The 60,948-nt window shown below is 36.2% G+C and overlaps 1 protein-coding gene across 3 annotated transcripts; it reads right to left on the bottom strand.

Annotated features, from left to right (window-relative positions):
- Positions 1-1,388: 1,388 nt before the first annotated feature.
- On the bottom strand, positions 1,389-55,168 carry ZNF800 (zinc finger protein 800). Of its 3 annotated transcripts, XM_021673584.2 has the most exons (7): positions 54,529-54,555; positions 53,972-54,090; positions 48,512-48,607; positions 39,900-40,043; positions 36,053-37,745; positions 2,660-2,719; positions 1,389-1,488 (listed from the first exon to the last, which is right to left on the bottom strand). In XM_021673584.2, exons 2-7 carry the CDS (start codon positions 54,030-54,032, stop codon positions 1,404-1,406), a joined length of 2,139 nt encoding a protein of 712 aa, XP_021529259.2. In that variant the 5' UTR covers positions 54,033-54,090; positions 54,529-54,555; the 3' UTR covers positions 1,389-1,403. The 3 variants fall into 3 exon arrangements, with proteins under 3 accessions (XP_021529259.2, XP_064229753.1, XP_021529262.1); XM_064373683.1 differs by lacking the exon at positions 48,512-48,607 and having other exon boundaries at positions 54,529-54,556; XM_021673587.2 differs by lacking the exons at positions 1,389-1,488; positions 2,660-2,719 and adding an exon at positions 27,397-34,534 and having other exon boundaries at positions 54,529-55,168.
- Positions 55,169-60,948: the final 5,780 nt, after the last annotated feature.

The following is a 60,948-nucleotide window of genomic DNA, read 5'->3' as shown; positions in this document are numbered from 1 at the left end:
GTTACAAAGTGAATGAATTGTTAAATAAAATGTGTTCTTTTGCTCTATGCTGACAAATATACCTATGTAATTTCCTAGAAGGTTACATTCAAATTAAGAATTTTAGATTCCTTGGAGTCCCATGCTAGAACATGGTGGCCTGCTAAGTATAGGTCCCTATTCCATACCCCCACTGCATTTCACCAAAGGGCCTCACATGCTTGTGTGTGATTCTTCAGCCTGAAGAACCAGGCTATGTCCACACCTCTGCAAATGGCCATCCTTTGGCCTCCCTTTGGTCCTAGGTGTGCTCAACTGGTGGCACAGTAGGATTAACCTGAAGGTAGGTCTGTTTGGATTGAGAGTTCTGGGCCCCAGGAGCCCAGAATGTAACCTAAAGAAGAGGGCTTAGGTTCTAAGTGGACATATGCCCTTGGCTGCACAGATGCTTTACCCTGGCAGAGCAGGAGTGCCCAAAGGAGGGTCAGGGGAAGCCCTGTAAAGCATGAGTCCAAAGCAGGGCCTGTCTTGCCTGTCTGACTGCAATCCTGAGACCACATCCTACAGCACGGCCAGACCAACTAATCAGTAAGCAACAAGAAGCATCAGAAAGTAAACTTTCTCTGGCTGGGTGCGGTGGTCACGCCTGTAATCCCAGCACTTTGGGAGGCCAAGGCGGGTAGATCACCTGAGGTCAGGAGTTTGAGACCAGCCTGGCCAACATGGTGAAACTCTGTCTCTACTAAAAACACAAAAAATAGCCAGGCATGGTGGTGCGTGTCTATAGTCCCAGCTACCTCAGAGGCTGAGGTGGGAGAATCACTTGAATCCAAGAGGCGGAGGTTGCAGTGAGCTGAGACAGTCCCATTGCACTCCAGCCTGGGTGACAAGAGTGAAACTCCATGTCAAAAAAAAAAGAAAAAGTAAACTTTCTCCATATGATAAATCAATTAAGAGTTGACTATTAATGCTAATTTAATTGGCACTGATATGTGTAAACAAAGCTAAAGACCCATGACTATGTTGCTAAGCCAATAAACAATTCACTGTTTCCCAAAGCCGTATAAAAATTATTAACAGGTCTTATTAGAAGAAAGCATTCAATAACAAAATGATTGAAGAAACACATATTTTGAAACAAACTTTTTTTCCTAGGAGACTTTCGTTTTGTTTTTTGATAGCATCTCACTCTGTCGCCCAGGCTGGAGTGTGGAGTGCAATGGCACCATCTCGCTTCACTTCAACCTCCGCCTCCCAGGTTCCAGCGATTCTCCTGCCTCAGCCTCCCAAGTATTGAGACTACAGGTGTGCACCACCAAGCCCGGCTTTTTTTTTTTTTTTTTTTTTGAATTTTTAGTAGAAATGAGGTTTCACCATGTTGGCCAGGCTGGTCTCAAACTCCTGACCCAAGTGATCTGTCTGCCTCAGTCTTCCAAAGTGCTGGGATTATAGGTGTGAGCCACCACACCCACCCAGGAGCCTTTAATACAAGAATGTGGCCTGTGAATCCTGAAACAGACAAAAAAAGTAAGTTATATTTCCCAGACTTGTATGGTGTGTGCTTATGTATGTGTGTGCGTGTGCACACATGCCTGCACATGTATGTATATCTCTTAGCAGTAGAATTCTGAAAATGCTATCAATCAACTAAAAAAAAAAAAATCACTGTATCAGAGTTCTTGAGTACACAGGATAGAAAATACTTATGGCCAGTTAAAAGAACAAATGAATTAAGTGGAAGGATATCAGGGAGCTTTCAAGGCTCCAGTTTGAAAAGCAAGCAGCTTGGACAGTAGAAACCACAGCAAGAAGAGCCCTGCCCTAGAGCTACTGTTACTGAGATAAATGAGTTCTCAATCATCTCCATTTCCAACATCACAGGGAAATGATCACAAATAATAATTGAAAAAGTAAGCAAAAAGAGCATGAGTCCAATTCAACAAAAAGAAAGAGAAAGATTTACAGGAACAATCTTAGAAGGAAATACAATGGAATTTTAGCAATGCTTTTCTGTGGGTATTGAAGTTACAGGGGATTTTTATTTTATTTATGTACGTAAATTACATCTGTAATTATAAAAAACAAATATCTTTCAAACTACTTTTGCCAAGTCTAAAAGAAAAATTGTTCTAATGCCAAAATTTTGAGACAAAGTCTATGTTCACAATATTCAAATCCTTCCTAATTTCATAAACTTTGATGAGTTGCTCTAATTATCATTTGATCTTTTAAATTTTATCATACTTGAGGATTTATGGTGCAATAAACATTTTTAAAGTTCTCTCTTGACTTTTATATGGGTAAATAGGACTTTATAAAATCAGAATTCCTGTAAATTATTGGCATTAGTGGTGCACCAAGTCCCTGCTGTCAGTGATTATTATAGCTGCCACTAGCTGGTGCTATTGGTAGAATCTTGTAACAAGGAACTCTCCACGGTGCTTGTATACAACTTCAGATGAGACTACTTCACAGATAATTTCACTTTTTCCAAACAAAATCAGCTCTTTATTAAAGTGGCAACATAAATATTAATAAGTTTATTCTTTATTAAAAAGAAAGCAGGATTAACAATAACAAAAACATCACAAAACTATCCTAAACAATACATCAAAAATAAAATAAAAGCAGCAATTATAATCCATTATTATTAAATAGCAACAATTAAGAGACTACATACCAAAACTTTTGAGATGCAGTCAAAGCTGTGCCCAGAGGTAAAGTTATAGTCTTACGTGTCCTATTAATTAAATAAGAAAAAATAAAAATAAATGAACTAAGTCATCAATTAGTACAAAACATTCATAAAACAACAAAATAAACATAAAAAATAAGGAATGAATTAAAGATGAAAAGTTATATTAATATTATATCAAATAGAAAAAATAGAATTGATGAAATACTCAAGCACTGGTTCCTTAAAAAGACTGGCAAGTCTAATAAAAGAAAGGAAAAAAGTAACAAAAAAGACTAGAAACGAGAAAGAAGCCATAACCAGAGATACAGAGAAAAACACTTTTAATTATAATTATATATAGACAACAAATTTTAAAATTCTATGAAAATGCATGATTTTCTTTAAAAATACGATTCTTTAAATTGATACTCAAGAAGTGATAGTTAAAACCATAGAAAAAGTTTTTTAAGTTTTCAGAGAATTGTCTTCTACTCATCCTCCCTTAAGGAGATTGAGGTCTGAACAGTGTTATGGGTGAGTTTCTCCAGACCCCAAAGAATAGCCAATTCATATACTATGTACCAATCTAGAGCATAAAACAAGATGGAAAATTCATTTTTCGAAGCTGATAAAGGTAAAATTCAAAAATGTAAAACTACAACCTAATCTTATTCACAAATGTAAATGTAATAATCAAATAAAATGTAAAAAATTAAGTTCAATATTGTTATACAAAAAAAGCAGGGCAACCACCATGATGAAACAGGATACATCTCATGCAGAAATAATCCAATATTGAGAAACTATTAACATAATTTATTGTGATAATAGGCCAGAGGATTAAAACCACATGATCATTTCTAGTTGCCTAGAATATGGTTAATATAACTGAACAACTTCCAATAAAATGCTTAGCATATTTGAACCAGCAAACCACATCCTCAACCTGATAAAGACCTGTATTTCAGTCTGAGAGCTAACATTTAAAAGCTGGTAAAATTTAATGGCATACCTAACAATTCAGGAATAAGGACAAAGTTATCACCATCACTTATTTAACACATAAGACATAAGTACTACAAAGGAAGAGAGAAAAATCATCATAAATTATACTTAAAATGACTGGCTACTTAGAAGAGAACCAACTAGGAGTATTAATGAAGGGTTTCAGAAAAGCTACCAAATACAAAAATCAATAGCTTGACCCCAGAAGGAGCAATCAGTTATTAAAAAATAATGGAAAAATGTTCCCATTCAAATGCAATAAAATAAATGAAATGCCTAATAATGCAATTAATAAAAATATGCAAGACATACAAAATTACTAAAGAGCATTTGGGAATTGTCTTCAGTAACCTTGACACATGATAAGTTCCTAAATGAGAAATTTAATATTACAAAGTTGGCAATTCTCCCCAAATTAGTCTATACTGTTGAAGCAATTCTAAACAAAATTGCAATAGAATTTCTTTTGGAACATGATCAAAACATAACTAAATCTTACCTGGGAGGATACATGCACAAATATATCCAAAAATATTTTGAAAAAAAAAAGTAACATTTACCCCATTAATTAAGATGCTAAATATACAGTAAAGCAAATGATAAAATGGCAATAACTAAAACAGCATGGTTCAGGAACAGAGGGTACAAAAAAATTAAACAAACAGTAAATTCAGAAACCACTCCAAGTGTGTGTAAGAATTCAATATTTGATAAATGTGGAATTTTTAAAACAGTAGAAAAGGAAGTTTTCAATAAATGACGATGTAACAACTAAATAAATATTTAGACCCTTAATCACACCTATATCAATAATAAATTCCATATGGAGTAAAAATTCAAATCTAAAAAATTAAAATTAAAAAAAGACAGATATTTATATAACATTGGGAAAGAGAAGACGTTTTTAAACATATCACCAAAAGTAGAAATCATGAAAGACAGATTTATCTAAATGAAAACTGCAACATTTCTGTTTATCAAAGACATCATGGATTAAATTGATAGATATCTGACAAAGGACAAAATGTCTGCAGCATACAGAACAAACAAATGGTTAGTGGTTTTAATCTATAAAGAGTTCTTATAAATCAATAAAAAAGTGAACCCTCAACAGAAAAAATACCAAATATGTTCATTCATTCCTTCAACAGATATTTACCGTGCACCTAATATGTGTCAAATATTTTGCTACAGGTGGAAAATACAATGTTGAAGAATCTAGACATCCAAACATGGTCTCTTCTTTTATACTTTCTAGTATGGGAAATAGACCTCCCCAAAAGGTAAATAAACAAGTAAATAACATTACAAGTTGAGATACAGGATTAGAGTGATGAAGAAAACAGAGGGCTGATACAGCAAATGGGAAGAGAGAAAGGTAGGGTCTACTTTCAATAGAGTGTTCCGTGCAAGTCTTTCTCAATATGTTATATTTCATCAGTTATCTAAAGGATAGGGTTGTGGTGGGAGAGAGTGGCTGTGAAAAGCAGCTTAAGTAGACAGAACATCATTTCCTAGGCCCCTGAGGTGCAGAAAATATCTTGGCATATTGGAGGAATCAGTGTGGCTGCATTTGAGTGGGCAATAAACAGAGGAACATAGACTAGGGTAAAAGGATAGGTAAGGGTCAGATTGTGCAAGGCTATATGAGCCATGGTAAGGGGTTTAGATTTTACCCTAAAAGCAACAATTTGCTTAATTCAATTTGTGAGAAAGGTTATTGCTGCCACTCTATCAAAAATGTATTGGAGTGATTAAGAATGGTGGCAGAGAGACCAGGTAGGACTGGTGTCACAATATCCCAGTAGGAAAGAATAGACAACTCCATTAAAAAGTTTGGTTCTAAAGGAGAGCTGAGAAATGGCTCACAGATGGAGAAGATGTGAACGAGGAAAGGTGTGGTTAAAATGAAATACACTGGAGCACATGTACAGGGAATAATCCATTGAGAGGAGGCGGGATTGAGGATGCAGAAGAGAGAAGAGGGAAAAACCTAAGGAGGAAGTCCTTGAAAAGGCAAAGGGGCTGGGTTTGGGGCATGAAAGGAGGGACTTGCCTGTGAAGTTCCTTCTATCACAGAAAGGAAGGTTACCAAGGTAGCTGGGTTGGAGGGTCTTGTGGTGACAAGATGAGGAAGTCTGTATTTAGTAAATTCTGTTTTCTTAGGGAAATGTGAAGCAAATGGGGAGGAAAAGATCAGAACATTTTGAGGAGATGAAAAGGTATGAACAATAGTTTCAGATGTGAGGAACTGAGATAAGGTAGGAACAACAGCACCGACTTGAGGTCTGAGTTAATGGATTGAAAGTAAAAATGAGTAGGTTGAATTGTGTGTTTTTCTCAAACAAAATGTTCAGTTGTCCCAGAAAGGCCCATGGAAGGCAGATGGTAAGATTCATCCAGAATTGAGATTTTGTCAGGAAAGTAAATAGAAATTGAGGTTCAAGAGTGCTGAAAGCACTGTATTTCGAGAAGAATGATGATAATGGACCAGAGAATCTAGGCTAAGCAAGGATGAGAATGCAAGACATGGGCTGATAAACAGTGGAAAAAATGAAGCAAACGAATTAGCTGTCAGTGAGCAAGAAATCTAGGATAGGAAGATGATGATTGGAGCATGGAATGTCTGATAATGTGCTAGTTCAGGTCCTTTTAGAAGCAGACACCAAGACAGGGTTCAATGTGCAAGAGTTTTATTGAGGGAACTCCTGTGAAGGATAAAGGGGAGGAAGCAGGAGAGGGCAAAGGAAACTTCATGTCATAATACGGGTCTGACATCTGTGAAAGGAGAGGGGAACTGGGCCCAAGAGCCTCAGAGTGCATGCAGCACAGTTCTCAGAAAGTTTCAACCAGGGCGCTCAGGTGTTCCCAAGCCAAACTTGCTCATCAGAGGAGTCCTGCATCTTCCATGAATGTGCCACCTCCAACACCCCATGCTGTGCCCAATCACTGACTGGGAGTAGTGCTGGAGAAGCATGGCCTCAGTGCAAACCCAGCAGTGAATGCCTTGGGAAGGCAGGGGGACCTGTCATCACCTCCACTCCCTGGAGCGGGAGATCTGAGAGGTAATGATCACCACAGACAAGACTGTAGAGAGGATGTGGATTCTAACTATGACAAAGTCTAAAACTGTCGAGCAAGGACTGAGTCTGAAGGGGAGAAATGATCACTGGAGATGAAGTTATAGGAAGGTGGGGACTAGATGTTGGAGTTCAAGTTCAACCACAGTTATGTGTAACACAACTCCAGGTTGTGTCAAGCACCCCACACTCACTGAGGATATGGACAGTTATTAAAACAATCTTCTAGCAGATGGCAATATTTGGAGTGGTTGGGGGGGCAGGGGCTGGGGAACTAGCTTGTCGATGCCAGGATTTGAGGTGAAGGTTCAAATAGGAGCTAGTCTTTGAAGAACTAATTACGACAAAACTCACTAGGAATAAGAAATCTATAAATTACAAGCTGTAAAAAAAAAAAAAGAAGATGGTATTGTCCAATGACAAGATTCTCAAAGAAGCCGGGATTTTGGCAGGCAGAGGACATACTGCCCTGGAGCAGCCATGACTCGCACGGAGACCGCCCCAGCCCGTCCCTAAGGCACGTGGTCCTCTAGAGGGCTTCGCAGGAGAGTCCTGGCTCAAACCAGGGCCGGTGAGAGGGGTTTGAGGCGAGGCAGAGGACTCAGGAGTCTGCGAATGACAGGCCTGCACGTGGAGACGGCCACAGCGAGGTGCCTGAGGTACCGCGGTGAGAAGGGAGGGCGAGGTCCCGCCGGCGGCCAGGCGGCGGCGCTCACGGGGCCGCGGGCTTACCCAGGCCCCGGGATGCCAGCTGGCGCTCCCGGGCGGCGCCACCGCGGAGCTTGGCGCGGCAGCTGGCTGCAGCCTGACGCGTGGTGACGGCGCCCGCGGGTGGGCAGCGGCTCCCGGGGGCGGCCGGGCGCAGGGCGGCGGCGCTGCGGGACGACGGCTTCGCGAGGCTTCGGCCCGCACGGGTGGCAGCGATCCCAAGGAAGGAAAGACAAAGACACGCGGGTTAGAAACCAGGGAAAGCGCGCCGACGCCTCTCAGCCCCGCAAGAGTTGCAGACCCACGGGCAGTGCAGTGCCACTTTCGCCCAACAGGATGCCACGAGAGAAAACTGCAGTGGTCAGAGGAAAACAGATCCAATTCAGGTCTCATGCAACAACTGGCTGGCAATTTAGGAAAATGTATCAAAACCCTTAAATGGCTGAATACTGTTTGACCCAGAAAGTCTAGCTTGAGAATTTTCCCTTAAGAAATAATTATGAATACCTACAAATTTTTCATACAAGGTGTTCAGTGCAGTATCTATAGTAGAAAAAAAATGCCAGAAAAAAGGGGAAAAAGAATGGAAATGTCCTATACCTAACAATAAGGTATTGGTTACAGTCTTTTTCTTACAGCGAATACTAAACTGCTATTAAAATAATGCTGTGAAATGATATCTAATGATATGGAAAAGAATTGATATATGCAATGAAAAAAAATCATTTTCATCTCCATTTGTACCATATGTGTGTGTATACTTACGTGTACATGTGTGTAAAAATGACACATCACTTTTGTAATAATGGAGAGAAACACGCCAAAACGTTAAGCAGTTATCTCCAGCCGATAAAGCTGCAGGTAACCCTTTTTTAACTTATGTTTCCCAAATTTCATACTCTAAGCATGTTTTATAGTAAAAAATATATAATACAAGGAATTTTACTCCATTCTTATGTACCCATTGTATATTTATCTCAATTCAAATTCATGTATTTATTTTCTATTGTGTAGCAAAGTGGTGGACATCAAAAGATTTTTTAAATTGAATAGTCCACAAAAGTAGTTTATTTTCCTCAAAAGTTATGTGTAAATTACAGTATTACAGAAGAGTTTATTACTTAGACATTTTGCAGTTAATCAAAGCCACTGTCTTTTGTGATGGTATACCTTATTTAACTATAGTAATAATTTCCACTTCAGAAAAAAAATTCTGGGCTTTTGAGAAATGAGAAATGTAATTTGATTTGTAATTTCCACTGACTTGGGAACACAAAGTTTGCTAAAAACAGAAAAATGTGGGACAAATGTTTTAGGTAATACCAATGTTTTACAGTAATTCAATGAATTTCTCTTTAGTTTGAAATAATTCAATGGGATCAAAACTAAAATATGACAATGAACTAGAATCTAAGCTTAACATCCTGGTCTCCCAATCATAAATTAACTTAAAATTTTAAGCTAATACCTAGGGAGTCTTGGTTTTGCTAAACCTTGTTCCAGGAATGTGCATAAAAGTGATAATAAAATTATAATAATTTAACACAGGTAAGAGGTTCCAGGGCTTTGTTATTTGATCTATAGAAGATCCATTATAAGTTTCAAATATATTTTAAGCTAAAGTGAGCTCAGAGTTGTCAGGCTGATTTTATTTAATGATGAGCAAATCCAAGATTAGATGTGTATTGGAATGTTGCTTTGTTGCTTAAAAGCAACATGTGATGACATTAAGTAATCACACCATCCTGTAAGTTTCCTTCACCCTGAAGGTACTGGATACAATTACTGTGTCTGGAAGCATACTTTTGGTATTAAAAAAAAAAAAAAAAAAAAATCAGAAAAAAAAAAATGTCCAAAGAGAACAAATCCCCTTAAGGCCAAAAGTTTTTGTTAACCAACTGCTCCTGAATAAAATGAAGGTTGTATGAGCTTTTTATAAAACATTTTCTCTCAAAAACCTTATTATTCACCAAATGTTGTAACTAAACAGTGTTAAATACAGATAAGACAGAAGAGCATTTATTACTGGTGCTACAGTCCAGCTTTCACTAATCATACAGTGATTTCAATTTAACTTGACATTTTTCGAGTGCCTATTATATCTTCTGCACTGTCCTCAGACAGTAAAAACAAAAAAGATAACGTTCCTACCTTTGAGAAGCTCTATCTAGAAAATTACCTTCAGATTACTCAGATATGGGGGCTAACCTGCATCCCTAAATCACTCACCACTGTCCTGCCAAAGCTTCACATCCCATATTCTTCAGATGAGCTGATTTCCTGTCATTTCTTTGCTCAGATTTATCCAAAGCAACCCACTGTCTCCACAATAGCTAAATCAATAGTTCTTAGCCGTTCAGGGAAGTCAAAGACTAGTTACGAGATTCTGACTAAAGATATGGACTTCCTCCTCCAGAAACATGCACAGAAATGCATACACCATATACTTTGTTTCGCTGCACCAGAAACTGATTTCCTGGACATAAGCAATATTTATAAAGGATTATGCCTTCTTTCTCTTTTGAAAGAAAAATGGCTGTTTCCTGGGGGAAAAAAATTTTAGAAAATTCTGACTTTGAGTCAGTTTTTTGAAAACTCAATGAGATTTAGTTTAAATGAGTTGAAATTATGCTTTGGCTTTTGACATGGCAACATATACTTCATCTTTGATAATCCATTACAACTTTTTCCCTATGGCAACAAGTGCTGAAATCCTTGACTAGTAAAGGTACATATTTAATAGAACCAAAGCAAAATTGCATAGAATGGAATTTGCCAGGTTAAGGTGGCCCGCATACTGGAACACCAAATTCCTCCAAGACTTTCAAGTTAGACTCAACTCACATTATTTCCTCTGCCTTCAAGTTCAATTAAGACTTCTGCTAACTCAGCAGATCTCTGTCTGGTTAGAGAAAAACATCACACCCTGTTCCAATTTTTTGGCAACACCTTTTGGAAAGGTGGTGACAGCTGCTGATATGGAAAGTAACGAGGCACAATGACGTGCAGCAATCCTTTCCTCATCAAGCGGGAAAACCATGCTGTTCCTGACATCACAGGTGCACCAGCTGCCCTCAGAGTGCAATTTTTCTTCTTCCACTTGAGTAAGATTATTTTGAAGATGCTGACAGTCTTTCCAGTTTCCAAAAGGTGTTCTAAAATGGAATTCTTTGATGATATCAGCAAGTACATGAAAATGTGAAGCTGGATGCATTGAGAGGCATCAACAGTTTCATCTAGTTGCATGCTGAAGAGAAATATGCATAGCTGCCCATTTCTTCCAAGTCTGAAGTGAGGTGTCATCTGACAGGAGACCTCAATTTTCTTTCATGGGCCCCATTTAAGAACCTTTGAGTCAAACTATTTGATTCTGCATTTCCTTACACTACTGTTTCCAGCCTCTATAGTTTTGTTCTTGGCATTTCACCCATTGAAAAATGTTTTCTCCCTCCTCTCATCTATTCAAATTCTTTCCATCTCTCAAGACCCAGACCAAAGCCAATCTCTTTCATTAAACTTTCCCTGATTACCGCAGCCTGGAATATCTCTCTCTCTTCTGAACTCTGACAGTGGTTCCTACCTTTGACCCCAGTTCTCAAAATGTGGTTCTGAGACCACCACCTTCAAAAATCCACCATAATATGTATTTTTACAAGCACCAGAAAGAGCTGTGGTAATTTCTCCAGTTTTCCTGAATCTTCTTTGCCCCTCTTAAAAGAGTAACTCACCTCCCAGATGGATGGAGAGTAGAAGACTGACAATGAATATTTTTTGTGGGATGACCAACTGGCTCATCTGAATCATTTCTTTCTGTATTCATTTTCACACAAAATGTTTTGTCAGTCGTGTATCTCTCAGGGTTGTAGTGTCATTGCTGACTGCTGAAATCCTATCTTTACCCATGGATTTTCAATCACAACCTCCCAGTGCCATAGCCATCCTTCTAAGGATTCAGATGCTGCTACCATTTTCAAAACAACTTTACACTCTATGAGAAAGAATTTAAACAGAGCTTAAAATGAAACCAAGCACAGTTAGATGGATAGGGCTACAACTGACATCATATACTCAAATAAGATATAAAATCAAATGTATTCTGGAACTGAGCAGTAACTTCATCTCTTCCAACAGATTCACATTACACATGGGGAAATATGGAGAATGGGGCATTTCAGAGCAATAAACTGAAACTTAAAAAAATAAAAATCTCAAAGTTAAAACAATAGCAAAATCACACCAAAGGCAGTGTCCTAATTAGCACATGGAGTCAACGTTAAGGTTAAATAAATGAAATTGAAGAATTAAATGAAAAGATTTAAAGGATGAAAATAACTCAAAATGTAAAAGATGGATCACACTCATCTATTAAAATGGCCCAAAAGACTGTCTTTGATATTACAAGTAACAGGGTGACTTGGATTCAAAACCAGATATGCTTATTCATAATAATAGTTATCATGTACTTACTGTATGCCAGGAATTGGGCTAAGTGTTTTACATACATTAATTAGCTCAACTGTAATAAATTATAATTTAAAAAATGTATTAAATGAGAAAGTCTATAACACCTCTGTAAGAAATGAAGAAAGTAAAAGCTGGCTGTACATCTGTGACCTGGTCTAGTAGAAAGGATGCTCTGAATATTGAACAATATATGGTCTGAGTGGCAGTTGCATTCCTATGGGGAAGATGAGTGTGTCGCACTACCAAAGCTTGCTGACACTGGTTGCTGAGAGCTGATTCAATGCTCATGAAGCAACCTTCTGATTATAATTCATCTTTCTATGTAGATTTGCCTACTGGGAGAAAATGTACTGAACCATAAACATGAGAAACCATTGGGCCTGATACTTCCCATCACAAATTAAAGAACTGAATTATGGTATTTATACGCTACTATCTATGAGGCTGGTTAAAGTGGTGCAGGCTTCTAGTACCTAGTTGCCTCACTGAATGAACCAATAATCAGGGTCAGCCTTAGAAAGCAGTGGCCACGTCGAAGTTACCTGTGAGGCCTGGCAGGGAGGCCAGCCTGCCCTCTGTCTTGCTGTTCGCCTTCTTTAAACAGCAAAATCCCATGTGATTACACACACAGGCACACACACACACACACACACACACACACACACACAAGAAATAACCATTTTAATTAGAAATGGAAATGATGGGAAAAGGGGGAACAAAATATAGTGTTTTTCCATGATCTAGAGCACTACCTTGTGAGCTTAGTTGTTATAGCAGAGAAGGCCAAAGGTGTTTTTTTCCCCAATGGCACCAATAAGTACTTATTTCGCTTATTAAAAGAATCAGTCACCTAAGCAAAAAGAAAAAGTTCAAGAACTTGGACATATAAACTTTTACCAAAGAATAAATGTAAAAACATTTCAGGTGTCCACAAATACATGCAATATATCATTACTTAGGGGTGTTGTTTCTTTTTGGGATCTTTTGTTGGCCAGTTTTTGTTTCCTGACATCATTTCCATAGGAGAGAAACTTAATAAATATAGCAGGATCCTAATACGACTCATCACAATTGTTGATAAGACTTTTAGTTCATTATCTCACATCAAGAATTCCAGCCAGGCACGGTGGATCACGAGGTCAAGAGATCGAGACCATCCTGGCCAACATGGTGAAACCCCATCTCTAACAAAAATACAAAAATTAGCTGGGCGTAGTGGCGTGCGCCTGTAGTCCCAGCTACTTGGGAGGCTGAGGCAGGAGAATTGCTTGAACCCGGGAGGCGGAGGTTGCAGTGAGCTGACATTGTGCCACTGCACTCCAGTCTAGCGCCTGGTGACAGAGTGAGACTCTGTCTCAAAAAAAAAAAAAGAATTCCAAAGTCAGAATACGATTAGGACCCTGTATTCAGGGTTGAGGATAACACACATAAAAGCTGTACTAAAGCTATGAACCTCAAGAATACGATCTTACTTGTTCAACTACTGAATTTTAACTATGATGATGGTGTTATGAAAATATATTTTTAGTCTGATTAACTTTTTTTCCAATCAACAACAGTTGGAGAATAGTTAATACTATTTTCAAACAGAATTACACAGTTAATAATACATTGAGAAGGCCTGCCATCTTTAGGAAGAAAGCAGAATTACTGACTAATTATCTAACATAAAGTTCAAATATAAGTGCTCAACCTCTATGAATATTGTCACGGACACTTGGCATGGAACACATTTTTTAATGGATTTGTCTTTTGTGATACAATTTGGTCCATAAGATCTAAAATCAAACAGTTCTGACAGGCTCTATTTTTCTCCGAAAATTAAAGCAATAATTGCACTGATAAGTTGGCCAAAAAAAAACCAGAATGATCAAAATTAATGGTGTATTTTTATGTAGATGATCATGAGTCATATCAAGATAAAAAGATAAAGTTACAAACTGTTTTGAGAAACAAATGAAAAACTATTTCTGTGATATGCATTTGAGGTTGGAGATTTTAAAATTTAGAAAATGAAACAAACATCCGTGGTTTGATACTTATAACATCACTGCTTCTCACTAGCCTTGAGATAAACTGTTTGTACATACTGTACAAATTTTTACACAAGTCTGAAGGTAAATGATTTCCCTGGAAACTTCATCTGCCAATTCTTTCTCAAATAGAAAAGTAAATATACAATTAGCTATTTTTGGTAAACAGCAATAACAGCTATTTATAAATTTCCTTGTTTTTTAACTTTCAACTTTATTTATCACAAAATTAATCAGTGACCCTCTCTTCCTGAAAGAAATGTGAAATACTACATCATGTTGCATGTGAAGTACTCAACACATATACTAGAAATAATTTAATACTCTGTCCATTCATATTAACAAAAAAGTTGTCTAAAAATAGGCAGTATAGCAAAATGGAAGGCTCATGGACCAAGGAACAAAAAAATTCCAAGCTCTACAATTTTCAGACATATTGTTAAGTAAAAAAAGGCAAGGTGCAGAAAAGTATGTATAATATGCTACCATTTGTGTGAAGGACAATGTATACACTTCTATGGTTGTACATACATGAAATAGCTCTTAAAACCCCCAGAAACTGGTAACTTCTTGCCTCTGGGGAAGGTAATGGAAGAACTGAGAGATGGGGTAGGGAAAAAACTTACCTTTAACAGTATACCTTTTTGTACTTTTTAAAAACATGTTATTACATATTAAAATAATCTTTAAGAGATAGCTGGCTTCTATTCCTGACTTCTTCATCGGCTACACATTTGACCTTGTGCAATCACTTACCTCAATTTTTTTCCATTTTAAAATACTAAATCTCTAGATTCTCCACGTACAACTCAACAAAATTATGGCTCAATCAAAGGTATATACAAAATGACAGGTGTTAAATAAAGTAATTATAAGCCTTAATATGCAATGACTTACTCTTCTTTCTTTTTATTCTGTATCAAAAGTGTGGTTAACCCACATTTTTAACATATCCAAACTATTGCTTCTGAGATATACACTCTCAAAACATTTCAATTATTGAATAAATATTAAATGTAAATATAAAGAGGTAGAATTTTTGTGGTAGAGTTTCAAAATTGAACCTGAGATAGGAAAAAGCTGAAAATCACCCCTATGTCTCCAAAAGAATCTTCTAAAAATCATCCATAATCTTTATAAACAGAAGATACTGTTTATAAAGAACCAGAGGTAACCAAGAGTAGAGCAATAGAAAGCTTAACTAGGAAAAGTAGGACATGAAGAAGGCACTACAAAAAAGAAATCAAAACTTATTGAGACCTTATAGGACAGGGAGAATGTGGATAGCCCTGGTGACCCATTCTTTCATAATCCTACATGCTGCAGGGTAAAACTGCAAGCCTTGGGTCTCAAAGGGCTTAGGGTCTAATCATGCGGGGCAGTGTAATTAATAATGCAATAATAACACAAAGGATGGAAGTGAAAAATAAATAGTAAGGAAATGTGAATTTATCAGAAGAGGTCTCCATGACTTGGGACTATCAAGAACAGATTCATTGAAGAAACAGGACTTCAAAGTCTATGTAATAAGCAAAGATTAAAATGGATAAGTAGCATGGATAAAATGAAGAAGTCAAGCAAGGAGAGTCAGTTCTAGTAGGATGGGAGCAGTAATCGTAGATAAGAGGATGATGAATTTAGTTTTAGAAAGAGTTTGATTCTAAATAGCAACTTGGCTAAAAATATTAAAAATTATTTTTCAAATCTTGGGTTGCCAAATTTTCTGTATAGAATACGACATAGGAATGGTGACATGCTAGTAATACATCAAAACTAGCTGACTAGGCAAGATCAACACATATCTAAATCCAACTTTTTAATAGGCAGGGCCATGAGGTATGAGAAAATCACACACAGGATGTTTGACAATCATCTTCCAGTATTTTCTTGCAGGTACCTAATATTATTTCCTAACACAACTTTCATAGTCAGGAATCAGCTCCACCCAAAAAACACAAACCAATAAATCAAGAGATGCCAGTTTTACTTTGCCATTGATTGAGTTTGTGAATTGGGCCTGGGTGATGAAATTCAGTGCTGTGGGTTTTACTATATGAAAAATGTCTAAACAAAATAAACCAAAAAACCCTCTGTCAGTGATCTAGTGATTTATAAAAAGGTGTGTGTGTGTGTGTGTGTGTGTGTGTGTGTGTGTGTAGTTATTGGTAGCATAGTGATAAATCTTGTAAGAAATTTCCAAAAATGTATTTCTTAAATGTTGGCATAGGGCAAGAAAGAATATAAACAAATATAAAGAAGGCTGTAAAGCAAATGAAGTCCTCAATGCAGAAAGCATATATTCTAAAATTCTATTCTACTTTTAATTTTTGTTACAATCCTTCAAACACCCAAATACACATATCTTCATCAATAATCTCTTAGTGATTTGCTGGGGTATGAATGAGAATATAGAGGCTTGCCAGGAAAACAAAAACTGATGTTTAAACAAACTGATTTAAAAAGAGACTCGAAACAGGTATTTAAAGTTTATGGTTAATATAATTGTGTGTTACAGCAGTGTGCCTTGTGTTATTTGATGTGGATATTAGTCTTTAATGCTAATGCCCATTATTGATTAATTTAAAGGATAAATAACAAGAAAAAGAAACCATTTGCAAAGCATTAAAACAAAAAACTTTAAAAATGTGTGGGTTTTTTCTTTTACTATAGATCATAAGAGAATAACAAAAAGTTGTTTTAGTATAGCTATCCTCTTCTAATTCAGGCCTGTCATTTCTATTATTGACTTCAGTTTTTAGGAGTTATAACTCATCCATAAAATTTACTCTATTGAAACTTGACAAAGTCTCCTGGGAATTCTTTCCTTTAAAGGCATATTTTAAAAGTTAACGCCAGAAGAGTTGGATACAGACCAATGGCATCTTGAGTGGTATACAGACCTATGCTTTCTTTATTAAATGAATGGTTTCAATCCCAAGCAGGGCTGACTTCTAAAAATTCATTTTGCATGCCCTCATAAGTACCCACTGGCCTGGGGGTGGGTGGTGGTAAATAGGCTGCTTCATTTCACTTTCAAGGAGACAAAAATTTCCACTTTAATACTAGTGGTTTTCGAGATGGCAAGATCAAAAACAGTTTTATCTTTAGGTTCTTCCTCCAGAAAGGAGGTGGAAAAGGGAAAAACCAGTGAGGGCCACAGGATGACAATGCAGGATCTACATTTTACTAATTAGGTATTCACCAGTGCAAAAAGTGCCGCTTTACAAAGTATAATTCATATATTTAAATCATCTGTTCAACCTTTAACAGTACCTTTTTCCCTTAGACTCTGGCTATGGATACTAAATTACTTAAGTTTCTCATATGGATTATGTCAAATTCTATCAGGATCTTATCAGCCAGATGGCTTTCTCTTGGTTTCCCTGACTAGATTAGGCACATAGACAGCACCTGCCTTGATCAGTGGCATGGAGACTAAATCATGAAAATTCCTGGACAGATCAAAGCTATGGGAGTCAACAAATAAATCTTATTTAGTCCAAGAACACTAATAAATTGCTTTATTTTTTAAAATAAGATTTTCCCTTTTTAAAGAAATATCTTTTAAAATAAGTCTTACAGATTTTATCTTAAAAGCTCTCTGAACACAACACACAAATTAATTCACATTGCCTAATACTATTACAGTTTAGTTATTCAGTACTTCTCAGAGTAACATCAAATACATATTATATTACATATTTTATATAGAGGTGGGGGGACACAGAGAGAGACACAGAGAGATAACCAGAGCTAGCCAGATACTTAGTCCCAAATGAAAAACTGAAACAGGTAGGTATTATCATAAATTACATAACAAATGAAAAGAATTCATGTAGTAGCATAATTCGTTGATTCTATTTATTCTTCCTGGTAATCCCTTCAAAGTCTATGGCTTCAGCAACTACATGAACACTACTGACTTCTAAATCTCTAGTCCCTGGGCGATTTCTCTCCTGACCTCTAACCTGTATATCCTACTCCTATTAAGCATCTCCAATTAGATGTCCCACTGGCACCTCAAACTCAATGAATCTAAAATTTAATTCAGCAGTTCCCCCTGGAACAGTGTTCTTCCTTCTGTATTCTTTGCCTTGAAGAAGGGTGCCACCCACCTGCTCAACCAGAATGTCTGAAATGGAATCACACTAGATTCTTTCTTCGTCTCCACTGCCTGGAAAATTTCATTTCTGAAATAATTATTTTATCTGTATCCTTTTCTGTAATCTCATTGCCAAAACCTGAATTTAGGTCCTATCACTCTTAGACTTCTGAAACAGTCTCCTAATTGATTTCCCCCACACAATCCTACCTCCCCACCTGTACTCCAATTCAGTTCCCTTGATGCTATCGTATGTCTTTATTTAAAATATTTCAACAGCTATTCTTAATCTTGAAATATAGTTCAAACTATTTACTTGGTACATAAAAGCCTTCTTGATTTGGCCATTTCCCTGTCTCATACTCCTTCCTTTAATCTACATGTGATTTCATGTTTCTGCACCTATATGGAAACTTTTTCTGCCTATCTCTTCCAAAACTCAAGAATAAATTTAGGAATTATAAGTATTTCCTAACTCCTCAGTGTGCCTTAATATTCCACTTCTATGTCCTTATAGTGTATTCCTCTTCCATCATACTTGAAGAGGAACTGCATTGCTTAGCTCTGCACCTGACTCAGTGCCTCGCACAAAGCAGGAGCTCATTTGTTTACTGACTGAATGAAACAAGTCAATGTAAGACAGTGAAATCTGAAAAATACTCATGGAATGCTTTAACTTTTGATACTGAACAAGCTCTGCCAAAAGAAATTGTTTCATTTAACTTGCTAATTGTTGCTAATCTGTCCCTGATCATATTTTTAAATAATTTCTTTCATCTTCTATTCAATAAAGTGTGCTAAGTTGAAATCTTCAACCTTTAAAAGGCAAATACCTCATTTCAAACACAACTAGTCTTACAAGTAATAAACTCTTTAATTAACATATAATACAAAGGCTTGCATTACTCAAGAGACTAAAAGGAATTTGGGTTAATTTAACCCAGCAAATACCTGTTTGCCTGCATACCTAGGACACCATCTGCACCATCAGTAGCATGTAAACAATTCTAGCTGCCACCACCCCAAAGCCCCCAAATCAACTGCAGTCACATCAGTAAACCTCCTGTCACATATCATAGCCCCAGCATCCCTTCAGCTTCCTATGTTCAACCCAGTAAAGTTTGGATTATTTTTAATATTTAGAGGCAAAAATAATTTAGTTATTTAAAAGCTATAACTCTATTTCCACCTCTGTATGGAACACACCAAATTAAAAATATAATGAAGAGGACCTGAAAGGAAGATATTTTTAAATAAAGAAATTAAAGTTATTTTTAAAATAGAGCCTATCAAAAAACAAAATTGTCAGTTGATGCCTAAAAAACAATAAACACACCTAGTCCTAACAACATCATAATGAAAATTAATCATTTGTAATTTTCAGAGTTGAGTTTTATTTTTAAGAGGCAACAGAGTCTCTGAACAGATGACTTGCTTCTTCTACTCATCTTTTATTTGACCTCAAAGGACCATAGCTGACAGGAGGTCTGGAAATGAGAAATTACTTTTAGATTCATGCTTATCATTTATCTGAGGGTCATTGGAAAAAATGAAGAACAAAGTTTCATCCTCTGCGTACTGAAACTTTAATGGAAGACAATATCCAAAACAAAACTATTTTAGACTGGATCTAAAGCCCATTACACTCATTTTACAGAATAAGCAAGAGTAGGAACAGATATACCACACTTAAATAATTTTTTTAAAAAAAGAAAATCTTTTAAAACATAGAGGGTTGTTATTTATAGCCTTATTGTTCAAAGTGTGGATCACATACCGACATGGATGTCACACCCAGAGCTCCTGACTCAGAATCTGCATTTTAACAAGGTCCCACATATATATATGTTAAGGTTTAAGGTTCTCTGGTTTATATAGTTGAGTAGTTCTGGCTAACCCATCAAATTCCCCAGGTAATTGGTACAAAATATATAGAAGCTTGGACACTACCACTAGAAATTACAATCTGATAGATGTGGAGTAAGCCAGACATCTGCATGTTTTCAAAATTTTGTAGGCAATTTGAATTCATATCCTGATTAAATAACCAACCACTAGTGTAATCAAAGGAATCTTGGCTTTACCAAAGTACAGAACTTCTTTAAATACCAAACTCTCTAGTACATTGAAAATAACATTTTATATATTCATGTTTCAGGTACTCTATTTTGTAAAACAGACAAATGTTAATTTATATATTTACATATAATCCTTTATAATAGATTCAATATTCTGTCCTACTGAAAAGTTGAGGTCAACTCAGATGTATGCCCTTCTCCAAAGAAACCCAAACTGGTTCTTTGCTTGAACAAAATACATTTGAAATCACAAGGTATCACCAGCACATAATATTACTTGTGATTTTTTTTTTTTATTAACATGGTAAGTCATCCAAGAGGGCAACTTTATTTATACTAACAGCAACTCAAATAATTCAATCAACAACAAAGTTAAAATACTCAAAAACATGAGAACTAAAATATGAAAATATGTTTTATCAGTATCACTGATATCACTAAGACATGTAATGAAGCATGCAAATGTGTGCTTGAGTATAATTAAGTTAGGAATAAAGACATAAGTTAGTTTTGCTCATCAATAATGAGCAAAGAAGACTGATCCTGACATGATACTGGAGCATTTTGGCAGGTCACTTTACCAACAGCCTCCATCCAAAATGCATTCCCTCCACAAATTCTATTGATCAAAAACTGTGTACTAGGTACTGTGCTCAGCACTCAGGACACAAGGACACAGCCCTGCCTTCAAGGGCCTTTTTCAGTCTAGCTGGACAGACCCAAACAAACACGTAGCTACAAAACATGGTAGTAACTGCCACAACAGGAGAGGGAGAGGGTGGGATGAGTACATCGAAGGGACATCTACAGCTGCCTTGGAAAGACAGGGAGAGTTCCTAAGAGAGGAGTCCTAAAAGAGGAGAGGTGGGTAATACAAGGGGACATTCCAAGCTGAGACCTTGGAAAAAGACGAAGCATGAATTTGCACTTTAGAAAAGTCACTCTAAGGTCTGGTGTGGTGGGGCATGCCTGTAATCCCATCGCTTTGGAAGGACAAGTCAGGAGGATTGCTTGAGGCCAGGATTCGAGACTAGCCTAAGCCACATAGAGAGACCCCATCTCTACGAAAAATAAATAAAAATTAGCTAGGTGTGGTGGTACAGGCCTGTATCCCAGCTACTCAGGAAGCTAAGGAAGGAGAATCACCTGAGCCCAGGAGGCTGCAGTAAACTAGGATTACATACTATGTACTTCAGCCTGAGTGAGAAAAAGGAAAAAAATCACTCTGGCCTCTGACATGAAAAAAGCTTAGACTTACAAACTTCTTGAGAGTAATCAAGTCTTATTTTTCTTCAAATCCTAAATGTTTAGTACAGTTCTTGGCATAAAGCAGTTGCTCAAGTGTAGATGGATGAATAAATGGGTGAATGGAATTATAAAGAAATTTAAAAGTCCAATAAAATTTAGCCCATAAACTGTATTCTTGAATTCACTGATATTCATTCATTCCATGTATGCTAAACATAACCTATTCTTGATGACTCTGGATGAACAAACTCAGCTTATGTAGAAAAGTATACCTTTGGAAAGGTTTCTCATTCAACACAGTTTTGTCATTAAGCTTTAGAACTTAAGGCAAAACTGCTGGTACCAAGTAAAAAGCTTAAAGCAAAACTATGTTGAATATGATTCTCTCCTAAGATGCTGAATATATGAGAAGCTACATAGTGAAGACCCTCTATGAGACCTCAGACTCATCATGTGCACAGTTCCAATGGAGACAGAATTATCCCAAGCCAAGCACAGAGATACAATTATTCCAAGCCCCAGGCTAAGAGCCACCTTTCCCAAAAAGCTTTTTGCAGAAAATGCCCAAAAATTATATTTTGACCAGGAAAAAAGTCTAGTAATCTGTTATTTGATTGCAATTTCCTCAGAAATACAAATAGCCTCCATGAGACAAGTGGACACTACAACTGCTTTGATTGACTCATCATCAAGTCTGGTTCCCTCTTCTGATTGGAAAGGGTCCACAGTGCCCTACTACAGTGTAAGTGTAGGGCAATAAGTTGTCCACCCTCATCCTTAGGGAAATAAATGCAAAAAGCAAAAGGGAGAAGACCATTACTATTTTAAACTACAGAGTAAGGTCTGTGAAATGTAGTAAGATTCTAGGACTCTGTAACTTCCCTGCCTTTGCTGTCTGGTATCTGTCTGTCTGTACTGCCTGTACTTTGCCATTATCCATCCACTCATTCAGCAGATAGGAGTTACACAGACAAGTGTTACTATGTCCCAAGCATTGTGACAGGCCCAGGGTCTACAGAACTCTCCCTAGTCTTTTACATAAATCTCTCCAGTGGGAAGAAATACATTAAACAAATCAATGTGCAATATAAACATAATTACAAACTGTATTAGATGACAGTAGAAAAGAAACATGAAACAAAGCAACAAGGGAGGCTGACATATTTAGATTATCTTTATTTAGAAATGACATTTGGCAGAGACCTGAAAGATAAGTATATTAGTCAAGTGATGAACATACAGTAAAAACAGATCTGTGTTTTAGGAAGATATTACTAACAGCATGGAAGACAGATTAGAGAAGAGGTCAGTTAAGAGACTACCGCAATAGTGAAGGTAAGTGGTAACAAAACTACTAAAAGTGGAGATGGGAAGGGGAAGCAAATGTGAGAAACATTCAGAGGCAGTATGGACAGGCATTGATCACAGATTATGGAGAGTGTAAAAGAAAGAAGTTAAGGCATTTGCCAGGATTCTAACTAGCATAGGTAACTGGAAGGGTAGGGGTTAGAATAACTGAGACAAGGAGCACATAAGGGAGGAACAAATTTTAAAAGGAAGATAAGTTTGGATTACTGAGTTTTTTGTTGCATTTCAGATACTGGAGACACATTCATGTGGAGATGTCTGACATGCAACTTTGAAAACAAATGGTCTTATAATAAGGAGAACAGCCAGACTAGGAAATGGACCTGGAGTCATCTTTATAGAAGTGATAAGTGATACATTGGGAATGGAGGATTCACTAAAATAATATAAAAACAAAGAGATTAAGGAAACCTTAATCTGTATTTAAAGACCCAGTAACAAAAGCCAGTGGCAAAAGAGAAAGTATTAAATTTCACAGAAGTGTCAGTCCAATAAACATTTATCAACATCCACCATGTTCCAGGTACTATGCTGGATACAGGAGTATAAAAAAACGACAGGATCCCTACCCTTAAGAAATGTATAGCCTAGAGAAGAGATACAAATATTATTTCAACAGAGTTATAAATGGGGCACCACAGAGACACAGAAGGGGGACACTCAGAAGGTCAGGGAATACTAACTGATGTGAGACATTAAGATTAAATAAAATTATGCAAAAAAAGTTAGTAAGAGCAAACCAAATGAAACAAGACAATGCTCCCGGACTTCCAGAATACTAAGATAATTGATTTAGGAAAGAACTTGGTTGGAAGAAGCCAAGAGGCTAAAGTGACTTCAACTGGAAAGAATAATCTATTCTTGGAAGAAAATGAACACAGTAGATGAAGAAAGGGGACAAGGGACAAGGGGGGTTTTTTTGTTTGTTTTGTTTTGTTTTGTTTTTGAAAACAGTTTATTTTCTCATTCTACAAGTTTTGGGTGAACTGTTACAGAAGAGAGATTGAAGTTGCCAAGCTGTGTAAGGATTTGGGAAGAAACATGGGTAAAGAGAACTTATTTGAAGTTTGCTGAGCTTTATGTAACTGTATATTTCTATCTCTTTAGAAGATTTCAGTAAAATATTACAGAAGTTCATTACTTTCCGAAGGTTTGGGGCTTGTCTGCTTTTTTTGAATGCAATACTGAGACTGACCCAAAGTGACCCAGTTATAGGTGACCATGAATATGTGGGAAAGGTAAATTTATAAGCATTAATGGTTGCAGAGGTCAAGCATGATGTAAAGAAAGAAGCCATCAGATTTCACATTTATGTGGTGACCTTCAAGTGAACTTTCAATTGAAATGCAGGGGTAGAAAAAAATTGCAGATGGTTCACAAAGTGAATGGCATAGGCATGGCTCTAATATTGTTCATTCATTCATTCATTCAAAAAATATTTACTGAATGCCAACTATGCACTAGGAACCAGCCTGGGCTTTGAGGAATCAACTGTGATTAAGAGACAGATTTCTCAGAAGCTTACAGTCTGATGTAGAAGGAAAACAAGGAAATAAACAATTACAATGCGACAGAATCAGTACCAAAACAGGGTAGTATGAGAGAACATGAAAGGCTGACAGACTAGATGGCAGTACCTAGGTTGAAGTTAGTACAGAAGTTTATTTTTTGACTGAAAGAAATTTGAGCATGTTTGTAGGTTGAGGAATAAGAGCTAGTGAACAGGGAGACAGAAGTTGGGGAGGGGTCAAGAGGAGGAGTTGTTGGAAGAAAGTCCAGTGAAGTAGACAGGAAAGACTGGAAGTGCTGGACTTGAAACAGAAGAACAGCTCTTCCTCCAAAAAAGGGACAGAATATCAAAAAAAAATCCTTATGTGAAAAGAGAGCATAAACAAATGTCCTCTACTTTTTGTCATGACATAAACAAGAGCTGACTTTTATAAAGGAAGCAAAAATGGGGTTGAAGGCTTAAGAACAGGAATCAACCCAAATGTCCATCAATGATAGACTAGATAAAGAAAATGTGGCACATATACACCATGAATTACTATTCAGCCACAAAAAAAGGATGAGTAATGTCCTTTGCAGGGACATGGGTGAAGTTGGAAATACTCAGCAAACTAACACAGGAACAGAAAACCAAACACTGCAAGTTCTCACTCATAAGTGGGAGTTGAACAATGAGAACACATGGACACAGGGAGGGGAATAGTATACACTGGGGCCTGTCAGGGGGTGGGGGGCTAGGGGAGGGATAACATTAGGAGAAATATCTAATGGTAGATAACAGATTAATGGGTGCAGCAAACCACCATGGCACGTGTATACTTATGTAACAAACCTGCACGTTCTGTACATGTATCCCAGAACATAAAGTATAATTTAAGAAAATAAAAGGGCAACCAGCAGCCCTTTTCTTAATAAACCTGCTTTCACTAAAAAAAAAAAAAAAGTTGGAAGCTTGGAGAAATGAAATGATAACCAATCAACTCCACTTCTTAAGATTATATAAATGACAGAAAGTGCAATCAATCAACAATTGTATGCATGCTTTGTTTGGATTTGGGAATGGAACATGAAGTGGAAGGTAAGCTGCATTTCATGGAATTAGACAAGTATGAATTAAACAAAGGTAAGTATTAAGAATTATCAAGAAAAATCACTAAATGCACACCCATATAGCATGCAATTACATATGGGCTAATACTAATACAGTAAAGGTAGCACTCTTGTGAGTCTGAACCTGTCACTATTACTTAGTAGCAATGGCAGAAGCTAGAAGGTTCACACAATGAAGACAGGCAACAGAAACCATAAGTATCCAGAAATGAAGAGAAATTTCACATGTAGAGAAGCTATACAGATTAGAAGATGATGTAATAGGAAAAGAAGTAAAAGGCAAGACAGATTGTTGACTACTGATAAGCCTGAAAATAACAGAAGTGTTGTTCCTGCCTTCCTCCATCATTCTCTTAGTAACTATTATGTGCTAGGTACACTATGAGGCACTGGTGATACAAAGAAAAGACAATTCCTGCTTGTAAACTCAAAATACATTCCTGTACTCATAGCCTAATGTTTATGAAAAAAAATGAAGAAAAAAAAGCTGTCCTGAGTTTTGCTATTCAAAACCACATATTATTCAGTAAGATATTAATCATGAAGAAGCAAAATAATATCATAAAAGGTCTGCAAATTCTTGAACAATTAGCAAAAGGTGCCACCAAAAATGGCATCAAACTCCAGCATAAAGGTCCATAAAACAACGAGGTGCTCTAACTTAATAAACTTCTGTGTATCTTGGCTTTATCACAGATGTTACATTTGACTTTTCATTTAACGGTTGAATTAATGCCAACAAAAGGCAATGAACATCAAATGGCAAAGAAAGATAACCAGAAGCTAAGTGCTAGAGAGTATTTCAGAAAGAAACAGATAGAATTTCAGTGATCACTACAATAGTAATATTTACTGAGTTCTTCCCTGAGCCAGGTATTGTGCTAAGTACATTATATACATCATTAAGCTTTTATAAATTCCCACAACAAACGTACCTATAAGGTAGTTTCTAATATAACCATTTTACATACAAGAAAATTAGAGCTTAGAAAGATTTGGTAACTTGCCCAAACTACAGAGCTAGTAAGCAAAGCAGCCAGGACTTGAACTCAGGACTTCATGACTCTTAAAAATCCATACTTTAACTACTATATGATTGTTTCCCCAAAAGAATGGAATAATGCTAGGCACATGTGCTTGATACTGTCTGTCACTGAAGGAATGAATGACAAGAAATAAAGCAGCCATTACACAGTAAGCCCAAATGTGGAAAGCACAAATAGAAAAGCAGAAACAATACTAAATTACCAACTCAAACTGTGCAGCATAATTGTGGATGTCTGGAAAGTAGCAGCAACTGACACAATGGCCTAATATGCTGCTACAAAAAATGTAATGGCTCTTTCTGAGTGAAAACTTCAGGCTGTATATGAATCTACAAAACCAAAGAAGGAATGTCATCAGGCAGTTTAGAAAAGGAACTACAGATACTGATCAAAAGACTATCTTCCACGTTTTCTCAGTATGGAAAGGATGCAGCATCAGTGACACTGCATTGACATAACAGTCAAGATCACAAGTTGCCTTTCATTCTGTCACGTTTCAAAAGGAAGAAAAACATGTATACTGGAAAGCTCATCACATTTAGGACCATCGTCTTTTAAAAGATTCCTCCTATGGGGCCCAGAGCCATGTTTTATGCCACTGACTCTGCCACCATGATCACAAATGACAGGACTGAGAGAGCAACTGTCCCAAGAGCAAACTATCTACAGACTGGCCAGCAAACTATGAAGGGGCCTGACATAAGAGATTTGCCCAACAGGCAATGTATCTAACTGGACCAATTAGATTTCCTCTTATAGGAGACTGAACTCAAGCTATGTATGGAGGGGAAAAGTAGCTGAAAGACACAGAGCAGAGGGCAGACTGAGGCAATTACAACCATATTGAGAAGATACAGAGTGAGGTAATTCATTTTAAAAATAATAAGGCAAAAGTCTGAAAATGGCTAATAGCAGCAGAGAAGCAATACTTCTGCTGCTCAGAGGGCAACATCCAGACACTAGAGTTGCATTGATTTTTTTTTTTCTAGTTTCCATAACACCTACCTAATTGAAATCTGTATGGTGAAGCCAAGTTGTACAGTTAGATTCCTATAAGGTCTGGCCACTCATATCTCCCATATTTCCCCACATGAAGTCTTCTAATAAACCTCCCCTTCCAAACTACCAAGTAAAATTCTGTGCTTGCAACTCAAAAAAGAGCATAACACAATATTTGTATATATGGGTACATATACACTCACACACCTCCAATTAGATGACATGTAAAGCTGGGTGGTGGCTGGCAATCCAAGCATTGTGGGTCTGACTTCCATCTTGCAGCATTTGTGGTTTGGACACTGTGTTACTTACCCCTAGTTAACTGTTCTAGAGAGAAGGGCCTTTACCCTGAACCTGAAAAATTAATACCTCCTACCATTAGAATTGTGCACTTTGAAATTAAAAAGATATCCAGGGCAGTAAAAGAAACAAAACCAAAACAAAACCAAAAACTCCTTTAAAAGTTTCTTGCTCTTATATGTAAATCTGTTTGTGTCTGAATTTTATGGGAAATAAGTGAATTTGTTCTCTTAGAATCACAATAAACAATAGCTGATTAGTCAAGATGGCCAGGTAAATAAAGGAAAAATTGGAAAATTAGGAAGACGTTTTGTGGAAAGTATAACTTCTAAGTCTGGAAAAGTATTCATAAGTTTCACTAAATGTGTTCTTTTTTATCTCTAAGGCCCCCATTAGCCTATCATCCTCTCAAAGCCTACCTATACAAAGAAAGGAGAATGAGGCTCAAAAGTTCTCAAACATCTACAAATGTGATGCATTGCATCACAAGGAATTCAATACATATCTAGTAACTAAGAGGCATGCAAATGACATGGCTACTCTCCCACAGAAGTTTATGTAAAACTACCCTCCCTAACAACTTCTATGTCAAAATTGAAGGAAACTACATAAAAATTATTTCCCTAAAAGTCCTGGGCAGTGCGGGGAGACGGGTTATGTAATTCAACAATTTGTGCATACTGTGTTCCTAGTGCTTCACTATTTTTTTCTTAGAGGTATTCCTTGTTTTTTCTGTCCATCTAAAATAAAAGCTACTACTAGTCACAACTAGCAAGTACTTTAGGGTTCAGGTATACCAAAGCAATTTAAAAACACTTTTGCACAGCTGAGAAAGTCTGACTAAAGCCACAGTTCTATTTCTCAGAGCTAATTTATTTTCAGGAAAGTCCCACAAACAGAAGAGATTAAAATCCAATATTCAAAACCTAAGTTGTAATGAAACATAAATGCACCCAAGGTTCATTTTGGCATAACTTCTCATTGGAACATAATATCATTACATACTCTTGTACTGAAAATGTTACCAGATTATACAAAGCAGGATGCTCAAGTACCCACAGCGGGTTTTTGTTGTTGTTGTTATTTTGGCTATTTTTTCAATCACATCATTGGCTATTTTTTCAATCACATCATCATTTCAATCACATCTATTTTTTCAATCACATGCTTAAACATTACAATGTTTGCATCCCAGGAATATATTCTAGCTACCTGACACAAGCACTTGAATATCAGAAACACAAAGAAGTTGCACAGGTATAAGAACACCAGCATTTGATCTGAAGTTCAGGATGTAAAAGGTCATCCAAACCTAGGGACACAAGGGTTCTCTGGCGATGCAAATTATACTAATCCCTAAACACTGACATTTCTAAAATCATCACCTTAAAAACCCAGATCAAAAACAGTCAGGTGTGATAGTAAACTCTCTTAGCAGATAATTTAACAGTACTGGGGCCTTAGCTAAAACATGGAGTACTGCCACAAATGACAACCACTGGGAGGACTTTTGATAATTGCCATTCTCTTTTTATCTCTTCATGACACATTCACCAAAAACATTCCTGACAGCCCAAATCGTGCTCTCCTGAAGAATCTTCTTTCCATAATTGAATGCTTCCTTTCTAGTACTACATTGATACTAGTTTTGTTTCATAAAAATATTTCAGCAATGTTATCCAATTAATATTTGCTTCATGTCAGTATTTTACACACGGCCAAAAGTAAAACAGTTGTATGATAAGACAAATGACTAATGAAAATGTTGAGACAGATGTGGGATTCTGGGGAGAAACCATAAAAACAAAGCCTAACTTACACTCAACGTGCTTAAAACTCCCTAATGTCTTTTTCAAAGAAAATGAAAAATTTATGAGAATGATAAACTACTACTATCTGACTATAAGAGAATTGGTAGCAAATAATATAATTAGTTGCCTCCATTGTCCCAATTAAATATAAAATCAGCAGATAAAATTGAATGTGTAGCAATAAAATTCTCTCATCTAATGCATAAATTTCCATCTAAATTTAAATAAGTAAAAAATTCCGTATTTGAATATGTTGTACAAGTCACTTACAGTAATATTATATAACATTTATTGTAATATGCCAGAAACTATTCTAAGTGCATTACAGGTATTTTTCATTTCATCCTCAGAAAAGCCTATGAGGTAAGAAACAATATCCCCATTTTATAGGTAACTAAGGCACAGAAGGTTTTAAGTAAACTTGCACAAGGTCTCACATAGGAAATAATTTATGGATCCAAAAATTTCAACAACTAATCTAGCTCCAGATCATTACATTAAGCTGACAAAAAGATAATGTAATAAATATTCTTGCAAATACCAAAATGCACAAATGTAAGGTTGCACTAAGGGCACAGGCATTGTCAGATCTAGTGTAAGTCTCTTACCAGCTATGTGAACCTAATAAATCACTGAAATTCTCTAAGCTTCAATTTTCTGTTCTATAAAATATGGATAATGAAAAGAACAGGTCTTCAAAGGGTTGTTGGTAGGATTAGGGACATTATGCATGTAAAGATTTAGCAGAGTGCTTGGCATATAACAAGCACACCATAAACGTTCATCATTATTAGCTATTACTAAGAATTATCTTTCTTTCTCATAAATACTTAGCACTGGTGAAATTTCCTAAAATAAGTGAAATCCATCAATATTGAGAAGATAAAAGTTTAAGACTAAGTCTCAAAGTATATGGTAGTACAATTTAGAGATGGAAAAGGCTTACTTGCCTTAATACCATTAATACTTGCCTTAATACCATTGTCAAACATTATTTAAAGTGTCCTGCTATACATGAAAATGTGCTAGGCACCATACAAAATTATCAAGACAGTCCCTGACATCAAAAATACACAATCAAGCAAAATTAACTCTGCTGAGTGGACGCAAACAGCAAAACCTCCAACTTTGGGCATTTTCTCAAACAGATGCACCTATGGTATGCTAGGTCCCTTTTGTTTGTGGTGTTGTGGTGGTGAAAATACATAGAAGAGGAGGCTTAAAAATCATAAGCCTCTTAAATTTGGTGTGGAGCAATAAAGATTTAGGAGGAAATGAGCTGCATTTTCCACTCTTACCCTTCAAAAAAACACTTTAGCAATTTTGGTACTAACGATCTCTATTAAACCAGAAGAAAAAAAGGCAAGACAGGAAATGGAAGCTCAGAGGAATAGGGTATAGAAACAAATTACGAGAAGAGAAATGAATTTGAAAAGTTAGAAAAGCCAAAATAATTGCAGGTAAGTTTAAGTGAGACATGCTTTTATTCTGCATCCTACCATGTGTTTAATGCCTTAAAAACCACAGAACAGCTATTCCTGAAATTGCTGATCCTTATTCCTTTTCAATACCAAGGATCCCTTTAGCTCTTAAAGTCAAAGAGAGGTGAAAGAATGGCACAGAGTACAGAAGGATTTTGTCTAACAGCACAGCCAATGTCATACCGGACATATCTTAAAGCTTGGCTTCAGATCAACTGAACACCATAGCTAAATCATAATCCTGATAATCTATGGATTCCATTAGAAAAATAACTTCTCCAACTCCAAACTAAGATCTAGAATACTTCAGTGGGTCACTGCAGGAAGCCTGGAAACCTAATTTCCAAGCATCTCTATCTCATTTTCAGAAGTTGGTTTGAAGAGATCTTTTGCAACTTCACAACAGGAAATGATAGCTACTGGTACCTATCTCCACATGTATTTACCATAACACCTATAGGGAAACTCCTCTTTCTACACCACGGCCTCATGCCATAGCAAAACCACAAACTCCCCGCTACTGCATCTATTGCATACTTTAATGCAAACTGAGTAGAACAGACTATTTATTGACCATAAAGTAATATAATAAATATTTTCCTAAAAAATGTGAAGTTATACTTCAACAACTAAAGCAACCTGTGTCAACCAAAAACTTAATTCATATATACAAGACTAGGCACAAAAACCCCTAAAACCTAAGAATGGGTAATGCATACATTCTTCAAAGGTTTTCTTCTTAAAGAGCAAAGGGGAGGGGTAGGGAATCAATGCATAAACCAAAAAAAATAGCAGTTGTGTATTCAAGGCATGTCTAATGAACACCTGCCCAATGTCAGCTATTCTTCATCCAACTCTCACTTGCACTACACAAACTTATGAAGTGCAACCTATACCTGTTGTTTCTCCTCTTCCACCACACTTAGGAATGGAAGACATTTTTAGCAAGGAAGGTAAGTTCAGTTCTATAGGAAAACTCTTAATTGCTCAAATAGCAGCAAAGGTAGATATAATTTATAGCCAGATAGGTCTTATATAAAATACACAGTTTCTGATGGGTCTTTATTTGCTGTAATCCTCACTCTAACAACAAAAAGTCATCTACATATGTGTGTATGCAGCCTAGCTTCTGGCACAAACTTATTAGGCCTCTTCTCCTCAAGAGCCTTAAGCCTGAGCCTCTGAAATTATACAGCTCAAGTCAAATGAGGGAGGATAAAGACCACAAAGGAATATAAAGAACAATACTTTCTAGTCACTTGTTTGCTCTACCTTTGTAAACTGGTCCTAGTTCAGCTTCTCTTATATATGCCATGGTCCATTAATTCAGCTATTATGATAAAATGTTTCCAGTCTCCCTAATTTAGGCAAGTCCTGACACAGTGCTATTTTTCCTACATGACGCAGATGAAATCTTTTGACAGCCTTGGAACTCTCATTTATTTCCTGGTCTGGATGCCTATTCTGTGGCCCCAGAATTACTATAGAGGAGACATACTGTGAATGGTCCCGTAGAAACAGGTGAATAGAGTAATGGAATTCCAGCAATAGGCTCCCCTCCTCCAACATCAATTTTTCTTTCTTCTCTATAGTATTTAACAAGTAGGCAGAAAGGGAAAGGCTGGCATACAAATGAGAGGATGCTGCAAAAAGCAACCCCAAGCTTTTCAGGAATCCTCAAATCTTTTCAGGGGTTATTGGTATTTATCTGGAAAATATCTTTGGAATATGTCTTGTGTGTAGGAATGCATAAAAGATAACACCTTGCAAAAGTCAAACATATAGGTTTAATAATGTGCAACTAATGAAGATGGCTTATAAATGAAATACCACCTACACATTTAGTTCCCTAAATATATTATACTATTAGTTATTAAAGTTAGATCTATAAGCACAAATTTTCCATATGTGGGAAACTAAATCTGTTTTTAAATTAAAGAGAAATTATTATTCTATTTCTTAAAAATAAAACTATCAGAATATAATTCAAGTGTAGCTGCTCATAGTCACTGAATAAGTTTAAATTTGATAATAAAACATTTAAGTTTCAACCAATGCACCTTTGTGGAAGCACATTTAGCTGAAATAACTTTGAGTCTGGTTTATTTCCATCACATATAGTACATTTTTCCAACAAGAGCATGTACATTCAATATAGAACATTTCCAGCAACAGTTACAGTCTTTCTAGTTTCCTTTCACAGTATATTTTAGTGCAAAGCACTGGGAAGGGTAAATGTTTTTCTAGCTATAGAATCATTTTATTAAGACCTTGTGGATCTTTAACATTTTAAAATTTTATACAAAAAGTATATAGATGGACAGAGTCCCTCTTAAGTACAGGTGTGAACCTATATAAAAACATGGTATATTTTCTGCTGTACCTTTTATAATTTGACACAAATAACTAAAAAATAAAATATTCCCTAAAAAGTACAAAGTATTGATACAGAAAAACCTGCCCAAAATTTCATAAAGATAGATGTACTTCTGTTTTTTCTAAAATCTTGATTACAAAAATGGACGAGAATTCATCATTTTCTAAATTTACAGTAGGAATCAAATATTATCTAAAGTGGTCCTTTAAGATTTTTCTTGGGAGGAAAAAAATCAGGGTTTACACCCACATCTTCGTTTTGTAGCAATATTTAAGGAAATAAACTAGTATCATAAGAAGTGGTTGTGCATGGATTGTCTGCATCCATAAAATATCAGTAAGCTATTTATTACCTTCATATTAACATTAGTAAATGTGTGGTCTTTAAAAAAATAAAAACTGAAATATAAGGTTGCATCTATCATTAAAGTGCTTTGTATAAAATTTAAAGAAAAATAGGGGAATGTTTAATTTTCATAAAAACCTATGTTTACAAGTGAAAAATGTAATGATCCATGCATGAAAATGAACTGGAACTTTCCTGTAGTATATATTTTAGAATGAAACTTTCAAACACTTAAGTGCTGGAGAACAAGCTAGAAACAAATGGATGTAAAAATAATTACAAATATTTAGTAGGCTAAATATTTATAATGTGTTGATACTATTTTGTCTTTTGTTCCTAACATACACTCACTAGAAAATCATTTATCTATACAATTCAGATGAAAATTTTGCCAAATAAAGTGAAACAAAACTAAAATCACTAAGATATAAAGTCTTTGTCAATTAAAAATTGCTATTTCTTCAGGTTGTTGATCACTTAATCAACAAATTGTTTAGAAAACAAAATTTGTAACATTTTTGTAGAAACTGTAGACCAAACGCACAAGGTCAAGGGTGGTTAGCTGATGGGCTGTGATGACAACATGTAATGTCACAGCTACTTGAAAGTGCTGGAATAGGCAGTGCCTTAGAAACAAGTGGTTAGATGGTTATTATTTTAGTCAGAAAACAGCAGTTATAGTTGAATATTTAGAAAAATGTTTTTCTTTTTTTCCTCATAGTACCATTTGAAGATGTTTAGTGGTTCTAACACCAATTTTAAGTCTTTCCACAAAAATGAACTCCAAACCTTTTCGTACATCACTTGAAGTTATCTGAGGAGAAATGGGAATAAATGAACACTTTTGAGTTTACCAATAAAACCTTGTTTTTAAAATTATGCAACAGTAAATTACTTCTAAAAGATGGTTTCATCTCAAGTTTTCCACACAAATAAAAAAATGTGTGATAATCAAACCACAACATTTAACCTACACAGCACTCAAACTAGTATTTTGCTTTAGAACCTGAATCTGAAACTAATTTAATACTCATAAATACATTAAATGTCTTAATACAAGGGACATAGGTATAGAAAGTAAACTTTTAAAATATATATAGACTTGAGAAAACAAGTATAGGGAGTCTACTCATTTTTGTTGCATTTTTAAAAATCTACATTTGTTCCAAAACCTTCTTTAAAAAGAATATTTTTTGGCCGAGTGCAGTGGTTCATGTCTGTAATCCTAGCACTTTGGGAGGCCAAGTTGGGCATATCATCTGAGGTCAGGAGTTCAAGAGCAGCCTGACCGACATAGTGAAACCCCATCTCTACTAAAAATACAAAATTAGCCAAGCATGGTGGCACATGCCTGTAATATCAGCTACTTGGGAGGCTGAGGCAGGAGAATTGCTTGAACCTGGGAGGCTGAGGTTGCAGTGAGCCAAGATCATGCCATTGCACTCCAGCCTGGGCAACAAGAGCAAAACTCCTCTCAAAAAATAATATTTTTCTTTTTTCCAAATAAGAATTTTACTTTTCTTACAACGCACAACCACAAAAAAATTCCTAGTTAATAATATTAACTATGTTAAAATGATCACCAAAAAGGTTAGTAAAAAGAGAGGGAAAAATAAGAGTATCTGGAACCTAAGCAAGCATTCTTTCCATAAATCAAAACTAAAAAACAGTAACTAACATATACTCCCAAGGAGAAGGGAAAAAAAAATTCAAACTTCTGTTTACCAACTTTCTCCCTTTGCCTGGAAGCACTATGTTAAAAGTAAGTGATAAATGCTAATCATTTTTAATTCAATTTGGGGATTTTTTTCTTCTTCTGAGTGCAGCACTTCATTTAGCCATCACAGATTAATTTTTACAATAATTACAGTGCCTCAAAAGATTTTTTTCCTATAATTATCACCTTCACAAATTCATTCTAATATATTTAACTTTCCTACAATTCATTAATTAGTAGACTAAGTCACTAAATCAAATTAAACCTGTGCAAAGTTAGTGAAACAGAAGACTTCTATTGTAAACATAAACCAATATAAATGTATATATTTTACAACATTAAAAGGAAAGCACTGACCCTGTGCCATCTACCTATAACTACATTGCATTGTCCTGTGGAAGATAAGTCTGAAGTTAACTTTTGTTCCCAAGCCACTGGAATAAAGGTCACTGAAGAGGTAAATGCAATATGCACATTACTCTTGCAGTTCCCATTGCCATGAGATATATGGAAGCAAACGTGTTAAAATGGAACCAGCTATAAATTATGGTCAAATGATTTTTTTTTTTTAGTTCGATGGGGGAAAAAAAGCAAAACTCTGTAACTGTTCCTCACCAGACAAGAGCCTTAGATCTTGTACTTCGGCCTTTGGTTTTGTTTCCTTCAGGTGAATTGGAAGCATTTGCCTTATGAGTTTTCTTATGATGTTCAAGATAAGTCTTTTTGGCAAATGCCTTTCCACATTTATTGCATCTGTGAAGAGAAAAGTTTTTTGTGACTTTTACTTCAATACCAACGTCAGCTACTTCATACTTTTTACTAGGAGAGTTAGAAGTGCCATCATGTTTTGAATCACTATGTTTTGCTTCATCCCTCGAAGGGCCTCTTTTTGCCACTTTATTTAGAACAAAATCAATGGGCTTTTTTATAGCTCTGATCTCTAAACTGGCTGTTATTTTCCCAAGATAACGAGATGACTTTTTATGAACCACAGTTATATGTCGTATCACATCGCGTTTCCGACGAGTTTCATAAGTGCAAAGAGGACACTTGTAGAATTTAACATAAATGTTATTTCCATCTGTGTGCAACTCGATGTGTTTAGTCAAGTTCTGTTTGGAAGTAAACTGACGTTTACAAAGTTTACAGTAAAGTTGCTTAAAGTCAAAGCCAGCTGAAAGTTTTGGTTTCCTGGTTTTTTGCTGGCCACCTGCAGCTGACGGACTAGTTGATTTAGGGCTTTCAGAGTCTTGTTTAACTTTATTTTTCTGTGCTGCCGGTGTGTTCTTTTTTTCATTTGAATGATTTGTTCCCTTTAATTCATTCTGTGGAGAATGGGTAATGGAAGGGGGTGAAGATTCTACAGAATCTGCTGGTTCAACTTTAACTTTTATTTCTGAACTGTTGGCAGTATTATTAGGGCCTTTCTCTCTTTTAGAGTTTGTTCCAGAAAGAGTTATCTTGTGGACAATTTGCATATGTCTTTTGAGCATTATTTGTGAACTGTATTTCCTCTTGCAAAGGAGGCATTTGCATGCAGTTAAATTGTATTCAGCCTTTGAAGACGACTTTTGTTTTCGAGTCTTAAAAGATTTTTTAGCAGAAATAGAATCCAAGAACAAAGGTTGCCCAGGCTTTGTTGCTATATCAGGAGTAATTGAATCCCTCCTTAGTCCTCTATGAACTTCATCAAAATGCCTCCTTACATTCGCTTTTGTAGCAAATGATTTACAACATACTGGACAACTCCTACTTAATGGAACTAGAACATTCTTATTGCGTCCTTTAGAGGATTGGTTTGGATTCTTTCGTGTTTCAATGTACTTTTTTAGTTCTTCCATCTTTTTCTTGTGTACTTTTCGAATGTGACGGCGAACACCTCGTCTAGAATTGAATTCTTTTCTACAAAGACAACATATCAACTGGTGACCAAAATCAGAATTGTCAGATGTTTCCAAGTCAGCCTGTGACTCATGAGGCTGTTCATCAGATGTAGGTGCAACTTCATCTGTAACAATCTCAACAGGAGGGGGCTCTACAGTTTCCACCTCTGTATCTATAACCGGTACTGTTTTTGACTGTTCAGTGCTAGTTTCCTGTATTTGAACTTCAGTTTGTTCAGGAGTACTGCTTGACTCTGTGACTTCAATAGGATTATCAGTCCTTGAAATATATTGAAACACTGCATTTTGATTTGTTTCTATGGGTTCTAGCTTAATAATATATTCTCGTTTGTCCACACTTGGATATATGGCTTCTAGGAGATCATTTATGGCTTGGCTTTGTTTATCATTTACATCAGGAAGGTCTGTTAAGGAAAAAACAACATTTTAATCTGAAGCCTGCTCTAGCCCTCTAATATTTTGAGATATATTATGAACCTCTATCTCAGAATCTATTACCAGTTTAGTTTTTTAAGAGCATTATATACTTTTCAGTATTTTACAAAGATAAAAACTAGTATTAAACTAAAATTTCCTTTAAATTCTCATCATAATATACAAAAATATTAAGGCATATATACAATCTGAAGGGCTGCTTTTGCTTCAAATGCCCTTAATATAAAATATACAAGCACTTAAATGTGTCCTAAACAATAAAAATGATATTTCATATTTTTCATCTGAGTATTTTAGACTAGCAAAGGCAACTCAAAGTTCTTATAACCCAAGATTGATAAAACAGCATGAAAAATGTTACTACATAAACAAAAATGGTATTTTTTAGAAAACATAACAGCATTCCTATCAATTTAATCTGAAATAGTCTAATCTAATCTAGTCTATTTGAGCATCTTATGAAAATGAAAGATTTGTAAGCAAACATGTAAACGTAAGTGGCATGATGTGAAGTATTTGCTAAACTCAGTCCTATTACATTTCTTCTTAAAATGACACAATTTTACTAAAACAAATGATTAAAAACTTTACAGATTTATTTAAAAACTAAAGGTAGTTTTATTTTCTTGTACAATAATCACACCCTCTACAGGCAATCAAATATCCTATTGTAACAGCGTTGTCTAACACTGGTTAGATTTCCTTGTATTACACTAAAATCTAGCTACAAATCTAGTACCAAATCTGGTATCTATACAAATCAGGAAGTGATTCATTACAGCTCTTCTAGTCTATTCATCTGTCTTTTAAAATGAATAAAGTAGTGCCTATAAGAAAAATACTTTCACAAAAGTGTTTCTAGAATGAGTATTGCCAAGAGGAAGTGCACAATAATCTAGTAAATCCATTTATCCATTTCACTCTGTAAGTTAATTCTACAACTAAAAAATAATAACTACCAAAAGACAAACTAATTTTCTACTAGTATTTTAATTAAAAGGTTAGATTTGAAATGAATCTCTATAGACTGCTTTTTAATTTAGATCTCAATGAGAAAAAGAACAGTAAGATCAAATAGTAGGAAAGTTTTTCAGATAAATATGAAGTATGAAATTTTTATTTAATCAATGACCTATAATATACTTTAAGTCAGCTTCGTTATAATTAAAGCCATACTTTGTTATTTGGAGATTGGATTTCATACCCATCCCTAAAAGGTTAAGTTGAAAAATGCACAAAATCCACAATGCATCTATGGTATCAGACTTACAAAGTAGGTTCTACATTTTTGTAAGTCAACAAAGAGTTAAATCCCTAAACAAGAAATAATAAGGTAAACCATTATTGAATAATTTTTTTTAATTTACATTAATTCTTTAAAGAAAGAAAAATAATACCATTAGATATACTGCTAACTTAATCATACAGAGACAATACACAGCATTCAAAACCAACATTCTGTTCCAGAAAGACTTTGTATTAGTCTGCTATCTGCCTTTATCACATAAAGTTATTTTGGATCTCCAGCTAGCCTGTAACATAATGTAATTTCTGAGAAAATGACTTATCTAAATTTTTCTGAGAACAAAACTGATCTTCAAAGCAAGACCTAGAAAATACTAGAAAGATTAATAAAGACTTTTTAATGCTCTCCACCATTCCAAAGAAATGAAAAAATTTAACTCATTCTTTGCTCTTTATTCCAAACCTTCTCATTTACTTAAGGGAAATCTAAATAAGTGATCAATCACAACTGGTTGCAAGTTATTAAAAAATAAAGACATAAAAAGTAATATAAACTAGAAAATCCACTTATGGCCCATATAAACTTCTAAAACAATATCTAATATTTTAATACAAATAAATATCCTCTTAAATCTAACCACTTATAGATCATCTTTAGGAAAATTCAAGTGGAAAGCACTGATATGAAAGTATCTAAGAAACTGAATATAACATTGAGTCAAGTATTTAATTTTATTCTCCATCTCCATCTAAAAATTATCTGTAACTAGACATTATTATCAAACAGGGACAAGATACCATTTCAATGCAAATTTATAGTTTCACTGTAAGAATACTTAGCTGTAAAATGCATAACTGAATATATGAATAAAACTTACTGTCATCCATCTGGAGACTTGGTGGGCAGTAGAATTTTTTATGGGTAATTAAATTTGGTAATCCTCTGAAGAGACTGCGGCACAACTTACATTCAAAAATAGTGTCCACATCTTTTAATAAAATATGCTTAAGTTGTTTAGTTCCTGAGAGAGAGAAAAAAAGAAAAACTGAACACAAAATGTAACTTTAATGTGCACTTTTAAACTGGACAACCACTGCTGACAATCCAAAAGTGCAGTTACTATTTGACAACAAATTATAGGCATTGCCAATTTCTACCACAGTATATTTAGAACTAAGTTACAGACTAAATTCTAAGCAAAATCCTACTATCATTTGGAAATTAGGAAAACTAAAATTGATGCTTCTTTTCCACTTCAGCAGCCAATCAATTCTTGATATATCCCAAGGCAGTGGTTCCAAAAGGAGGTTGATCATTACAATGAGCTGGGAATAAAGATATGCGTAGCCCTGCCCTAGAGGTTCTGATTTAATAGATCTGGAGTAGGGCAGAAAAATTAAATGTTCCCCCATTACTCCCTGCCAAACTTTTGGATGGTGCTTTCAAGCTCTTTTCTGTATTAGGAAGTAAGCAAGTTTTTCAATACATTTTCCCCTGATTCCTTAAAGAAGGTGAAAACTGTATTACAGGATTGCCTGTGACTTTTTAAATTCAGCTCAAATTACTTCAGGTTCTGAGCCAACATGGGATTATGCCTATTTCATGTGATGCTCCACAAAATAGAGAATCTTTGTCCATACTAAGAAATAATTTTGAACTTTGCTTAGGCCTCTTGACAGCACTATAAATTTATTAAAAGTCTTTCTCCCTTAAAATATCCCAATTACAATTAAGTATTGATATAATTACTAGTTTAATGCCTACCTTCTCTACTAAATTATACATTCCAAAGCAGCCAAGAATAAGCCTATCTTATTTATAAGTACAACGTGTTCAGCCCCTATAATGCTCAAAAACTATTTGTTGAAGAAACGCTACTATCTAGGGAATCTAAGTACTATGACAGAATATCTTTAGGCAGAGAAAAAATAAATGGCCAAAAGTACCCAATCTTTAAAATAAAAACATCTACCAGAAATAAAATACAAACGAAAGGTCTTTAGTCACTATTTTCCTACAGCTCTTTGCCAAAGGTAAGTTGGCAAAACTGATCTGCAGTACTTTACTAATTAATGTGCCTTTACTTTCCTCAAATTAAAAAAAAAATTTTTAATGACATTATATTGACTTGAACAGGCAAAGCCCAAGTGCCCAGAAAAATATCCTTAAGGTTGTCTAAGTGCAAAGTGTTGTGTCATTTAAGATGCATTTACCTGTCTATTAAGCTCTGGGACTGCTAAAGAGTATAAGGTATCTTAGTAGTATAATTAATATTGTAGGGTCTGTAAGAGTTAAATAAAATAGTTCAGATTCAATCTTTTGCAATCTGTTTACATTCAATCTTTGAAGTGTATTTTATCATAATTTTGAAAACAATAATAAAATCATTTTCCCCACCCCCAAAACACACACACACACACACACACACACACACGCACACACAGAGAAAGAGAGGGAGAGACAGAGCGAGAGAGAGAGAGAATTATTGTTGATCCAAGCATTCAAAATCCTACTGCAAAAAAGTCACTAGGTTATCACAACTTTACTAAGTCTTTAGAGATTCCAAACCTGATATTATCTACTTGTGGGACCTTAAAGAGCTTTATAATCTTTACACTTTGGTTTACTCACGTTATAAAATAGAACAAACCTAACCAAACCTATATTGAAGAATTATTAAAGAAAATATAAACCTAAATCCCAGGGAAATTATATACTTGAGTTTCTACTGGAAAAAAAAATGTATAGAATGAAATAATTTCTATCATTTCCCAAATCCAAATCTATGTTTACTCCACTAGTCCTTACTACAAAATCAGAAAACATCAATTTAAAAAGATTCGGAGAATAGCCTAAGTGTTATTCTTTATATAAAAGTAAATTCTCATATATATATTTCTGAAGTCCATTTCATATTACAAAATACCTTGGCAATGGACTGCTAATATGTTTAGTTCATAGTTAACTTCGTAAGTGAATGACAAACTATGAGAGGTAGAATGATTATAAAACTGCTTTGGTTAAGGCTTTCTAATTGACCTATATATAGTTCTCAGGAAGTGTAGGTGAGTATAATAGCAGTGGGAAGAAAACAGGAAACTTTTGCACATTGATTCTAAACTATAAAACCTGCCAGACAGATTCAATTCTGTCTTTAGGATAGTCAAAAAAGACTGAAGAGAAAACACAGAGATAATCTGAACTAGGTTTACGAATTCAACTTAAGAGTTAAATAAGATGCTGTACATGGTGGCAGATTTAAAGCATAAAATAATCAGTCTGTAAACAACATGAGATTATACATAAAAAATAGTCAAGTGAAAAATATAAGGCTGTATCCCTAAATAAGACATCATTTTGTCTACCAGGTTCTCAATCACAGAAAAATAAAGATACTATCAATTTCTTAATTAGTCTTAATTATACAGTTAATTATATTCAGTAGGGACTGTATATTTATTCACAATAAACATCCAAAAAAAAGCATTTTCCTCTAACCTTAACTAATCAGTCTTAATTATCAATCACAAACGCTTCCTCCTAACACACACACACACACACACACACACATACACACACACACTCTTTCTCCCTCTCTCTTTCTGTGTGTGTGATTGTTGATCCAAGCATTCCAAATTTCTTTCAGGTCCACAAAATGTTCTCATTCCCTCCTTTTTCAGGCCTTCACCTACGTTTTTTCCTCTCTGACTACAATGTTCTCCCACTTTCCTGATCTGATTCACTTCTAATAATCCTTCAGATCCCAGGTTAGATGTCACTTCCTCCAGGAAGCCTTCAATGACATCTTATCTGCTTTGTTGTTGTTGTTGTTAAAAATCCTTCATCTATACTCTCATAGCACTCTAGACATCTATACTAGCTTATGCTACTATTTTGTAATTAATTACTTTTCCATATCCCCATTAAACTGGAAGATTAGAACAGAGAAGATATCTCGGATGTTCAACATTACCCCAGCCCTCAGGATAATGTGTGATTAACATTTGCTAAATGGCATACTAGAGAGCTCTATGTTTTAAAAAAAAGCCTTCTCTAAAAATAAGATTTTTTAAATCTACATGAAGTTAACGGAGGAGTCAAAAATGAGATATTAAAACTCTTCTAATTCCACTTACATATTTAACAAATGAGAAAAATAAGATGTGTCTCAGTCCACAAACAGATAGTAAAAGTTTTTCCCTTAGTTTCAGTCACCATTTGAGATTTTGTTATGTTTTTCCCATGGGGATGGAATGGCTTTATTCAAAGTCAGCTACCATATTCTGATTGTTCTGCTCACTTACAATTGGACACAGCTGGTTCTAAGTGCCTCTGTCAATAGCTAGCTAAAACTTCCTATCACTTGAGACAATAGACGTGGTCATCTAGACAGCAACATAAAGTTCTTCCACTGCTCTTGATGCTGAGAAACAGACAGCCATGCTGCCTTCCTTCTTCTTTTCTTATACTGCTCTCTTTCTTGCCTTAGGTTTTTAAATTATCTTAGAAATTACCATTTACTGCTTACATTGATCAGTACCTTTCAAACATCCAGCCCTCCAAAGGAAAGGTTTGTGATAGCTGAAGATTAATGACTATATATTCCAGATTTTCACACATAATAGGTGCTCAATAAAAATTAGTTAAATTTCATCAAGCATTTACCTTGTGTTATTCTTTAATGGCAAGTGCATTGCATGTACTGATGAAAATGTTTAAAATATATTTTCAAAAGGAATCAGTATTCAATTTTATATTACGTAGGATGGCAGTCACATTACAATATGACAATATTAATTCTAACTCTTCTATGCTAGAAAAAGACAAGGTTTCATTTTCTTCCTTAATGCACTGATATTTTCGTCAACACCCATTTTAACTGATAACAGGAATGCTTCTTAAATGGTATACTGCTTGCTTACTATTGGCTCAAACATAAACTCAATCTTATTTAAGATGACCACTTAACTACAATATCATCCAAACATTGCAAGCCAATAAATGTGTGTTCCTTATCACAACTCCTGAAGGAAATTTCTTACTGATCATCCCTTAACATAAGGATTTGAATATACAAAGAAAACTTAAGAAATTGAAAGTTTTATCCTAAAACTATCTCCTACAAGGTTGGTTAAAAAAAAATATGTTAATTATAGAGCACTGCCACATACCACAATAAACTTATAAGTAGATTAAAATTATCTTAGGACAGTGCCTAGTTGGGGAATCTTTTGGTTTAACCCAACAAACACTTATTGAGCACATATTAAATACCAGGTACAATGTTACTCATTGAAAATAAGAAAGATATGGTCTGTGCCCCGCTGAGAAACTCACAGACTAATATAAATGGCTGTTGTCTTGGGAACGTAACACCAGATGACATGCTTTGAATCTGAATGTAAGAACAACAAATCAAACAAATCTACTTTTTTCTTATACAAAAAACAACTAGTCCCATTTTAAATTTCCTGTAACTGCTACATAACAACAAAAAAGGAAAAATTAATCATAGGTATGGCACTCTCCTATGTATTTCAGAAAAATCACATCCACCTTATGCTTTGCCTTCAGAATCAGGACTGAAGCGTCATCACCATTCAGTCACAGCTTAAACTAACTGCAATTAAAGTTGTTTTAAGCAATTAAAAGAAAAGCTTAAGAGTTAAATGATCAAACCTAAATTTAGAAAGATAATGACAGTAAACATCACATGAAGCTAATTCTCATTTTTCATTACCATACTATTTAAGTTACAACTTATTCCTCCCTTAGAGTCAAAAAAAGATAGAGCTCCCTGCATGTACTACTCTAGCATATTCTAGACTTCTGGTATCTATTTGTCTGCTTAACTTGCAAGTTAAGCTAAATGGGTTTTCTTTTTATAATAAGTAATATATGTTTGTGGTTTTAAATAGTAAAGTACAAAAGGTTTGTAGAATCTTTTCTACAAATTATACATTTCTCTTCTTACAATATTATATATTTCATGAATTTAAAAAGATGTCAGCTTCATATTAAAGACCAGTCTTGAATACTGGACAAAATCATTTTTTATCTTTCCAACCATAGGGGCATTCCAAAGCTCCTTTGCCTCTATCAGACAACTAAGAGATTCTGAAAGAATATTAAACTCAACTAAACCAATTTAATAAATACATAAAAGATATTTAATAAATATGTAAATATAGTATACTTTTTATCTGCTATTTAAAATTTTGTTTAGTTTGGGGAGAGAGGTCAAACAGGAAGGAAGATAAAGTGTTACAGAAAGGAGGGAAATCTGAAGATACCAAATTACAAACATGATCCTAGCAGGACGACACAGCCAAAGCAAGACTACACAAAGGGCAAGGCACAGTCAAGGTAGTACTAGAAGCCAGGGCTTCAGAGCAAATAGCAGGTCTCAAGTCAGCCAATCATCAGGAATTTCCGAGTAGAAAACATGCAGCTGCAAAACAGGCAGGCTTTATCTAGAGACTGATGTTAAAAATAGTTGACTCTACAGTCAATAAAGCAAAGGTACAGAAGAGTACGCAGAGTGAGCTACCAATTTGTGTTAAGAAGAAAATGAGAGATACAGGTTTGTATATGTATAAAAAGGTCTCTGGAAGAAGACACATAAACCATGTAGCAGTGTTGCCTGAGCAAAGTGGAGCTAGAGGACAGAATAGCATAGAAACTAACCTTTTCCTCTATAACCTTTTGTACTTTACTATTTAAAACCACAAACATATATTACTTATTATAAAAAGAAAACCCATTTAGCTTAACTTGCAAGTTAAGCAGACAAATAAAGAGATACCAGAAGTCAATAAGAATTTGTAATTTAAATCCAAGAAAACAGTTCAAAGCAAAAGTTGAAGTGTCAGGCAAACAGAATGGGTTAAAACTGGTCAGTCAGTATAGCATACATGGAGTGGTGGACATTAAAAATGAGTCAACTCTTTCCTAAGACAGAACATTTTATGAACTTCCAGCTTGCCCAAGAATTAATATCTGGTCATAGCCCCGTGTAGGCAGAGGAAAGTGAGACACAAAGGAGATGATACAGCAGCTGAAGATAACTATCTGAGTTTGAAGATAAAGGTAGCTAACCTAACATACTACTACTGTTCAACCTGATTTATACCCTGTAGGTTAACAGAAGCAAAAGCATGGACTTCAGGATGCTATCTTCAAATATCTGTCAAAGATATAGAGCACCACCAGGATAGTTCTTTAAATGCAATGTGTGTGACCTAGTTGTAGTGGAAAGAGCCTAGAAATAAATGAGTCATTGAGGGTGTGCTTGGGAGTATAGTGGAACAGGGAAGAACTGACAGAGCCTCACAGCTAGAAGGGACCTTACTTCCCAAGTTATGCAGTTCAAACTTCTGTACCATTCTCCCAAGGTTTTAGTCAGTCTCAACTTTTACTGATAAAGAAGAGCTACCATAGTAGACTTTAGATTAATCAGAAATGCAAGAGATTACTATCTTGAAGAAATTAAAATTTCTTAGTTACAGGATATAGTAATGAAGTAAAATAATTTTTTTAATCCAAAATTAGTTTCTTTGTACCACTCAGCATATTTCTAAATCACCTCTAATTAGAACTGTTGGGTACTTAGAAAATTAAAATAATAGTATTTTCAGAATTTGCCTAAATAAAAAATAACTTGAAAGGCAAATTTGCTGATATCATTTTAAAAAGAACACAATTCAAAAGATCAACATAAAATGGCTTTGGAATTATATACCATTTCAGATTACCTGTTTCACTGCCTCACTTCTTTAGCTTAGAGAGTAAAAATATGACAAACACAGAGAACAGATATGATCACAACACAATAAGAAAATAATTAATTTCATCTTTAAATATTTGCTTTCTAAAATTAAAAAAGGTTTTTGGAATCTTTTTAAATTTTGTACCCACAGAGATTTTGGATACAGGTTCTTGTTGACAAGGCATTTTTTTTAACAAGTCATGGCACTTATGACTTAATTAATTCTAAATTTCTTAATCAAAAAACACTATAATAAACTGACAGTATAGCTTTATTAATTCTGAATTATAAATTTTAAAAAAGAAACCTATAACAAGTAATATTACTAAATATGAAAAGCTATTGCTCTCATTTCCATGGTATAAGAACAAAAAAAACCCTCTAATCTCTATTTGAAAAGTAGCTAAAACAAACAAAAACTATTTTTTTCTGTTATGCCAGAAATATACTGTCCCTAATGAGTAAAATTCTATTTTAATTGAATTTATCACAGGAAAATTTGACCCATAAATTATTTGTCAGTTGAGGGCAATTATCAAAAGTAAAAAACAATAAAAAATCCCTAAAATAGTTTATACCACCATCCAGTATAAGGATAGGCACTTGGTATACACTCAATACTTACTGAATTAAATATAGATAAAAGCAATACCATGAGTACTACAGATGAAAAGTCTAAGAAATGGATCTTTTGGACAGTCAGAGAAAAAATAAATGTTTTAATTTAGATTAAGGGATAACCTATTTCTTACAATCCTAAAGTAAAGCAAACATATGCTTTCCCCTTGTATAACAATTTAAAAACAAGCATCTCAAAAAATTTCTCATGAATACACAAGTAGTTACATATGAATTATTTTTTCCTTTAAACCTCAGAAATTTTTCATTAAGGTACTAAGATTTAAAATAAAATGACAAGATATTCTAATCCTCTAAGTGTCCATCAGTTAGATATCCATCAGTTATATTTATTGGCTTGTCCACATTTGAGTGAATACTCTGTAGTGTCAGAGAAGTCAAATCTACAAGAGGTGGACAAGTGGATCATAGAAATCACAGAAACCTAACATTTTACTGATAACATAGGAGCATTAACAGTTCCCAATCATTTTACATGTTGTAAGTAACACTGGATTGCAACTACACAATTATATTTATTATAAAGCTCATTCTTATTATCAGCTAATAAAAATAAAATCTAAGCAAATGTATCTGAAGATACCAGTGCTGGAATATTGTCTTTCTTCTATCTTGTGCTCTGTAATAGAGGGTTAGGGAGAAGAAAGTGAATCACATAAACAGAGATAAGGTAATTAACCTAGAACAAATGACTTCTCAGACATTCTGAGTAATCTACTGTACCAAAGCTCATGAAAATCCAGAATAATTTACTGCCTTTTGAGAGTTTATGCAAAACATGCCAAAAGATATCAAGGGATCCTTTAAGAAGTGCTTTAAAAGAAAATACAGCACATAATGTATTTCTTTAAATCATACTAAACAAATTTATTTTAAAATTAATATACCACATATAGTACTGAAGAATAATCTCTAAACCATGTCAATATACATCCACTTTTTTAAATATGAAAATTTTAAATATTCTATAAAGAAAACCAACAGATACATTTTAATGTTTTTTAAAAATTATTTCTAAGGACTTCTACATAGTTTTTAACTACTATGTGAAGATTGAAAAATATATCCTAAAACATTCATACCTGATCGAAAGCACTCAATTATTTGTTGAATACCAGATTTGGATGTCTGTAGTGGTTGCTGTAACAAAGGAGGATCTCCAGGTTCCAGGATATAAACTACATGGAAGACAAACACCCACCCCAATGCCCACAAAAAAATGGTTATTTAAATCATTTACTATTAAAGTAAAACAATGGCTTGCTACAATTACATTAAGGATAATCACACTTGTGCACACACATGCACACATACAGACATATATATAATATGCAGATACATATAATTTTAACCATCTTTATAAAACAAAATGAAACATGGAGAAAAAAGCTAAAACTATTCTCAAGTAAAGGCTAAATTAAGGCTACTTAAGGCTAGATACTAGGTTTAAGTACAAATACATTACTATTTTGATACTATTTAGTATGCATTCTTCATGTTTATCTTCTTATTCCCCTTGAAGAGGAATCACTATATTTAATAAAAATTCTAAGGCCTAGCCACACTTCATAAATCATTCCAAAATCCTCTGGATAATCTGGTAAAACTCTGGACATTTATGAGCAAAAAGTCAAAACTCACTGCCTAAGGAAATAACTGAACAAGTGCACAATGATGGATGCAGAAAAATGTTCACTGTAGTGCTCTGAAGCACTGTATATAATTGAGAGAAATTTCAAACACTTTAAAAGTCTCTTAGCAGTGACCAGATCAAATAAACTATGAAATGTCCGTATGACAGACCTTCTCATAGCTGTTAGAAAGCATGAGCTAGTTCTATGTGTATTTACAACAAAGGATGACAATACTTGTTAAGCAACAAACACAGGTTATAGAATATAATCTCATTTACATTAATACATAGGTAGATACAGAAATACAAAAATTTAATACATATTTGTATATATGTATAAATGCTGTTAGGGTGGGCTTTTAGGGATGATGTTTGCTTTCTGCCTCACACTTCAATGCTGCTTCAAAGCCTGGCTTTCAAAAGTATGCACTTTAGAAAGAACACATTTTTATAGTAAGTAAAAATAATCTTTCCATTAAAAAAATTTTTTTAACTCATTTTTATATAGAGGTTTATATTATCCCTAATGCCAAAGATTCTCAGATTAGCAATATGGATATAAAATAAATTACAGTAATATGAATAAAAGCAACAGAAAAGGAAAACTGAGCTTCTTCATCAGCTATCAAATAGAGAAGGCTGTGGTGGAGAAAAACTCACCATTTTAATTATCTCTTTTTTAAATATGCCATAATGTTCTACTCAACTATGACCGTTGTAACACAGGACCACCTGCTTAGTGTGAGAAGAAATGAAGGGTGATTTCAATGATGTATGCTACTCTTGCTTCAGGGTTTAGGCTTAGCCAGTACTTAGCTTTCTGATAAGGGGGCAAAACTAGCCTATTGTACTATGTATATAGATACAGGCTTAGATTCACCTTTATGCTTCAAGACTAGTGCTCAGTGTACACAAACAGGAGGAATGATGTTTCAGGACCAACTCATTTCATCAAGCAAAATTTCCCCAATTTTAAGAGACACTTGGCCTGGTGCAGTGGCTCAGGCCTGTAATTCCAACACTTTGGGAGGCTGATGCAGGAGGACAGTTTGAGTCCAGCAGTTCAAGACCAGGCTGGGCAACATGGCAAGATCTCATCTCTATAAAAATACAAAAATTAGCCAGGCATGGTGGCTCATGCCTGTAGTGCCAGCTACTTGGGAGGCTGAGCTGAGAAGATCACTTGAGCCCGGGAGGCAGAGGTAGCAGTGAGCTGTGATCACGCCACTGCACTCCAGCCTGGGCAACACAGCAAAACTGTCTCAAAAACAAAACAAAACAAAACACTTTAGGTGTATTTTAGATGAATTAAGTACACACACACACGCACACGCACACACACATGCACACATACACTCATTTTGAGAATATCTTACATTGGCACTAACTGCAGCGATTAAAAACATAAGACTCCAGACCTGGACTGTCTGTGTTTAAATTCTTTTTCTGCCATTTACTAGATACAATTAGGGCAAATTAAACTCTCTGATTTCTCTTTTCTCATTTCTAAAATGGAGATTTTTCAAAGTACTTAAATCATAGGGTTGCACAGGGGTTAAATAAGCTAATACAGGTCGACCGCTTAAAACAGAGCCTGGGACATAGTAAGTAAGTGCTCAATAAACATTCTACCATCACCATCATCAACATGTATCCATCAATCGCTTTCCTGACATCAAAAGCTAAAAAATCTTTTTTCAGTATCAAACAGAAAGAGAATTCAACCTCTTAGGAAAACAGAAGTTTGTCAACAGATGAGTATCATCTATTTGAATAGATGGATTTGTTCTATCTATACATTATAGCCAACAGGTAACTACCAAAAAAAAAAGTTAACTACAAAAAAAGGGTGAAAACCCACACAACTTGAAATGCTTCAAAGTTTGCCTTTATCAGTTACAAGAATTCTAGAATTGGAGGATGAAAAAACAGAAATGAATAAGGGAAGGATATTGGGGAAAACACTCTTCTCCTTAGAGCTCCTTCATTTATGAATGTGTTCCAGAAAACCTTTTATATAAAATACACCAACTTCTACTTCCACATGACAGCATCTCATTTTAAAGCTAAAGCAAAATGTTCTTACCCATCACCCTCAGAACACTGCTTTCACCAGAACACATATACATCCTGAGATAACATTCAAAATAATCCCAGGATTAGCTGAGCTGTGCCTGGATACAACCACTCGGTATATACATCTGTGTAGCTCCCACTCTAAAGAAACAATTCTTTCTTCACTTGAAAACATACTCTTAACTCTAGAAAACCTTATTATATTAATACTTTATAAAAAATTGCTTCTTACATATTCTATTATCCTCCCAAGATCAGACCCACCCAGGTTACATGATCATGTAGAAAAAAGCATCTTTCTCCCACCCAAAAACCCAAATCCTCAGAACATCTTTCCTTACCATCCTTCCAAAAATACGCTTCCCAGAATATAACATCAACTTTTGCAAGAGTCTCTCCTCCCTTAAAACAAAACTCTTAAAAGATCCTTCTACTTATGATGTATGCGACTGCTTACAAACACTAGGAGGAAGAGAGAGTAGGTAGAAGGTAGAGAAGGGAATTGGGGGAGGCGGGTAGGAGAGAACATAGGAGAAAAGAGATTGTCCATGTAACAACAACTGATGGAGTTGTGTGATAGTTACATCAAGTTCCTTATATCATTCTAGTTTTGAAGGTTTGGAAATTTCTATTAATAAAATCTTAAAACATAACTAAGAAAATACATACACTGTCAGGTTTATAGTACCACCCTTCACTATATATTGACCTATACCTTCAAGACACAATGGCCTCCTCAGGAATATACTGCTCTCCTCTGGAGACTCACCCAGTGTTCATAATTCAAAAGAGGACAGATTTTTCTCAAATATTATGTCATCCTCCATCTGTGGACAAGTTCTTTTAAAAGTTATCATACTAGAACATATTTCTTTCAGTCTTGGGAATATCCTACCACTCAGCATATACCTTCCCCTGAAATAATGACAATGAACTACCCTATAAGTTAACAAACTTCTAGCTTTCCATTCAACAAAATTGTCAGAAAGTTTGACTCATGCTAAGAAGGCAAGGAAACAATAACTACTGTTGACCTGGTAAATCTGAAAATTAACCTGCATAAAAAAAGTTTCTAGTAAAAGATGATGAAAATTTTAAACTAATGCAATTTATCTGAGTTCCTGCTAATTGGGGAGAAAAAAAAAAAACAAGCAAAAACATTTCAATACACATTAAAAAGTTCAACTATAGAAAATATTTTTAAAAAGACATTAAAGTCTTCAGAAAATTTTCATTACCAGAACATACTAAATAAGGTATAATCACAGATTAGCTTATCTGTTTACTTCTTTATGTCTATCTCTTCCCACTGAAACATTTTATGAAGAAAGTACCTTATCTGTCTTGTTCACCACTTATATCCCCATTGCCTTCGACAGTACCTGGCTCTCAATAGGTGTTCAATAACAATTTGTTAAAGCAATGAATGAGCAAATAAATTTCTTCTTAAATAAGATGGTTTCATTAATTCAATTTCAATGATTAGAAGTGTTCTCAGAAAAAAAAAAAAAAAACTAGACTAAAAGGTCAGTGGAACATGAGTTTAAATGGCATTCACACCTGAATAGTTCCAAACTAGCAAATTCCATTCAACATGGGTAAAACATAAGTGATATATCTTAAGTTCAAATACACAAAATATGCTGTGTGAAAGGGTCCTGAAAGATAAACAAGAGCAGTTCAATAGAAACTGGATACCATCCAGGGATTGCCTGTTTTTATTAGTACAGGTAAGTTATTATTGATCTCAGCAAAGTACAGTAGAGATAGGGTTGTAGTACAAATTTTCTCCTTATGTGTAGCAAAGTTTTCTGAAAATGAAAGCTCTTCCCTATTACTGATGAAATTTTTTCCCATTAATCAGAAAATTACCTAAAATGAACTCTATACTGTGTTAAAATCCAAGTACATAAGTGCAGTTAAAATACTCCAACAAAAAAGCAAGCAAAAGTATAAAAAAAGTAGTAACTTTTAGGTCAAAAATGATGATAAACATCTGCCTTTAAACTAGAATAGCATAGCCTTTATTTGATTTAGTGACGGTATGCATTCAATGATTCCCTTTTAAGTTATACTTTTTACAAAAAGCATATCATAAAGCATATCAAAGTTCTAAGTAGAAAAAACTGTCAACAGTTTATATCTCAAGTTTATCAAATTAAAGTTTGCTAGTATTCCTCATGAGACTCCAACAAACAACTTTTTCATTTCATAAATTCAACTAAACCAAATTTCATCCCATAAAATACCCTGGAAATAATTGTGAATTCTACCTAAATAAAAAAAAGAGATTTCTCTTTTATTTTGCAATATAATATGTTCTGCCCAAGAATTTTTTTTAAAGGTTACACTTAGCAAAACCTGATTCTCCCAATGACTTACAAACTTTTAAAACCCAAACTAAACTCACTTTTAGGCTTTCAGAACTATTTGCTGATAATAATGCACACGAAACTTTTAATTTTTAAAGTTTCAGTGAAACAATGTCATGACAACAAATCTAGTATTCTATCTTTTCCTTCCTCTTCAGTTTTAAACATTTACAGACCATAAGAGTATACAAACTGCAGGATGCCTTGAAAAAGGAAAAAGGACTGAGCGACTGATCTTGTGGAAATGATTTAAGGTGACATTTGCAGTACTTTTTTTAAGGGATCAAGCAGGGGAGACCTCTTGTTTGTACAAGCTTTTAGCTTCATAACTGGCTTATGCTGGGGAAAATTATAGCCTGCTTAAGAACAACTACTGGGGCAGGAGGAAAAAGAACTAGAAAGAAAGAGAAGGTAGAGTGGCTCTGGGAGGGCAAAGCAACTGGGGACGACGAGGGGTATACCTGGTTCACAACATCCGTGATGATGGTGGTCAGTCTGACAGTATTTGTCCCTTAAAGGCATTTTCAGTGGACTCGACCTACTTTCCTTTCACTGTAAGAAGCTCTTCATTGCGGCGCGGCTGTTGAAAGAAGCACAAACCCGTCACTCGCCCTGAACTTTCTTGGGGCACTGGCTGCATTTTCCAGATACGTGCCCATCACCAGCCCTCCGCTTTCCCTCCAAGGATCCGCACCTCCCTCGAGAATAAGAAAACAGAAAGACGCATAAACCCTCCTGCAGCCCAAACTCCCCACATAGGTTCATCGCCCTACCCGGAAACGCAGCCTCTGGTGCGCAGCGCAGGGCGAAGGCCTGGCCGGCTGCGCGGGCGGCTGCGGCCTCGCCGTCCCGGGCGCGCGGAGAGGGAGCGCGGTGCGCGGTGGGCACCGCCGCTCCGGTACGACTGAGGTGCCGCTCCCGCCGGCTGCCGGCCCATGCCGCGCCCTCCCGCCACGCACGTGCGTTGGGGTCTCCCTGGAGGAGACCCGGTCCCCCCAAACAAGTGCGCCCAACTTACTCAACTCCTAGGGCGGGCCGGCGGGCGGGCGGAAGGAAGGAAGGCCGGGCGGCTGCGGGGACAGCCTGGCGTGGGAGGCGGCTGCGGGCCCCACCTGGCGCAGCCTCCGCTGACCACGCGAGGAAACCGGGGCTCGGGCCCGACAAGCTCCCAAAGAGTCCCCGCCGGCGCTGACGCGGAAGCGCCACAGCTCACCACGTCTCTCCGCGGGCCGAGGCGACGGCGGCGGCGCCTCACGGCGTCCTCCGCGCTGTGTGGCTAGGCGAGCGGCGCGCGGGTGCAGGCAGTTGACAGGAGGAACCGCCCGGGAGCAGCCGCTGCCTCCACCGAAGAAGCCGGAACCGGAGCGGGCAGGACCTGAGGCGCCCCTCGCCGGGGCAACGGCTATTGCCGCAGCCGGGGTCTCCCCAGCGCCGCTCCACCTGCAACGGTCCCTCAGGCTTAGGAGAGGGGCGGGGAAGAATGGGGGTCTCCCCCCACCGTGGGCCTTTTCGGTGGAAGTTGTTGTTTGAGGAAACTTTATTAAGTCAGCCTCTCTTTTTCTCTGTCGCCCTCTCCCCCGGAGAGTCCAAGCTACCGACGCGGAGCGCGTAGGAAGGGAGAAGCAGAGGCTCTCCGGCAGCGACAGGGAGCGACTGACCCCGGACGGAGATGGGGCGAGGGCAGGAAGTGACAAGCTCACCGAGTGGGTGGGGGGAGTGTGGCCGGCACGCCCGGGAGCGGCGCGCGCATGCGCCCGGCCAGCACCCCCGACTGTGGAGAGGATACGCGCTTTGCCCGCCGCGACCGGTGGGGAAGGAACCGGGACCGGGGGCTCGAGGACCATGTCCGAGAGCAGAGAACCGGGGCAGGGGACACCAGGGGCGCGGCCAGTGTCTCGGGTGACCGAGAGCCGAAGCCCGGGGTGAGGTGTGAGACCCGCGGTGCGGCGAGCGCGCCCTGGAGACTGGCTGGTCGGCCACCAAACTGTTGATCTGGCTGTTTTCTGTTTAGTGGAACTGAAACTCAGGGAGGGTTGGGAGAGGACTTAGGAAGCGGAGGGCAGATGTATGAGCCATAAGTAGTGATGATCCCCAAAAGGCTGTCAGTGCATTGCTAAATGGCAACAGTTGAACTTACTTGTTTCCTGCCAACAATTTTCGAAGCACGCCTCCCCGAACTTGAAGGGTCTTTTATCAGGCCCAAGAGAGGGAAAGTATCGGTAGCAGATGGGTATTTATCCCCGGCAGCTGCGCTCCTCAAACATGAAAGTGAAGTTGGGTCACGTGGGCTCACGCACTTTCCCTCCTCTTCTGCTCCCGCATTCTGCTTAGAGAATCCCCGATCGCAGTTGTCTGTCAAATTCTGCCGACCCAGGGCCGCTTCTTGGGGGCAAGGGAGCCGCCTCTATGGTTTTCTTCCCAGCTCCTGGAACGTAATTCTTGCTCCTGGTGACTTCAAGCAAACATGTGTCCACTGTCGGTCAGGAAATTTTAAGAGAATAAAGCCCATTCGCCTTATCTCCGATCCTCCTCAAGATCCACTGAAAGCCTTTCCAGTTGGTCCAACTTAAGCTGCCATTGTGTGGGGTTCTGAAAGACTGAAGTTTAGTAAATAGACTGTCTTTTAGAAGAGAAAAAGTTCAACTGAGTTTTCAAAAATCCAAAGGAAAGTTTGTAAATGGATACATTTGTTACTTTTTAAATGTTGGGCTAGGCGCAGTGGCTGGTGCTTGTAATCCCAGCATTTTGAGAGGTCAAAGCGGGAGGATCGCTTAAGCCCAGGAGTTAGAGAGCAGCCTGGGCAATAAAACCCCCTCTCTACTAAAAAAAAAAAAAAAAAAAAAAAAAGCCGGGCAGGATAGCGCGTGCCTGTGGTATCAGCTACAGGAGAGGCTGAGGCAGGAGGATCGCTTGGGTCCAAAAGGTGGAGGGAGCGTTTGCATAGGTCTCCGGGAATTGCAGCAGAGCTTGATTATGGGGGATGACAAGAAAGGGATAGAAAAATGATCTTAACACTTAACAGTCACATAAGTGATATGTATGATCTATCCCATAGTCGAGAAGTATCACCCAACGTGAGACTAAAATATGAAATGCCACGGTTTGTAAATTAATGTAAAATAAGTTATAAATACTTCTGTGATAGTGTTTGTTATGCAGCCAATAAAAACCACATTTTGTATAATATTTAGTTGTGTGGAATATGCTAAAGCTACAAAAAGAAAATATTTTGAAATGTGATACTTTAACAGTGGGCCGTAAGTGCAATTACGAATGATATTTATTTTCTTTATTTTTTTGTATGCTTTGCAAAATTTATAAATTAAGCATATAAAACTTTGATAAACAGAAAAATTAACTTTGAAACTCAGTAGGAAGGCTGTAGTAATATGAAAATGGTATAGACTAATAAAGCACAAAAGATACAAAATTAAGTATACATTACGAATGTCTCAAAAAATGCAGTGAAAAAAGACTGAAAGAAACATAAAAATATCTACATTGGAAATACCTTGAGTGGTAAAATTTGAGGTAAAATATTTTCATTTTCAGAGGATCTTTTCTTTTATGTAATAAACATATTTATCATAGGCTTAAAATGAATATGCAATTCTAAATTTCCCTAACCCTGAAAAAGCTTTGCTTCAGATATATCAGTTGTTTGCTGACCAGGTGTGAGTAAAAAAAAAAAAAGTTTTGTAATTAAATGTAGTATTCATATTCTAATGCAAAGCGGCCAGTACTAGAGGGTCCTCAAAGTTGCCTGCTAACAGAATAAATTTAGACAATCTTTGAAAAATTAGAATTAGAGTCAAGATTGAAATGTGTATGTGGGTAAAACAAATATTAAACATATCTGTATAAAATGAATAACATTTTAAAGATTAAAATAAACCATGGAAGTTATCTAGTAAACCTTATTTTATAGGTGAGAAAACTGAGACCCAGAGAGATTAAGTAATATGCCAGTCAGTAGGAACTTGGGGTCAGGACCTAGATTACTCCCTACTATGACAACAATACTACTAATTGACATATATTGAGTAGTTAATATGTTTTAAGCTCAATATTAGCTCATTTAATCCTATGAATTTAATGAGGGTTTGCTATCCTTCCATTCTACGGGTGGGAAAAGTGAGGTAAAGAGAGGTTAGATGACTTACCAAGTGATATGGTTTGGCTACGTCTCCATCCAAATCTCATCTTGAATTGTAATCCCTATAATCCCCAAGTGTTGTGGGAGGGACCCAGTGGGAGGTAATTGAATCATGGGCGTGGTTCCCCCCATGCTGTTCTCCTGATAGTGAGTGAGCTCTCATGAGATCTGATGCTTTTATAAGCATCTGGCATTTCCCCAGCTAGCACTCATTCTCTCTCCTGTTGCCCTGTGAAGAGGTGCTTTCTGCCATGATAGTAAGCTTCCTGAGGCCTCCTTAGCCATGCATAACTGGTGAATCAATTAAACCTCTTTTCTTTATAAACTACCCAATCTCAGGTATTTCCTTATAGCAATGTGAGAATGGACTAATATGCCAAGCTAGATAGGTAGCTGAGCCCCCATCTGACCCCAAGCAGTTTGGGTCTGGAACTCATGAACTTAGCCATCACACTGTACTTCTATACTATGCTGCCTTCACTATGCCATAGCTATCTTGGTTCACATTATATGTGAAAGATGAGCCAGTAGATCCTGCCAGTTGTGCAAGGTGTTGCATATTAAAATGCTATGTGCAAGTTCATGAAGTGGAAATGGAGTTGCTCAATTAGAAAATTTTAATTGAGATTTCACAGGGCTCTAGAACTTAAAGGAACCTTAGACATCATCTAGAATTATCAATCACCCTAGCTGTAAAAACAGTGCACACAAACCATCCCAAAAAATGATCTCACTTCCCTTTCATTGTTCACTGCAGCAACCTAGGTGACACATTACTTTTTTATCCTTAAAAGTCTAGCAGTACATTGTAATGGTTAACATAAATCCATTTTATAGTTTAAAATTCTCTCATCCTCAAAGTGACAGAACACTATCTCTCATACACACGTACACATATGCAGTATATTATTGCTGCATCACCACCCCAGAATTAGTGGCTTAAAGCCATTTTATGTGCTCTCAATTCTGAAGATTAGTAGTTTGGGCTGGCCTTGTCTATGGTCACTCACACAGATGCTACAGTCACCTAGTGGCTTGACTGGGTGCACTCACATGGTATTTGGTGTTGGCTGTTGGCTGGTCCTCTCTTCTTGTAGCCTTTCATCCTCAAGGAGAGTAGCCTGGGTTTCCTCATATGGTGGCAGCATGCCAAGCCAGTACAGATTAGAAATTACAAGATTTCTTGAGGCCCTCAGTTCAGAATTTATTTGCTATCACTTCCACTACATTTTGTTAGTCAAGTCAAAGAGCCAGCATAAATTCAGGAAGTAGAGACTTAGACTCACATCTTGCTTGGAGAAGCAGCAAAATCACTTTGCAAAAGAATATGCATTCAGGAATAGAAGGAATTATTGTAATGATTTTCACATTTAATTTATCACAATGTATAATTATTTTGAGAATGATATTAACTAATTAAAACTGCGGATTTTTTTAATGCTTTAAGAAAGTAAAACAAGGAAACATTAGACTTATTCTGTAAACTGACTGAGTCAGTTTGGTGGCCTTCTATAAATAAACTTTGGCGATTCCTTAAGTTTTCCTGCTGGACTTGTATTTACCATCATTTTGTTGTTTTAAGAGTCATTCTTAGTTTTCCATCTATTCTAAGCAGAACCTACTAAAACACAGCACAGGAACCTAACATCGAATAGAAGCAATTATAGTTCCTAAAGGACCTATGTACTCTGGTCCAGATTTTACCAGCTTTGATTATGATGTGGCATTTTACAACACATAACTAAATCCAAAATGATGCAGAAATCAAATTATGAGCCAAGATAGGGTCTGAGATTGTAAAAAAAAGTCATGGAAAAAATGATTTAGAAGGACAAATATTAAACTGTTGATCTATTATCAATTATGTAGACCATAACACCTAAGTATTTTGCAAACAACATAACAGGAAAAACGAAGATAATGCTTTCCCTAAAATGCTTCTTTTAAAGAGGGTAGGGAGTAGATCTAACTGGGTTGCTAGCCTGGAGGTAAGCTCCCTACTGGGAAACTGCTGACATGACTTCGTATCTTCCATTCCTGGTGCTAAAGGCACTCGTAGGTCTTGCTGACTAAATGACACAATGATGCGTGCACAGTGCTGCCTTGTGGCTATCAAACCATACCTTACATATCTTTGATTTAAATGTGTTTCATATAGCATTTAAGCAACTTCCATGGGGGGAAAAAAGGTTTTTGTTACTATAACAAGTCAGCTATTACAATAATAATAATGTTATTATTAGCTGTATTGCAATCTAATAATAACTAATGATAATTTTGTCACTTATTGAATTCAGACAATGTGCTAAGTGCTGTATATTTTTCCATCAAATCCTTACAAAGATCCTGGGTTAGGTATTATCCCGTTTTACCAATAAGGAAACAGACAATGAGTGTCTGAGCTAGACCTAGATTTCTTTTGGTTGTTTTGTTTTTTGTTTGTTTTTTGAGACAGAGTCTTCCTCTATTGCCCAGGCTGGAGTGCAGTGGCAGGATCTCGGCTCACTGCAGCCTCCAACCTCCACCTCCTGGGTTCAAGTGATTCTCCTGCTTCAGCCTCCCAGTAGCTGGAATTATAGGCATGTACCACCATGCCCCGCTAATTTTTGTATTTTTAGTAGATATGGGGTTTCACCATACTGGCCAGGCTGGTCTCAAACTCCTGACCTTCTGATCCACCTGCCTTGGCCTCCCAAAATGCTGGGATTACAGCCGTGAGCCACCCACGGCCAGCCAGACCTAGATCTTTAAACCTAGATCTGTCTGAGTCCAGAGCCTGTGCTTCAAGTTACATATATATTCTGATGATTCCTTAAGTTTTATCTCCAGGTCAGACCTATTTCTAGAGCCTCTAAATTCTACTTGTAACTGCCCATAAGACAGACCATCCAAATTTTCCCAGGCATGTCAAAATTAGCCAGACCAAAACTGAATTTTTCTTCTCACCAAACCTGTTCTTCCTCTTCTAGATTTTAATAACAGTGTTGCTATCTAGTCAGGCACCCAAGATAGAAACCTTGGAGTTATAGAGAGGAGCATCTGCAAAGATGCAAAGTAATGAAAATTACCTGTGTACAAGGTTTCTCTTCTCACTTGTCCCCAGCATCTAACCTGAATCCATAAGCTATTGGTTATACTTCAAAAAGGCCTAGGCAATACAGTTTCCCCTCTCCATATGCACCATCAGTCTTCTAGTTCCAAACCTCACCTCTGAACCATTGCCACAACCACCTTTGTGCTCTCCCTATCACTGATCTCTGCCTCACTCCAATACTCCACACT

This window comes from Aotus nancymaae, unplaced genomic scaffold (genome assembly GCF_030222135.1).
Source record: "Aotus nancymaae isolate 86718 unplaced genomic scaffold, 86718_ANA_hifiasm-v0.15.2.pri h1tg000002l, whole genome shotgun sequence".
Classification (NCBI taxonomy): Eukaryota; Metazoa; Chordata; class Mammalia; order Primates; family Aotidae; genus Aotus; species Aotus nancymaae.
The sequence above is the reverse complement of the archived record's forward strand: the minus strand, read 5'-3'. Positions and strand labels throughout refer to the sequence as shown.

What these genes read in the sequence shown, in the direction of transcription:
- ZNF800 (XM_021673584.2), bottom strand. Translation starts at nt 54,032, where the DNA reads ATGCCTTTAAGGGACAAATACTGTCAGACTGACCACCATCATCACGGA. An exon ending in TCACGGATGTTGTGAACCAG is followed by an intron (nt 48,608 to 53,971) that starts GTATACCCCTCG and finishes TCTTCCATGTAG; the next exon opens with TTTATATCCTGGAACCTGGA. An exon ending in AAGTCTCCAGATGGATGACA is followed by an intron (nt 37,746 to 39,899) that starts GTAAGTTTTATT and finishes TTTCCTTAACAG; the next exon opens with ACCTTCCTGATGTAAATGAT.